This window comes from Pseudorca crassidens, chromosome 4, assembly GCF_039906515.1.
Source record: "Pseudorca crassidens isolate mPseCra1 chromosome 4, mPseCra1.hap1, whole genome shotgun sequence".
Lineage (NCBI taxonomy): Eukaryota > Metazoa > Chordata > Mammalia > Artiodactyla > Delphinidae > Pseudorca > Pseudorca crassidens.
This window is the reverse complement of record NC_090299.1, coordinates 59,272,086-59,344,174: the sequence shown is the minus strand read 5'-3', so window position 1 is coordinate 59,344,174 and position 72,089 is coordinate 59,272,086. Positions and strand designations below refer to the sequence as shown.

General features: G+C 35.4%; 1 pseudogene; it reads left to right on the top strand.

Annotated features, from left to right (window-relative positions):
* Nucleotides 1-24,017: 24,017 nt before the first annotated feature.
* Nucleotides 24,018-56,491, top strand: LOC137222999 (small nuclear ribonucleoprotein Sm D3 pseudogene; annotated as a pseudogene).
* The last annotated feature ends 15,598 nt before the right edge of the window (nucleotides 56,492-72,089 follow it).

Here is a 72,089-nt window from a genome sequence, read left to right as displayed (position 1 = left end):
CATTACCCAGGATCCATCCTGTTTCTGCAGTTTCAGAAGTTGCCACTTGTCCTTCCCAATATGATATCTATTACCATATAAGCTAAGGATCCAATGTGGAAGTTACTGCAACTACCAAGTATATCAATCCCAATTTTATATATATATGTATATATATATACTGCTGGGTTGTTCTACTCACCCCCGTGCAAGAGTGCAAGCCTATCTTTATCCATGACTCCATTATTACCTAGCCCTATAAGCCACTACTCTAGTATGGGGACAGGAGGTGGGTCGGAAAGTGTCAGGGTGATGGTTAGTTCTCTGGGTTTCCCTGTCATCACACACCCTGTGTCCAATAGACTCAAAACCTCCTGGGTATTTTCCTTTCACCAACGTAATTGGCTCTAAATTGATTTGGAGAAGTATTTGAGGGATTTTACAGTACTAACTATGGTGCTGTGGACTCCTACTTCCTAGGGACCTGGTCTCCTCTTCAGTCAATGGATACCATACCTGAAAATTGACTCAAGTCCAGACACGGAGAAAGGGATTATGATTTATTGTTTGGGTGACCACTGTAAGATTGCTGATCCCCCATTTATTTCTTTTTCTGGTAAGAGATGTTAAGCATGAACCTTATTAGCACTCTGTTGCTCCTAGATATGTCATGCTCTAATTATCATCTTTAAAACCATCTGTGGATCAAGAAACTTTCGCTGCCTCTCTAGCCTCCTTAGTCTCTATGGTGAATGCACATCCTGTTTTTGACATTTAAGTACCTACTCTTGGCTGCTATTACTTGTGGAGTAGAGGAGGAAAGAAGGGTATTGTTATTCATGGATATGCATAAGCCAAGATTTGTAATCTACTGTCAGCTCTGGCCTGCAGAGAAGGTACAGTAGTGAACTTCTTAGTGATGCTAAGAAGCAGTGCTCCTCTCTCCAGTACATTTCCTATGACTTAGGTAAAGATGTGTTCTAACCTTGCATACTGTGTCCAATCCAGGGTTCCTACTTCCTCAGCCTCTTTAGACCTTCCAAATTTACTTCAGTTATCTATTGCTATATAATAAAATATTTCAAAACCTAGCAGTTTAAAACATCAAACATTTATTTAATACCTAGAGGGTATTACGCTAAGTGAAATAGGTCAGACAAAGACAAATAAATACCATATAATTTTACTTATATGTGGAATCTAAAAACAAACAAAAAATTAACGAACATAACAAAATAGAAAGAGTCACAGGGAAAGAGAACAAACAGGTGGTTCCAAGAGGAGAGGAGAGTGGGGGGATGAGTGAAGTAGGTGAGGGAGGTTAAGAGGTACAAACTCCCAGTTACAAAATAAATGAGTCATGAAATGTACAGAATATAATCAATAATAATATAATATCTTTGAATGGTGACAGAGGTAACTAGACCTATCATGGTGATCATTTTGTAATGTATAGAAATATCAAATCACTATGTTGTGCACCAGGAACTAACATAGTGTTTAGGTCAATTATACTTCAAAACAACAAACAAATTCATAGATAAAGAACAGATTTATGGTTACGGGGGGGGGAGGGTGAGGAGAATTGGATGAAGGTGGGCAAATGTACAAACTTCCTTTTATAAGATAACAGTACTAGGGATGTAATATACAACATGATTAATATAAGTAACACTGTGTTGTATGTTATATATAAAAGTTGTTAAGAGTTTAAGTTCTAAGATACCTCATGACAAGGAAAAAAATTTTTTTTCTTTTAGTTTGTATCTGTATGAGATGATGGATGTTCACTAAACTTATTGTGGTAATCATTTCATGATGTATGTAAGTCAAATCATTACATTTATACCTTAAACTTACACAGCATTGTATGTCAATTATATCTTAATAAAACTGGAAGAAATAAAAACCATCACTTTTTAAAAAATTCAAACATTTATTAATTCAAATAGTTACGAGGGTCAGGGCTCTGAGAAGGTTAAGCTAGGTAGTTTGGCCTTGGGGTGTCTCAGAAGGCTGCAGTTAAGATGTCAGCCAGAGCTGAAGTCATCTGAAAGCTTAAATGGGACTGAAGGCTTCACCTCCATGGTAGCTCTAATATACTTCTGGCAAAGTTAGTTCTAGTTGTAGTCTCACCACGTGGGACTCTCCATAGGTTGCTTGAGTGTCCTCATGACAGAGCAGCTGCCTTTCACCAAAGTAACGATCCAAGAGAAGGTGTTGCAGAAGCCACAGTGTTTTCTATGACTTAGCCTTGGACGTCGTATGTCATCATTTCTGCCACATTCATAGACAAACTCTGATACAGTGTGAGATGGGACTAACTCAAGAGTATAAACACCAAGAGGAGGGGGTCATTGGGGGCAATCTCGGAGGCTGGCTACCACAGTCTGCTTTCTGAACCCTAGCATTAACATCTCTTCCACATAAAAATACACTCTCTCCTTCAAGTACCCCAAAGGTCTGATCCATTATGGTATCAGTTCAAAGTCTAGAATTGCACCATCTAAATCAGGACCCTATGGATAAATTTACTCTTTTGTAGTTCTTTAAATACAGTCCCTCTCAATCTGAAGACTTTGAACTATCTCATAACGTTGTATCATGCATTTGAGCAGAGATCTATCTTTTCTACCTATTTTAGCCAACATTTCCTGTGATTGAAGCAATGAGGTTTCTGCAAGCATTAACTCATTGTTTTATGTCTATTGGAAACTCACAAAAATGTTTATAAGTAAAATTTTTTAAAGTATAAGCTGGATTTAAGAGAATACTCAGGTGAGACATAATAGATGACTTTAAATATTTAATATGTGGCAATATGAATGAGGATTTTCTAAGGATCATAATAATAGTACAAATAATTCTATAAAATATTTTAGCAAGAAGTGGAAGAGAGAACATAGCAGCAAGTAGGTGGTTAAATTTGTGACCCTTGAACACTGAGATTCTGTATATTTATAAATATATGACACCAAAAATAATATCTAAGAACCACATTCAACAAAATGGTCAAAACTAATAAAGTCCTGGGAACATGAAAAATGTATGTTTTCCGAATAAATGGGAAATGATGAAAAGAACACATTAAATATATAAGCCACAGTATCCCATACATATTTTAAAATGCACTCAGATTGTGAAAAATACATCTCAAATTGTTAGTGCCAGAGTACCCTCATTAGACATTTATAAGCTTACAAAATTATCTTTGTCTGAAAGTTTTGGTCATGGGCTTTCATGTGTTTTCTCCCTTACTTTTTCCATTCTCTTCTGTCTTTTCTGTCTTTCTCTGTCTCCCACAGGCTATTTTCTTTCTTTAATTTTTTCTTCCTATCCATTCAATGATTTATTTTATACAAAATTGAAAACTGTACTTATTTGCTTGAAGTCAAGGTAATTGGATACATTCCTCCATGCAGCCACTTAGAGACACCTTAGTTAAGGTACCTTATAATACTTGTAAACTTCATTTTTCTTATTTGTAAAATGGAGAAATTTAAGTAACTTATTTATCTACGAGAAAAGATGTAAAATAATGAATATGAAACACTTGCACATAATCAGATAAATGAGATTTTCAAATTACTACCACTTCCTACTTTATGATCTTAAGCAGTATCACTTTCCTGAAGCTTATATTCCTCTACAAATCCTTGCCCTGGAAGCGGATTGTTTATTTAGTAACAAAATATACTCTTAATAAGTTCTAAGTAGTATAAATCCCCAGTGTAGACCCTCCTGAGGGCTTTTGAAGTATGCAGAAGTTTAAGAGGTTTATTTTTCTCCTTTGTCTTTATCGTGTGAACATCTGAGGTTAGCATAAAAGATATAGTTATGGCAGAAAGAAGGGGAAAATATGTACAAATATTATTTTAATACTATTTTGAAACTAATAATTAAACTGTCTACACAGTAAGCTTATGGTTTTTCAAATAAATTCAAAGATTAAGGACAAATCAAACACTTCTTTATTCAATATATTCTGAATAATTTCTCCAAGTACTATTTACATTCAAACTATGCTGTACAAATTCCAACACCTAGGAAAATAGCTCCTATGCATGCACTCCTTATAAATTTTTCTTTGTAATGGGCAGCAACGTAATATTAAATACTAACACAAAATAACAGTTCAAATTGATAAAATTCTGAAGCAACAATTTTGATCAAAATAAATATTAAATACTTTAAATGTTAGGTTAAATATTTCAAATATATGAAATCAGGTAGAAAATATTTAGCATAAATGCAAGTATTCATCATAAATATTATAGAACCACAAGCCATTTCAAAATGAAATAGTACTTTATAACCTGATGAAAGAATAATTACCCACTGGAGTTTAATTTAAGCTTATTAAAGTAATTTATGACTGCCTTTCTCCATAAATTACTCAAACAAAAATATACACCTGTAATAAAAAAATAGGATTTGTTTTTCAAAATAATTTTAAATTAACATGTAATTGCCAAAGTAAAAAAATTGGTAAATAACAATAGTAGACAAGCATGACAGTTGGTCGAAATGAAATAACACAACAACTTCTGGTAGAATACCTACTGATTCCAATATCTAATGACTCAAATGTTAGTTGAAGCAAGAAGATAATATAATATTAGCCAGGAAAGTTATAACATGTCTATATTGAAATAGTTATAACTAAGGTATTTAGAGAAGCATCATTTGTTATGCGTCTCTCATAGCTGTCAAGGTAGGTCTTGTCTAGCATACAAACTTTTACCTTTTGCCTCATTATTTTCGGTCCAGATATATTAATCCCGGCATTGATCTCCATGCCATGCTGTATGGATCAGCTTTAAACAAGCATTCCAGAATAATAATTGTCTGTTTTGATGCACCTTGTGATATTTGATCCTGAGATGGACACGTGTGCAAGAATTTTATTAGTGATTGCTCTTGTTATTGACATTGGGAGGAAAACAGAAGAAACAAAATTAAGCAGAGGGAGACACTGGGCAGCAATGCAGTTAAAACAAGACCCCTGCCAACTCTGGGAGAACCTTTGACACTAATGGGGGTGCCCTTCACAGCTGTCCCAAGTTTCAGGCAGAAGGCAGAGTCCTTGTACCTTTTTGTTGTTCAGGCACTGAACATGGGCTTATGGGGAAGGAGGCACGAAGAAAGGAGAGGTGACTCTCTTCAGCAAAAAACAATTCCTGAGCTCTCAAATAATAACCTTCTGAACAAGAAAATAACAAATCTGTCAGTCTCTGCGTAGGAGGAGGGTGTGCTCTGTGTCTTGAACGGCAAAGCAGGGCACGAGGGTCCTCTTGTAATGCTACTTAGATCCACTTTCTTAGTTTGAGTCCCGCAAACAGCTACATCAGTACAGTGGGCCTCTTTTCCTGGGTAAAAATAGTTAAAGAAAGATTAGTGGAACAAATTACAGCACCACTTCCTGCCCCAGGTCCAGAAGCAACACATTTTCTCCCTTCTCTACATGACTAAATTCCCCCCTCAGCCTTAAGCTATCAGCACTTCTGAGATCAAGACGATTCACCTGGGGGGGTGACCAAGACTCATTCTCTGGTTGAAGAGGTGTGGGCAGGAAAGGTAAACTCAACTGCAGAATAAATGGTGATTGCAGAGAAAATAAATTGCTGCTCCATTCTAATATGGAAGAGTTCCAATTTAATCAATGTACCACTAAGGATTGGTTAATATCCTTGAAGGAAGTACTATACTAATCATTCAGTGTTCATTTCTCATTCTAGAAGATTGGACATTTAAAGGCATCAGCAGTTTGACCAGACTTGGAGAGTGGAAGCCCGTATATAGCCTAAAGCTCTGTCCCTTTGGCTACTCCATTCACATAGCCATCACGCCTGTCCTGGAATGGTCAGTGACAGAGACTGATTGATATCAACTGGCTGAGTCATTCTGTCTGGTAATTTAGTGTCTCTTCCAGGATTGATGAGCTCTGGTAGGCATTAAGAATACAGTAAAATAGGGCTTCCCTGGTGGCTCAGTGGTTGAGAGTCCGCCTGTCATTGCAGGGCACACGGGTTCGTGCCCCGGTCCGGGAAGATCCCAACATGCCGCAGAGCAGCTGGGCCCGTGAGCCATGGCCACTGAGCCTGCGCGTCCGGACGGGAGAGGGCACAACAGTGAGAGGCCCGCGTACCGCAAAAAAAAAAAAAAGAACACAGTAAAATAATCTTCATGCTATGTGACCACTACTGCTCCGTCCTTTCATAAGCTAATATGCCATATCTTCATCTCCAATCTTCCAATCTTTCTTCTTCCAGGTCTCTGACCAATAGGCAAATCATTTGCAACTGTCTGTGTGTCTGCCTATGTTCTAAACTTGGGCTACTTCATCTTCCACACAAAGCAAGTACAGATGTACTACCAAAATATCTGTCCTTTAAAGGATTTCCCTCATCACTGTCTTTCAGTGCTATCCCTGAGTGGAACTATAGTGGAGCCACCATCCATTTTCATATACTGAGATAACCCATCCATGAACTAAGCTCAGATTTTTTTCTCTTTTGTCAAAAGGCCATGAAGTGTTTTCAACAGGACTATAGGGGTGTGGTGAGGAAGAGACACTGTACAATCATTGTGAGTGACATGACAATCAGGACTATTTGCTCCTGAAGCATGTTTGTGTCCACTAACGTTGCTTGCGTTTGAACCTGAATGAAACAGGCTGAATAGTCCACTTCAGGGCAGGCCTTACAATGAGAACTGTGGTCACTGAATTGGAAAACCTAAATACAATAGGAGTAATTGCATTCCAGGGTGGGAGGGGCCTAAGGGCTGCACTCACATTATAGAAAAAATGGAGTCTCAGAGAGTTGAGAAAGTTGACCAAGATCACATAACTGGTCATCCATAATGAGCCTGCATGACCCTGAAGCCTGCATTCTACCATGAAAATATTTGCTGAATGAATAAATGTTGCTATTTGTTTTACTTGAACTCTCTTGAAAACCCTTTAACCAGAAATTCCAAGTTCAGGTTTTTGAGAGGAAAAAGTAAACTAATAATAATGTATGCGATGTGCCGTGCCTCTCTCATATGCCAGTTGAATACAAATTAAATATATATTTATGTGCTTGCAGTAGGAACCCGTCTTTACAGGAGCCCACTCTGGCCATATTCTCAGCACAAGTAGTGTATCACTTATACTGTCTGGTCGTCACCTAAGTGTTGCCTTTAGTTGTTCTCTATGTGTTTCATTTGTATAGAATCCACCTCCCTGGCTCAGTGTGTAGCAACAAGAGTACAACAATCTTCTCCATCCTTTATTAGAAACCACAATGCAACTAGTAAAAGGAGAGACACTCATTGGCATAAGGGATTCATTATTAAATGGATGCATGATTATATTCCACATCACATTTAATTGAAAAGCAACCTTGAAATTCAGCAGTATCTCACTCAGGAAAGCAGAAACTCTAAAATAATAAAAATGCAGTGGTTTATGCCTTTATGCTCTTATGACAGACTAGCCTGACTTAAGCAGTCTTGATTTACTAAAATCTCTTGATACTCAAGTCAGTAAAAAAGTAGTTTGTCTCTACTGTTATATTTCAGTAAAGTCTAACATTTTGCCTCAGCATATGAACAAGTTGGATCTTCACAAGAGATGTTAAGAGAATGATAAATGGTATTATCTTTGAATTTAGGACTTTGGGTTGAATGTGGCACAGCATGTTTCCTCATAGAAATTATGAAACCACATGGATGAAAAGCCTGCTTCAATGTCACCAGAAATAAAGAAGAGGAAGAAATAGACACTTTTTAGAGGTTGCGTTTTTCCCTTTCTACAAATAATTTTTATTCTAAATCATAGACTCCCTGTTATCTTGTAAGTAATTCATTTTCTTTTAAAATATTTTCTTGGACTTCTACTCTCAGCTGTGATGAATCAGCATGTAGCAGAACAATACTCCTGCTGAGAACAACTAGAAAACAGGAACAAACCCAAACATAAAACAAGGATATGTTCTCTTTAACAGAGTGACAAAGATTATAAATTATATGGGACTATGGAACTTAGGGGATAAAATGATAGACAGAAAAAACACACATAATAAAGATATTAACATGGAGATGCTGAGCAAGAATTATCTCCAAGAGGCAGAGAATCTTAACAAATCTTTCCATGGTGCTAGAAGAAAAAAGCTGAAATTTAGGATGACCAAGGAATCAACACTTGAGAAGTCAAGATACCAGAGAGAAGCAAAGTACATAGAAATGAAGCCAACAATCTGAGCTGGCTTTCTCTCAAAAACTTCACCAGTCCATAAACTGCCCAGGTCACAAGGTGCACAAGCTGATCAGTCATTAAAAGGCTCCTCACAATGGGAAGAGAAACACTGGAGTTGAAGGCTTACCATAACAGAAGAGTCCACTAAACACTCCAAGCTTTCCACTGGGACTCCTGACAGATGGTACCATGTATATGGCCATTTACTGGTAACTGTAAGAAATAGTTAAAGCTTAATTGTGCCTTACATTTTGAATTTAGATGAGTTTTGATAAAGTTACAGTGCACTGTTATTCCCCTTCAACTATGCTCATCCTGCTGTTTTTCTGCCCTAAATGAGTTCTCTGTTATTCTTATGGGATAAAGTTTTTGAAATTGTTGGAATACCACTGTGCCGGCCAATACTTTTCTGAGTAAACTTGGAAACATCTCTCCTTTACCAGTTGGCATAGTTAAATTTGTCAGTGGACAGCGCTAGAAGGATACTGCAGGAGAAAGGAACTTGTCCTCCTGGTTCCAGTAAGCTTTTCTTTCTTGTTCCTGTGGTGCGTGACTGCCAGAATATGGCTGGACTCCTACTGGTTCTCATCGTCCAGTGAATTGCAGTAGCATTCCAGCAGACAGCTTTCCTGCAAGGAAAGTATTACACCAGTGGGCAGCTTCCCAGTAGGTCTTGCTGACGCATCAGTGAGAATATTTCCCATGAGTCTCCCCAGCACCCCAGAGAGCTCTTCATTAAGTCTTGCCAGTGTCCCATTGAGCAGTTTCCCAATTTTCAACCCTGGACTATAGCACCTCAGAAAACTTCTCCATCAGACATTGGACTAAGGACATATGCTTTCCAATGAAGTCTGCATCTCAGACTTGGGGTGGAGCAAAGCTCTCGCAAGTTTGTTCTTTTTCTGGGTTCTGCCTCAGTATTAGTGACTGATCCTTATAGCTTTTATAATTATTTTTTTCTTTAGCATGCTTTTTAACCCTTTTAAATGAATAGGTATTAGATAATAGTTCTTATTTGTTAAATTCTTGTGTTCAAATTTGTGATATGATTTCTGTCCTCTGATAGGACCCCGACTAATGCATTCACCATATTATTTTCTATCCAGTTTAATATTCTCTTATCCAAATAAGTAAATATCAATTTGTACCCTAACTGGAGCTTGCCCCAGGGAATAACCCACTCATCTCAATAGTCCTGCTAAGACACAGCCACATAAAATGATACATACTTACTTGTAGCAAAAAAGTTAATTATTGATTAGAATTCAGTAGCACCCACATGAAGGATTGGTTTTACCATGTACTGAGACATATTATTTTTAAATCAACAAGAAAAAAACTTAGCCTAGGATCTGAAATTTCTTCGTAGGCGGAAATTCTGTTAATGTAATCATCGTAATTATAGGAGTTTTCTGTTCAGTGAAAATGTCATTGAATTTGTTCCAATTTGTGTTTTTGTCTTAAAAATATTCTGACAAACAATTTTTAAGTAAGGATGATTGACAGGTTGAGGAAAATTATAAATTATAATAAAAGATTTTCCAATAATTTTATAGATGATGAAAAGTTCACTCAATCATAATAAAGTTTTAGATTGTTTCTTAAAGGAATGTTTATGTGATTGAGTTCATTCTCACCTTATTACAGGAAAAACTTGGTAGTGCTTTACAACATGATTTTCATATCAATATTTCACTTAAGTTTTGAGGAACAAGGGTAAAAGAAACAAGAGCCACATCATCTTCATCTACTTCTTGGTCTCCAAATTCATGCCTATAATTGAATTTCTGATTCAAAGTGTCCAAAACCTATGAAAATTATTACATATTTTCTGCTATATTAAGACTGAATTTTTCTTACCTTGATTACCAGTGAGAATGAAGCAACGTCTCCTATCTTTTTTTTTTTTTTTTTGGTGGCAAAAAGAGGCATTTAAGCAATAGTGATGTTATGAGTATCATCAAATATTACCATTCACACATGTGAACAGAATTTAAGCAGTAAAAATCAGGGACCAGTATTAGCATGAACTATTCTTAAGCACAGCCATTTCTGCACAACTAAAACTACAGAGAACTACAAATAAACTTTACATATTCTTGTAATGGTAGAATATTGAAAGAAATTTTATAATACAAATTTTTGTAATAGGACCTCAAATGATTGAGCATTACTGAATGGCATTGTTAGAGATGATCCAGGGAAAGTGTGAAGAATTTGGTCACATTTCTTCTTGAACTTTAAAAAGAATTAAGTGATTTCTAAGACCCTTGGGAAAATGCATTTATTCTCACCATAAATACTACTCCAAACCTGTCTTCACTTTACTGAGAATATCCAGTTGTGATTTAGGATTGTCAGATGACTAAAAGAGAGCACCACCTTCTTTGTAGTAGAACCCAGTTTCTTGTCTTTCTCCAATTGACTTTCACTGGGACTACCTCCTGAAAAATGGTAATGATGACAAACTAATGATGCTGCTTTAACTCTTTTATACTTCTTTCTAGAATAAAACACATTTCCAATTACTAAGAGGTAAAAATATTTTTTCCCCATTTAGAATCAGTAAACTGAGACTTAGGGAAAATAAGTCCTTTCCCAGTGCCATAACATCAGTTTGTGGAGGGTCCTAGACTCAAACCAAGGACTTCAGATGTTGGCAAAATTAACGGCTTTCAGATCAGATGTTGCAACATGCCAAACATAGACATAGTTTAAAATGATTATAACAATAATAACAATAATATTTATCATGACTTTACTATGTGCTAGGGAATGTAAAGAGTAGTTTATGCATGGCATAATTTAATCCCCATGAATAATTTATGTGACGAGTTGTCTAATATATTTAGAGAGAGGTGTAAATGAGATATTGACATTGGCTTTCTGTATCTACACTTGTCATCTATAACTACATTTATATGTTTATCTCTAGCTCTATATCTGTATCTAGAATTTGTCAAAGCTTACAAATTTGTCCCAGGTTAAACACCCAATAAGAAATAGAACAATTTGAAATGGTTAATCCATAATATATCATGGACTATCCCTGTGGCAAACCTTTCCTTTTAAATATATTGGAGTACATGGACTACCCAGTTCCTAGTTCTGCTTTTTGATATATTGATACGTACCTGTTCACAAGGGAGTTCAGATTTTGCCATAGGAGGCTGCAGTGGATCAGAATAAGTCAGTAATTTCTTTCTCTAGAGAAACACATTTTAATTTATACATTTATTAAAGAGTATTTATTTAGCAAATATTTGTTAGGCACTCCATACAGGAAAGTGGTGAATTTCACCTATGTGGGGGACCTTTTTTTTAAACAACTTTCAGTAAAATTTTACTGTTGGTTTGATTCTTTCTGAGGTTTATTCTAAGAGATTTTACGATGTATTATTGTTGTTAAAATTATGAATAAAATTAACTTTTAATTATATTTTCTAAATTTGAAAAGGACTGATTTTTATTACATTTTCTATTTTTGTGTGTAGGGAAGTGTTACTATGCTTTATGGAATTTAAGGAAAGAGTGGAACTTGTATTTGTTTTTGCCTATCACCAATGGAGGAAAAATTAGCAGAGCTTAATAATCTTTATTATAAATGATAGGCTAGAAAGTCTAGTGAGAAAAATAATGTTTATAAAATATTCAACTCATCAACATTTTTGTGAAACTAGTAACTTCTAAGAATTACAAATAAAGAATGTGCAGTTACAAACAATGGAGAGGTTGTCTCTCACCAGCCTGAATTAGCTAACAAATTATATTCAAGTAAAAGCGTCTTTCTCTTTTCTCCAATTTAGACTTATTTACAGACTTATCATGGTCTATCAGTTGTGTTATAACTGTTTGGATAGCCCTACAACTAAAAATAGAAAATTTGAGATAGTGTGATAGATGCTATTATAGAGATATTCTTACTTAATCAATCATTCTTTTAAGAAAAATGAGCATAGGAATTCCCTGGCAGTCCAGCAGTTAGGACTCTGTACTTTCACTACTGAGGGGCCGGTTCAACCCCCGGCCAGGGAACTAAGATTCCACAAGCCACGCAGGGCAGCCAATAAATATATAAATAGAAGAAAGTAATATGAGTGTCCTGAGTCTGTTATTGATTATTTTAAGTAGAAAAAATAATAGGATGCATCTATATTTCAATGTGTATGTTTTAGTGAAATTATTTTACAACTCATTCCCTGGGTTTACATTAATCCAGATCTGGTAAATATTGTTTTTAATAGAGTTTTTAAGGATTCATTCTATTCTTCCTGAAGATTTTAGTCAACAACACAATGCTATTTTAATAGAGCACTTAAAAATTGAAATCATTTGTTTTACTAGTTGTTGAATTATATTCTTCTACAAGAATTCCTGTCATTTCTTTGAATTAAATATGTTCTATATCTCCAAGGTAATTCTTCTCCCAGATACTTAGTACCTAAGAGGGTATATCATTGCTTTTGCTATTACATTCATGGTATTCAGCCCAGTGGAAACAATGTAACTGGATATAGAATAGTTGGAGTCAAAAAGTGACAATTCACTGTCCATGTGGTTACTTTAGCAGCCCTAGAGACAGTTTATCCAGGTGCAAATTGTCACTCCACCACACCCTAGCTTTATGTCAGTGGACATTTATTTAGATAATTTCTCTGTGCCTATGTACATTGAAGGGTTGTTGTGACTTGTGAGGATTAAATAGGGTAAAACATGTAAAGTAGTAAGTGGCACATGTCCAACACATAGCACACATTTGAAATATAATTTACTATTACAGGGGGCGGAGTCAAGGTGGTGGTGTGGGAAAACGTGGAGTTTGCTTCTCCCCACAACTATGGCGCTTGGCAGACGCTGGTGGGGGACCTCAATGCCCAAGGAGACAAGAGGAACCCCCAAGCGAACCAGTAACATGTGGGGGACTGAGGGGGGAGAAGTGGAGGCCTGACAGGACTGGTGCCCCTGAGGCGTGGCTGAGAGGGGGCAGGGGTTCCCACACCTGGAGGGAACCTGGGGGGTCTTGGATCAGGGGGGAGAGCACCCTGCATTTCCCCTGCCCAATCAGCTGGGAAAGTCTGACCGGCTCCTTGGCCAGGTCCTACGCCCTCAGAGGTCCCATCTGGGCCGTATTGGTCCTGGGGGCATAGGAGGGAGGCTGGGGCGAGACCAGTAGAGGCAGGTGGGAGGGACCATCCAGGACCAGAGGAGCAGGAGAGGAGCGGAGGTTATTGGCCCCGCCCACTCAGGCCCTGAGAGCCTGCTGAGCTCCAGATGGGGTCCCCCGCCCTCTGAGACCAGAGGCAGGAGGCATGCCAGGGCCCCTTCTGTTCCGATGAGGCTTAGCCACACCCTCCACACTTCCAGGGCCTTTTCCAGCCCTGTGGGTCCTAAGCATAGGCCCCACCTGCCACCCAAACCCCATCCCTCATTAGGCCACGCCCTCCACAGCCAAGGTCTTTTCCACCTTTCTTTTCTCCTCCTCTTCTTTACTATTGGGGTTCTGTTTTACTTTCTGTTTGTTTTTCATCTATATTTTATTTTTACATTCTTTCTAACATATGTGTTAGTTTCCTAGTCTAATTTTATATTTTACTTTGTTATTATTCTCTTTTTTTTTTCTTTTGGCCATCCTGCATGGCATGCGGGATCTTTGTTCATGAGCCAGGGTTCAGGCCAAAGCTCCTGCAGTGGGAGCTCTGAGTCCAAACCACTGGACTAACAGAAAACCTCAGACCCCAGAGAATATTCATCAGAGTGAGGTATCCCAGAGGTCGTCATCTCAGCACCAAGACCCAGCTGTACCCAACAGCCTACAAACTCCAGTGTTGGAAGCCTCAGGCCAAACAACACAATAAGTAAGACAGGAACACTATCCCATGCATCAAAAAAAAAAAAAAAAAAAATGAGCTGGCAAAAATGGGTCACACATGAAGAAGCAACGTAAAATACTAAAAGACCAAATAAATGGAGAGGAAATAATAGGCAATCTACCTGAAAAAGAATTCAGAGTAATGATAGTAAAGATGATCCAGAATCTCAGAAATAAAATGGAAGCACTGATTGAGAAAATACAAGAAATGTTTAACAAAGATCGAGAAGAAATAAAGAACAGACAAACAGAGATGAACAACACAATAACTGAAATGAAAAATACACTAGAAGGAATCAATAACAGAATAACTGAGGCAGAAGAACAAATAAGTGAGCTGGAGACAAAATGGTGGAAATAACTGCTGAGGAACAGAATAAAGAAAAAAGACTGACATAATTAGAACAAAAAAGTTTTCAATTCACATGGAAACACAAAACATCCCGATAGCAAAAGCAATCTTGAGAAAGAAAAATGGAGCTGGAGGAATCAGGCTCTCCAACTTCAAACTATACTACAAAGCTTCAGTAATCAAGATAGTATGGTACTGGCACAAAAACAGAAATATAGATCAGTGGAACAGGATAGAAAGCCAGGAATACACCCATGCACCTATGGTCAATCTATGACAAAGGAAGCAAGACTATATAATGGAGGAAAGACAGTCACTTCAATAAGTGGTGCTGGGAAAACTGGACAGCTACATGTAAAAGAATGAAATTAGAGCACTACATAACACCATTCACAAAAATAAACTCCAAATGGATTAAAGACCCAAATGTAAGACCAGACACTATAAAACTCTTAGAAGAAAATATAGGAAAAACACTCTGATATAAACCACAGCAAGATCTTTTATGACCCACCTCCTAGAGACAAAAAAAAAACACAAAAATAAACAATGGAACCTAATTAAACTTAAAAGCTTTTGCACAGCAAAGGACAAAACAAGACAAAAAGACAATCCTCAGAATGGGAGAAAATATTTACAAATGAAACAACGGACAAAGGATTAATCTCCAAAATATACAAACAGCTCATGTTGCTCAATATCAAAAAAAAACAAACAACCCAATTAAAAAATGGGCAGAAGGCCTAAATAGACATTTCACCAAAAAAGACATACAGATGGTCAAGAGGCACCTGAAAAGCTTCTCAACATCACTAATTATTAGAGAAATGCAAATCAAAACTACAATGAGGTGTCACCTCACACCAGTCAGAATGACCATTATCCAAAAATCTAGAAACAATAAATGCTGGAGAGGGTGTGGAGAAAAGGGAACACTCTTGCACTGCTGGTGGGAATGTGAATTGGTTCAGCCACTATGGAGAACAGTATGGAGGTTCCTTAAAAAACTACAAATAGAACTACTATATGACCCAGCAATCCCATTACTGGGCATATACCCTGAGAAAACCAAAATTCAAAAAGAGTCATGTACCAAAATGTTCATTGCAGCTCTATTTACAATAGCCCGGAGATGGAAACAACCTAAGTTCCATCATTGGATGAATGGATAAAGAAGACGTGGCACATATATACAATGGAATATTACTCAGCCATAAAAAGAAACCAAATTGCATTATGTGTAGTGAGGTGGATGGACCTAGAGTCTGTCATACAGAGTGAAGTAAGTCAGAAAAAGAAAAACAAATACTGTATGCTAACGCATATATATGGAATCTAAAAAAAAAAAATGGTACAGATGAACCTAGTGGCAGGGCAGGAATAAAGATGTAGACATAGATTATGGACTTGAGGACATGGTGAGGGGAGGGGGAAAGCTGGGCGAAGTGAGAGTAGCAGCGACATATATACACTACCAAATGTAAAGTAGCTAGTGGGAAGCTGCTGCATAGCACAGGGAGATCTGCTCGGTGCTTTGCGATGACCTAGAGGGGTGGGATAGGGAGGGTGGGAGGGAGGCTCATGAGGGAGGGGATATGGGAATACATGTGTATGCATATGGCTGATTCACTTTGTTGTACAACAGAAACTAACACAGTTTTGTGAAGCAATTATACTCCAATAAAGATCTATAAAAAAGGAAGAAATATAATTTACTATTACCATGATGAAATGTTGTGCATATTGTTTACTTCATTTATATCTAACAGTGTTTAGAATTATTACAGGAACGAGTGTATACTGGAATTACCTACTTCCAGAGAGTGTTTGAAAAGCTGCCATCATGTACTTTTTTTTGAAAATGGAAATTAAAGATGAAACCTATAAAAATTCCTCCGTATGTTTTCATAGTCTCTTAATGTCAACAATCATTTTAAGCAAGTAATTCTCAAAAATAGATCCTTAGTAATGACTTGTTCCAACAAACCCCTGTGTTTTCATCATTCTACTGTACACTCTTTACACATTCTGCTTCAAAGTCAACCTTTATTATACCCAACCCTGTTTTCATTTGGAAATTGTTCCTCCTCCTCCTCCTTTTTTTCCTTCTCCTTCTCTTCCTCCTTCTCCTCATTTTTGTCCTCCACTTCCTGCCCCTTCTCCATTTCCTCTCCCTCGATGCCCGAGCACCACCATCTATCCAGTTATTCAAAATGGAAATCTTATCATTTTATTTGAATTTACCTCCTAAGTTAGAAATCTTGGTATTTATCACTTGAGCCGTATGTTTCCTTTAAAAGGTCAGCATCAGGGCTTCCCTGTTGGCGCAGTGGTTGAGAGTCCGCCTGCCGATGCAGGGGACGCGGGTTCGTGCCCCGGTCCGGGAAGATCCTACATGCCGCGGAGCGGCTGGGCCCATGAGCCATGGCTGCTGAGCCTGCGCATCCAGAGCTCCGCAACGGGAGAGGCCACAAGAGTGAGAGGCCCGTGTACCGCAAAACAAAAACAAAAAAAGTCAGTATCTTCAGAACTAGCTTAACCCTATCTCTCCAACACTCCGGACACGTGATTTTAAAGGAAAAACCCTGATATTTACAAAATTTATTTTTTGAATATTAAGTAAGGATTAAGAAAGTCCTATCTTCATCAGAATTATCTTATGGACTCTTTATTAGGAAACAAAACAAGAAACAAAAACAGGTATACATATTAAACAATGGCTTAATTAAAAACTGGCAAGTCTCCTATCTTCTCCCCTCATCTGTAATCTCATTCTGACACATCTTTGTGCTTCTTTACTGGTTTTCCTTCCATCCTAAACATTTCCACTCTGTTTTTGGAAATCTCGGTCCACTGTAAATAAATGCCAGAAGATCATCAACAACCTAGACATTAGGAATACACCTTACTTTTTAAAAAGAGTTTATAATTCAGTAGTAATAGGTATTCTACATGTATGCACACACACAAAAGATAAGTGAAAAATTAGAGTGAGAAATAGTATGATATAGAGATCAGAATTATAATGATAAATAAATATTTGCAATGCCAATGGAGATGAAAAGACAATACATGATTTACAATATTTTCATCATATGAAATTGTAAGGTTTTGGAAACGGGAGGCAGGAGTTAGAAAAATGAAGTCAGGGAAGACACACACATATATGATTTGTTCAAGGAGAGGGACTATGGTACCAATCACCATGCTTGTGAAAAAAGATGGAGGGGGATTTTTAGGGAAAATATAATACTATGCAGTGTTGCAAATGTTGAGTTTTAGGTGCCTATGTAATCTGTCCAAATACCAAGAAGATATTGGAAAACACAGGCCTGGACTGCAGGAGAAAAATCTGGGCTAAGAAAATTAGTTGAGAGTTACAATATATAGATGACAAATATTGCCATTGGTGGGATGGTATCTGCAAAGATGAGGAATCTCCCTCATATACTAACTGATTATCTTTCCACCATTTTGCAATTAATTACTCATCACATCGTCCTCCTTTGAGCATCATGCCATTCACCTATGACCCTTTTACCTTGACCTAGTAATTAAATGAGAAAAGAAATGTCTATCCTAGAATACTCATCTTGTATAATCACTATAACATCTCTTAAATTTCATATTGTCTTTCAGTATCTCAATTTTTACTTTCTTTCTTTGTGGAGTACCTAAACCCCAAGAACCTGAAATCCATAAATTTGACCTCTCTGGACAAAATGCTCAAATCCATTGCTTTGTTGATTTGTTGGGGGTTTGTTGTTGTTGTTGTTTGAAACACACCTTGCTGACCCAAACCTAAATGAATTCTGTATCCAGTTCTCTCTCCTACCTTCTGACTAAGAAACACTGGATACAGCCACAAAACTTGGCAGTTTGATAGCTCAAGAAACAGATTGTTTCCAAAATGAACTCTGGAGTGCCCCCTCTGTTTTTCAATGTTTTTAACCCCACATTCCACTCTAAACTTAACTCGTTATTTCTCTTCTATTTCACTTTCCTTGAAAGGGTACATTCTACTGCTCTTTTTATGTTCTTACTTCATCTTATGCACTCATATCTACAAAGAATCTTGCTCCGTTCCCATACCTCTAAAGAAATTGCTTTTTATGTTTCAACTATGTCCTGCTCGGGCCAGAGACTCTCATGACGTTTGATGTATCCGTGAGGATAGAGCAAAGACATCTATTTCTTGAAATTACCTATGAGGACACCACTCACTCCTCCTTGGCTAGACATATGCACAGCTCCCACCAACCAAGCCCTATCCACAGAAAAAGAAAAAAAAATCAAAGGCGGTTCTGAGACCGCTAAATGCAAGGAAAACTGTTTTAACCATGAGCATGCAGATTGCAAAGAACATGGCAGTATTTTTTGTCTTTATTTCCACAATAACAGATGTAATGACCATGTAGTTTTGGATCTGTTTATGGAGATCCCACACACCATATGGATAAACTTACCTAAAAATGATAACCCAGAGGTATTCAGAGCTGAAACAATAGATTCCTTTTATTCCCTTTAAGCTAGTTGAGTTTTATTTTTATTTACATGTGCATAAATTAGTTTAGAATAATCCACATAACTACCTTAAATATTTGTTTTAGAAATTAAAATCAGATAAAGTATATTATCATTATATTTTAGCCACAAAAATTTAGATATGTTTTTTAACTGAAGCATGTTATAACTAAAAAAAAGTCTTAATTCAGTCTAAAAGGATAAACATTAATTACTATCTTAAAAGAAAAATAATCAGATTAGCTTTAGAGGATATAATGTAGAAATGCTCAACTAAAGTGGAGAGTCAGTGGTGAAAAGAGTTGTAGTGGAGAGTGGTCAGATTTGAAATGAGCGAACACTTTCTGGATTCACTTTTTAAGTAAGATGTAAGTATGTGTATGAACATACACACACTACTACATATAAGATAGATAATCAACAAGGACTTACTGTATAGCACAGGGAACTCTACTCAATATTCTCTGATAACCAGTATGAGAAAGTAATCTAAAAAAGAATGAATATATGTTTATGTAAAACTGAATCACTTTGCTGTGCACCTGAAACTAACACAACATTGTAAATCAACTATACTCCAATAAAATTTTTTAAAAAGACAGTAGAAAAGAATAAATAAATAAATAAATAAATAAAATGTAAGTAAAAATACATTGTTTTATCCTTTCACAGTAATATTTAATAGAGTGAACAATAGATGTAAAATATACAAGTTATAAAACATACAATTTAGTTTCGCTTATTTTTGAATTTCATAAAAACATCACCCTACAGGTAGTATCCTGAGACTTCCAACATTGTGATTTTTAAAATTTATCCATGTTGCTGTGTATAGTTGTAATTCATTCATTTACACTACTACAGACTATGGTGACCTTATCACAACTTATTATCCATTGTCATGCAGGTAGACAATTTGTGCCTATTTTAAAAAATATTTAAAAATAAAATTTCTATGAATGTTCTTGTACATTCCTGCACCCAAGTTCAAAAGTTTCTCCAGAGATTATACTAATAGGAATGGCTAGAAGATAGAGGATTTTATGTTCAATCCTACAAGACAAAACCAAAGGCTTTCCAACTTTGTTTTATCAATGTACGCTGCCATCAGCAGGTAGTTCCATATGACCCACATCCCAGCCCATATTTCTGCCAACTGTTTAGTAAAATGTAGTTTCTCATTTTGTCCTTAATTTATACTTTCTTATTTTGTCCTTAATTTGTCTTTTCCTGATTTTTATGAAACAGAGTATACTTCTCTGTATTAGTTGTCCATATGTACTTAGACTTATGGGAAATTTCTGCACATCTCATTACATTATTTTTGTTACTTTAAATTTTAATTTAAAAAAATGAATCTGTATACTAATCCATCCTCAGCTCTTTATAGTCCTATTGCCTTCAACCAAGAGACTTGTCTTTTTAGTTCTGTTACAGTGTTTTTTTTTTTAATTGACACGTTTTAAATTTTTATATTGTGAAATGTATCAATTTTTTCTTTACAAATAGTAAAGTTTGCTTAAGAAACATTTTCCTCCTTCAGTGCTGAAATATTAATGCCCTTTTAGTTAAAAATTTTAAAAAATATATTTTCCTATTTAATCTATCTGAGATCCATTGTTTTGTAAGGTATAAGCATCACTTTTTTTTATCTTACTTATGAACATAATTTTCTGTTTCATTTATTTAATACTCTGTTTTCCTCCACAAGTTTTTGATTTCATCATTGTCATATATATAGCATTTTCAAATATCTAGGGGTAAGTCCCTGGGTTCTCTACAGTTTTCTCGTGGTCATTTGTTTTCTATCCTTGTGCTTACATTGCATACTGGAAAAGTTGGCTCTCCTCATTCATTATTAGTTTCAGCTTGTCACATTTATCATACAACCCTATTGAAATTTTGTTTGAAATTATAATAAATCTATAGATCAATTTGAAAATAACAGATACCTGTATGATACTGATATTTCCTATGAATGAACATGGGATATTTCTCCATTAATTTAGTCCTTGTTCAAAGTTTTCAACAGTTTTACAGATTTCTGCACAGATGTCTTACATGTATGTTTTCAGATTTATTCTCAATAATTTTAATTTCACTGCCATTGTTACTAATGTAATTTAAAATTCCAATATTTGAATTGTGGGCTACTGTTTTAGAAACACAGATTATATTTGTACTGGAACTTTTTTCTCTTATAACCGTTTAAAAAAATTTTTTTTTACATATACATGTATTTATTCTTTTTCAAATTATTTTCCTATTTATGTTATTACAGAATATTGAGCAGAGTTCTGTGTGCTATACAGTAGGTCCTTGTTGGCTACCTATTTTTTATATAGTAGTGTGTACATGTCACTCCCAAACTCCCAATTTATCCCTCCCCCCGACTCTTCCCCCTGGTAACCATAAGATCATTCTCTAAGTCTGTGAGTCTGTTTCTGTTTTGTCAATAAGTTCATTTGTATCATTTTTTAAAAGATTCTGCATGTAAGCAATATCATATGATACTTGTCTTTGTCTGACTTACTTCACTTAGTATGATAATCTCCAGGTCCATCCATGTTGCTGCAAATGGCATTAGTTCATTCTTTTTAATGACTAATATTCCATTGTATATATGTACCACATCTTCTTTATCCATTCATCCATTGATGGACATTTAGGTTGCTTCCATGTCTTGGCTATGGTAAGCAGCACTACAATGAACACTGGGGTACATGTATCCTTTTGAACCATGTTTATCTCCAGATATATGCCCAAGAGTGGGATTGCTGGATCATATGGTAGTTCTATTTTTAGTTTTTTAAGGAACCTCCATACTGTTCTCCATAGTGGCTGATGCTACAAAGCTACAGTCATGAAATGTATGGTACTGGCACAAAAACAGAAATATAGATCAATGGAACAGGATAGAAAGCCCAGGAATAAGCCCACGCACCTATGGTCAATCTATGACAAAGGAAACAAGACTATACAATGGAGGAAAGACAGTCTCTTAAATAAATGGTGCTGGGAAAACTGGACAGCTACAAATAAAAGAATGAAATTAAAACATTCTCTAACACCATACACAAAAATAAACTCCAAATGGGTTAAAGACCTAAATGTAAGACCAGACACTATAAAACTCTCAGAGGAAAACATAGGTAGAACACTCTTTGACATAAATCGCAGCAATATCCTTTATGAGCCATCTCCTAGAGTAATGGAATTTTTTAATAGTTATAGAATCTTTCAGGTTTTTCATTTTTCTTGAGTCACTTTGACTTGTGGTCCCTAACTTCAGGTTGATGTGCTCAGATAGAATTCTTCACCTTGCTTCTGGCCCCAGGCTTTACCCCTAGGCTAGTACTACTCTTGGCAGCTCACTTCAGGGGAGCTCTTCTGAACTAAACTTGGCTCCCACTGCAGTAGTTCAAGCTCATATTTTAAGAGAGGGCATGACCTTGGCAACCTCCTCTTCATTTGTAAAACAAGTGATGACCCAAGAAGCATTTCTTCTGCAAGTGGAATTTCCTCACAGACATAATTCTGGAAGCATAGCTATATTGTTTGTTGCATTAAAGTTAAAGTTTGTTGCATTAAAGTTAACATTTTAATCTTAAGAGAGGCAGCACAGCATAATTCTTTCTTTTAAAAAAAAAGGTCTTTGAATTAGACCCCTAAATTTGAGTCTAAGCTGCATCATGTATTCTTTGGATAAGTATCTGCAAATTGTGTTTTTACACCTCAATTTTCTTACTTCTAAAATAGGAACAATAATAGTACTCTTGACATAGGGTTGTATGGATTGAGTTAATATATATAAAGCAAATACAATAGTGTGTGAAATTTAGTAAAAAATATAGAAGTATTTGCTATTATTATTAAATTAGTTTCATTTAAAATATGTTTAAGTGATTTTTGTCCCGGAAAATATTTTTCATAAAGGGAACTGTAACCTAATATAACTACTGCAGGTGAATGAGCCATTACCATAAATATTTTCTTATTTAATTTTCTGATTGACTCACAAATGGATTTTCCCCTTATAAAAGTATTATGATTGTCTTTATCATTTTCCTGTCAATGACAGTTTGAAAATGCTGATTTTGTAGCTAATAATTTGTCATTAAAATGTTTTCTTTGAAACATATTATCAGAAATCAAAAAGTTAAAGTAATAAATTTACAACTACATAAATGACAGTATGGCAAAAAATTTTCTTTTTAAGATTTTAGGCATTTTTTGATACTAGTCTGTCTGCTTTTGACATGCTTAGAATGCATCAAACCACTTTGTTTTTTCAGGGAATAAGCTTAAGATAAAATAAATTATACTGTATTTGCTTCATTTCTCTGTAATTATTTTACTATGTCATTAAACTTCCCAGAAAAGTATAAAATATAAGTAAAATATCAAATAATGAATAGTGGAACATTTATTATTTAATAAAAATGATTTATGAAATATAAATTTTAAAAATATGATTTTGAAATTAAGTCCTACTTACATTGCAAGAGTAGTCTCAGTCCACATAAATACTTCTTGAAATTAAGTGGGTCAAACACAGTGAGTCAATAGTATATAGATAATTATATTTATGTGTCCTTGATATTTAATATGCATAGAGCACAACTTGTTTTGTTTATCCAGTCACTATTTGATGAATATTGCATTAAATCTAGTTCTTAACAATTATAAATAGTGCTTCTATGAGCATTCACATAAAAGTCTTTGTGTTGAAATAAGTTTTCTTTTCTCTTGGAAAATGTCCTAAGAGTGAAAATGCAGAGTTATATAATAAATAATTGTTTAACAGGAAAAGACTCTGCCAATCTACTTTCAAAATGGCTATACAGCTTTGCCTTCCAAACAGCAATGTATGAGAATTCTAGCTGTCCCAAGAGAGGGAAGAGACAATATACAGGTTGGCAGAAAATACTTGCAAATCAAATATTTTAACAGGGCTTAGTGTCCAAAATATATAAAGAGTTCTTAGATCTCAACGAAAGAAGACAAATAAGCCAATCAAAAAACTGTAGGTCAACTCTCTTCCCACCAAGATGTCTATCGTTGTGCCATTTAAAGCCCTACACGGGGCCGAGGGCCACGTCAGGACAGGTGAGACAAACACCAGCAAGGTGTATAAAGGTAAGCTCATTGAGGTGAAGCACAGCATGGACAGGTAGCTGTCCAACATCACAGTCCAAAGACAGCCTAGTGGCACAGCTGGAGCAGGTGTACATCCATGGCAGCAAAATCTGCCTTCCGATTTTGCCTGACATGCTGAAAAATGCACCCATGTTAAAGAACATGAAAAATACAAACCAAGGCTCTGGGGCTGGCCAGGGAAAAACTGCTATTCTGAAGGCCCAAGTGGCTATGGGAAGAAGAGAGAGGAAGGGGATATGGAAATATCTTCCAGAAGCAAAGACAATTTTATCTCTGGAATGGAACTTCGCCCTTATTTTTGCTTGTAGGTTATCTGGGTTCCAGGGTGGAGGTGGGGCTACATGCTTATGTATATGTCCTAGGTGTTTGTTTGTTTGTTTTTGACATCTTTCTCTTTAGGTCAGGGGAAATGTTTAACTAAATAAATATGGGTGTTTTTTTTTTTTTCTGAGAAAAAAAAGATGAAGTTGGTCAAAAAGTGAAAATTGCAGTTATAAGATACATAAGGACTAGGTATGTAATGAATAATGTGACAACTATAGCTAACACTGACGTACGATGCATAGGAAAGCTGTTAAGAGAGTAATTTCTAAGACTTCTCATCACCAGGGGAAACATTTTTTCTTTTTTCTTTCTTTTCTTTTTGTTGTATCTATATGAGAAGATGGATGTTAGCTGAACCTATTGTGGTAATCCTTTCACAGTATATGTAAATCAAACTATCATGCTATATGACTTAAACTTACACAGTAATATATGTCAATTGTTTCTCTATAAAACTGGAAAAAATAGGCAGAGGACTTGTATAGACATTTTTTTTTAAAGATATACAAAGAGTCAACAAGAACATGAAAAGATTCTCAGTATTATTTGTCATTAGTGAAATGCAAATCAAAATGACAGGGAGATACCACTTCACATCCACAAGAGTAGCTATAATAATAATAATAATAGAAATGAAACATTACTGCTGGCACTGTTGAAACAGTTTTTAGCAGTTTCTCAAAAAAATTAAATGCAGTATTACCATCTAACCCTGCAATTCCACTCTTAGCTTATATACCAAAAGAATTAAAGACAGGTAGTCAAACAAATACTTGTACATGAATGTTCATGGAGGCACTATTTGCTTTAGCCAAAAGGTGAAAACAATCCAGATCTTCATCTACAGATGAGTGGATAAAGATCATGTGGTATATACATCCAATGTAATATTATTCAGCATAAAAAGAATGAAGTGCTGATACATGCAACAATGTACATGAACCTCAGAAATATTTTGCTAATCTCAAAAAAAGCCACACATAAAAGGTCACATATTGTGTTATTGCATTTATATAAATATCCAAAATAGGTAAAGCCATAGATAGAGACAGAAAGCAGATTAGTGGGCTTCCCTGGTGGCGCAGTGGTTGAGAGTCCACCTGCCGATGCAGGGGACGCGGGTTCGTGCCCTGGTCCGGGAAGATCCCACATGCCGTGGAGCGCCTGGGCCCGTGAGCCATGGCCGCTGAGCCTGCGCGTCCGGAGCCTGTGCTCCGCAGCGGGAAAGGCCACAGCAGTGAGAGGCCCACGTACCGCAAAATAAATAAATAAGTAAAATAAAAAATTTAAAAAAAAATTTAAAAAAGAAAGCAGATTAGTGTTGCCAGGGGCTGGGGCAGGGGGCGGGCGGGGGTGGTCGATGAGGAACTTAAAAGGTATGGGTTTTTCTTTGGAGGTGATGGAAATATTTCCTACACAACCTACATAGAGGTGGTGGTTTTACAACATTGTGAATGTATTAAATGTCACTGAACTGTGTATTTTAAATGGCTAGTAATTTGTTCACAGAGTGATGGTCTTATGTTTACCACAGCAAGAGAGGGCAAGCCCGAATGCTCAAGAACATTTGAATCTTATGCCAGCATCATGTTTGCCAAAGTCCTATTCAACAAAGCAAGCCATCTGACTAGGCTACATTCAAGGGGTGAGAAAATAGAATCCAGATCTTGATAGAAGGAACTGTAAACTCACTTTGCCAAGGGGTGTGCGTACAGGGATGCGAGGAAGTATTGTGGCCATTGTTTTAATCCACCCGCCACAGTAAAGTGTTTTCTCCCAAAATAAATATCATAATTGCAATACAAATAAAGTAAACGTTTATAACTAAAATGCAATGCTATGAAATAAATGCCTATAATACTACCTACTGTTTATATATTATTTTCATACCATACTCAAATGAGATAAATAATTATGTTATTTGAGCAATTTTGCTAACACCTTATTACGTATAAACAAATCAAAAAAATCAAATCTGTGAATTTAAGCAATTTAAGCCAACCCAGCATTAATCTTTCCTCAACCTAGCCTTCTCCCTTCTGCACATCACATGTCGCTAGCCATCTGGAAGTGAAGTGGGTCAGTGAACTCTGGAAAATAATCAGAAGCTAAGTTGACAATATAGTAGTTAAGATGTTTAATTTTGTGTGCCAACTCAACTGACATCCTCTGTCTCTTAGCCCAAGGAATTCAAAAGTTGTTCTTAGTAACTCTGTGAGAACTGAAGCACCTGACAATTAACTAAGTACTCAGGTATTTTAGGATTTAATGGGTGGAGCAGTTTCCTGAGAATCCACATGTGTAAGCCAGGTTATCTTTCTCTCCCAGATTTTTTTTTATGCTTTGAGTTTTAAAAATTTCTCCAGGCTCTAGTAACTTGAGTGAAAGTGGCATGTCCTGAAACCTAGTTTGTTGCCAGAGATCTACTTTCAATCTTGTATCTAACAACAGTTTGCTTTGGGGTTTTGTTGTTTTATTTTTGCACGTGTTTGTTTATGTTTCCTCCCTTCCCCCTTCCCTCCTTCTTTCCCCCCCTCCCTTCCTCCCTTCCTTCCTTCCTCTTTCCTTACTTTCTTCTTTTCTTCCTTCTTTCTCTCTCTCTCTTCCTCCCTCCCTTCATTCCTTCCAGCCTTCTTTCCATTGCTTGCTTTCCTGAAAGCATTTAAGTGAATTCTAAAGGTTTATGCATCACTTAGCCAATTCAGCCTTGGTGAGATACCCCAGAATAAACCCCTCTGTGATTTCATGGCTGCTTTTGTTTTTTTCCAAGAATATTGTTGTAGAAAGAGGCTGAATGACTTCTATTTTATTTTCCAACTTCTTCCCTGCAATCTTTAAATGAGCGTGCAACTGGAAACAAAAATACTAAAAAATATTCTCACAGTAGTAGACCTTTTTAGAATACTCTATTACAAAGTATGATCTGTAGAACTCCTTGTCACCTAGCTTCCATTTTTTAAATATGGAAATCCCTGATCATCCAGCCAAATGATTAGTCACTCTTCACATACTGACATATATCCACACCTCTTGTCTCTCCTTCCAGGCAAAGAGAACAGGCATACAATACTTAAAGTTTTAGCAATTGGAAAGATATCCTTTTCTCTCTCTCCTTCAGACTACATCTGAGGGAGCTGTCTACTGCAGCAGTTTTGGTGGGTGACAGTATATCTTGCAGAGCCAACTAAGTTTGAAATTTTAAAGCAGTGCATGTCAGCTGAAAGGAAGGTGGCAATACAGCAGAAGTAAGATACTGGAACGATCAGTTGTCAGCTCAGGCAAGTATTCGTGTATTCAGGAGTTCTGGGAGCCTTTCCCTCTATGTAACTAGTATGCCAGTTCTACTTGGTAATGATATATTGCTAGCCACAAATACCTTTATTGTTTGAAACGTCCAAAGAAATGCAGTTTTTGAAAAGCAGCTTAGACTTTAAGGCCCTATGGAGATCAATCAAAGAGGGAGACTGTGATCCTCAAAGAGAAAATAGTTATTTGAGAAAAAGGGCATGTTTGTGCTCCAAAACTACAGTGGTCTTCTGTGTAATTCTCCAATTAAACCTTGCTACTTCCTCCAGAGAGAATCTGAATTTTCCACTTGTTGATTCAAATGTCAAGCAATAGAGCTGTTTTTTATGCAGACAGGACAGTGGAGACTCTTTCTCAACTCTGAGATCGCTTAAACCAGGCAGCCTTACAGTTTTCTACAATAAATAGGGTGGGGAAGTGATTTCTAAATGTGCCAAACTATTTCTTTTAAAATCCCGAAGGCCCAACATGTTTTTACATTTTGCCCAGTACACTGGATTCAAAGTTTAGAAAACTTTCATTACTTTCATTTTGGAAGGATGTCACAGTAAGCCCCAGACCGCTGGATTCCCAGAAACTTCAATGAAGGGAAAGTCCATGCATTTTGAAAGAGCTTTGCTTCCACTCTTTGGAAAGCATATCTCTTTTATAATTATGGTGAAATATATATTAAAAGAGAATATGTTTAAAGAAAAATAGTAAATAAACACCTCTGTACTGAACAATGCCAGTACTTCTTTCCTTCTGCGTGACCCTCCTTGATTACATGTGCCTTTCTCCTTCCAAAGAAGACAAATGTACTGAATGTTATTAATTTTTCCCTTTCAGTGTTTGGATGTTATCACTTATGAATCCATTCTATATAAACTCTTTAATTTTACTCTTTTTGTAAATGGAAACTACTATATATATTATGTATTACATAATATTATACATATATGTATTCTGTGACTCTTTTTCACATTTAAGAGATTCATTAAAAAAAGAGATTCATTAATATTAATGCATATAAATACCATTTATTTATTTTACCCACTATATTTTATTATACATGTGCATACAGTATGTTTATCCATTTTACTGTCCATAAACATTTGGATTTGTTTCACATTTTCCTGAACAAGTTTACTATCCCCTGTTATACAGTGAAGAAACAACCAAAGAATGTAATTATTAGATTATAAGATTCAAAGTTACTAGTTAGTGCCAAAATGTGGATTACTCTACAACCTATACAGGTTCAGAAATTGTTGGAAATTATACTGTTTACTTGACTACAGGTGTGAAATGGATTTCTCATTGTAAATTTAGTTTGCATTTTCTGATTATTAATAAGCTTGAGTGAATTTTTAAATATTAATGGACCACTTTTTTCTCTCCGGAGAAATGTTATATTAATTATTGTCATTTTTTTCTTATTGTATATTTTATTTTTTAAAATAATTTCCACATATATTTGGTATACTATATATTTGGTATAGTATATTTGGTATACTAATCAGGTACAAATATATTTCCCCTTCTCCCAGTATGTGGCTTGACTTTTGATCAACTTAAGATCTTATTTTAATAAATCAATTATTCCTTTCATCATTTGTTCTGTGTGTCTTATTGAAGCAATTCTTCCTTACTCCAGAAAGGAATTATTAAAGAAACAGAAAAACTAAATCTAAATTTTATATAGAAGAATGGTCTTTTCTCAGGATAGACAAATAGACAAACGAAATGCGATGAATGTTCCAAAATTAGAATGAATTTAAAGATTGTTTTCACAAAACAGACATTTAGTAATACTGAGACTTCTAATCCAGACATGGTATATTTCTGCATTTGCTTATATTTCAATCACCGTATTCTCCATAATAGTCTTGCATGTATTGAATTACAATTTTTTATACATATTTAATGACATTTTTTTCTTAGATTTAGATATATATCCTAAAATATACCCCTCCACACACACACACACACACACACACACACACACAATGTATGTAGGTATGTATCTATCTAAATATGTTTTTCAATTTTTTTTTTTTTTTTTTTTTTGCGGTACGTGGGCCTCTCACTGTTGTGGCCTCTCCCGCTGTGGAGCACAGGCTCCGGACGCACAGGCTCAGCGGCCATGGCTCACGGGCCTAGCTGCTCCGCGGCATGTGGGATCCTCCGGGACCGGGGCAAGAACCCGTGTCCCCTGCATCGGCAAGCAGACCCTCAACCACTGAGCCACCAGGGAAGCTCTCAAATGGTATTCTTTAAACTTTACTTACTACTTATTGCTGGCATATAGAATTGCAAATCAACTCAATTTTAATTATAAATTTTGTATTTAGCAGTATTGCTAAACAAATTTATTAGTTCCAGATTTTTAAAATTTATTTTTAATTTTTTAAATTAGTTCCAGTTTTTTTAAGTTTTTAAACATTTAATTTTCTTTTCTTTTTAACATCTTTATTGGAGTATAATTGCTTTACAATGGTGTGTTAGTTTCTGCTTTATAACAAAGTGAATCAGCTATACAGATACATATATCCCCATATCCCCTCCCTCTTGCGTCTCCCTCCCACCCTCCCTATCCCACCCCTCTAGGTGGACACAAAGCACTGAGCTGATCTCCCTGTGCTATGTGGCTGCTTCTCACTAGCTATGTATTTTACGTTTGGTAGTGTATATATGTCCATGCCACTCTCTCACTTCATCCCAGCTTACCCTTCCCCCTCCCCGTGTCCTCAAGTCCGTTTTCTACATCTGCATCTTTATTCTTGTCCTGCTCCTAGGTTCTTCAGAACCTTTTTTGTTTTTTAGATTCCATATATATGTGTTAGCATATGGTATTTGTTTTTCTCTTTCTGACTTACTTCACTCTGTATGACAGACTCTAGGTCCATTCACCTCACTACAAATAACTCAGTTTCATTTCTTTTTATGGCTAAGTAATATTCCATTGTATATATGTGCCACATCTTTATCGATTCATCTGTCTATGGACACTCTATGTAGACAATTTTATCAAATGCAAATAATGAATGTTTATTTACATATTTTTTCAATTATTAACATTTTTTATTCCATTACAATGTACTAACCATAGCCCTAGAAAAAACATAAATAGCCCTAAAAAAACATAAAAACATAAATAATGTCATTATCTTTTTCAAAATCTTAAGAAAGTGCTTTTGACATTCCCATTATTATGTAATTAGGTAGAGATTTTTTAGATGTACTTTATTTGATTAGTCTTTATTCATAGTTGCTATTAAGATAGGTTGTTGAATTTTATCAAAACATTTTAATCCCATATATAATAAAATTAAAGATAATGTAGTGATTTCAATAACAGATTTTCTAGTGCTGAAATTCTACTACATACTTGGAGAAAATCTATATGTCTGAGATGTATTCTCTTCTGTGTATAAACTGTGAGATTTGGTTAAATAACTTGTTAAGGATTTTGACATCTGTGATTATCAGTAAATTTAATTTTAAATATTTCTTTCCCATAATGTCCTTTAATGGTTTTGATACCATGTGTACTCGTCTCATTGAGGCTATCTTAGGAAGGTGTGGTACTTTCCTTTGTAAGAGTTTGTGTACAAGTGGAGTTAACATTTCCTTAAATGTTTGATGAAATATGCCTGTAAATCCTTCTAGGAGCCTGATATTTTCTTGGTAAAAAGTTTTTAACTACTAATTCTATTTGTTTAATTACTATAAGCTTGTTCAGATTCTACAATTCTCGGTATGTCAGTTTGTTAAGTTGTAAATTTATCGTAATTTTCCATCTAGTTTATTTACATTTTTTAATATATTGCCTCTAATTATTCACAATATGCACTTTTCTATTTAATTTTGGTAGCATTGATTGTCATATCCCTTTTTATAAAAATTGTATGTTTGTCTTCTCTCTTTTTTCCCTTAATCACTTAGACAAAATTGCCTATATCATTTCTTTTATGAAATAAATGAATTTTCACTTAATTTTTATTATTTTTTCTTTTGGCTTTCTGTCAGCATATTTTGCCTTAAGTATTTGAACTTTGTAGCTCATATGTTTCGCTAATTATCTTGATGCTGCCTTCTCTGAAAATTGATCATTTAGCGTTAAAAGCTCCCTATGCATAATGCTTCAGCTGTATCCCACAAGTTGTGATAGCTATTCTTTTAACATTCATTTATAAATCAGTTACAGAAATTGCTTTCATTTATTTCTAAATCAAGTAAATTATACTGTGAGAATATTGTGCTGTCATGGTGGATATGTCTGTTTCATTCAACAAACATTTATAGTGCTTACAGTGGGCTAGGTTCTGGGGCTACAACAGTGAACAAACACTGGGAGACAATGATTCCTGCCCTCATGGGACTATTGTAATAGAGAGAGATACAAAATAAAAATACTAAAAGAAATAAAATATATCATTGTTAGAAGTCAGTACTTTCAATGAGACAAACAAATAGATAAGGTGAATGGGTGGAGCCTGCTGGTCAAGAAGACAGGTTTGTAATTACTCAGAGTAGACCTTGCTGACGATGTGATATAATCTGTGAAGATGACAGAGTGAGCCATTTGTTTCTATGAGTGAAGGTCTTTTGAATCAAGAAAAAACACAGTGCAAAGGCCCGAGGCTTGAGTATACCAGGCATATTTCAAAGAGGTCACTGTGACTGAAATAATCAGCAAGATGGAAAGTAATTAAAAGGGACTTAGGAAAAAGAAAAGGATGATTGTCCCACAATGTTGGTGTTTTGATTTTTTTTTTTTTTTTTTTTTTTTTTGGTACGCGGGCCTCTCACTGTTGTGGCCTCTCCCGTTGCGGAGCACAGACTCCGGATGCGCAGGCCCAGCAGCCATGGCTCACGGGCCCAGCCGCTCTGCGGCATGTGGGATCTTCCCGGACTGGGGCACGAACCCGTGTCCCCTGCATCGGCAGGCGGACTCTCAACCACTGCACCACCAGGGAAGCCCTTGGTTTTGTTTTTTTTTAGCAGGGGATCACACTAGATGATATGATAAAATAGATGAAAAACTATCATGGCGCCTAACCAGAATCTCAAAGCCAGGAAACCAGAGGGAATATGGAGAAATTAGTTCTTTAAATGTGGCATCTATTTCCCATCAGTATCTTAACCAATACATCTTACTTGGATGGGTGATTCCTAAACATGGTTGCCATTCAGAACATTTGGGAAGCTTTGAAATAACACAGATGTTAAAATTTACATTAAGAAAATGATGAACCCTACTTCCAGGCCAAATGAATCAGAATCACCAAGGGTAGGGCTTGTATATAGATATCTTTTTAAAGTTTCTCTATGTACTATCAGGGTTGAGAAAACTTGCTCTAAAGTTTGGAGTCTCAAGCAGACTAAGATCCTTGGTATATTAACTCAGAAGAGAAACCTGAAATCTAAATCCTCCTTCTCTCGGCATTCATTTTATCCATTAAACATGCTTTATTTTCACTTTGAGTAAATATAAATGTGTCAATTATCAACAGATATGCAGGAGAGATAATATAAAGGTAAGATTTATCATGAAGTATTGTAGCTAATTATTAGAAAGATGAAAATTCAGCAGGTTCTACGCTTCATAATATAGAACAGATATTAATATGCTGTATGTTGTAGCAGCCACTCAAATATGTTTTTAAGAGTGATTGAATCTAAAAGGCATGGGAGTATTAAACGTGTTAGTCACTATTGGGCCTCGTATTCATTAAGTTAATTAACCTGGTTATGTTCAGAATTTTACTATCAAAAGATGACACATGAGATAGTGTCTGGGGCTGAATATCATTTCAGCAGCACGTTTTTCTTTGTCCCTCACCTCTTCAATGTATAACTTTCATGTTCAGTCAATCACATATGCAGATATTATGTGTGTACCTACTATGCAGTATTCCATTCATGTTTGCGTTTCACATGTCTCTTGGTATTAACCCTTTCTTTTTTATCTGCCAGTGCTGATAATATGATTTTGTGTTATATGCTCATTGAGGATAAAACCATGCCTATTTCTGTTGCTATGCATATCACTTTACAGCGTCTGAAATATATTAAATTCAAGCATCAGTTACTTATCAATCTTATTTCGACCGAATAACTTCCTGTATTTGGAGTGCAATAGATATTTTATATATATGGCATAAGCAGTATAGATTTTTAAATACATAATCATTAAAAATATATCTGGAAGGAAGTATCTTTGAGTAGAATAATAAATTATCAATTTAAAATTTGCAGTATTTAAACAATTTTCCTCAAAGAAGAATATAGCAACATTGCATTAGACGTACCCTTCAGAGAGTCTAAAATGCTCTAATGCCAGAAGTTTCATGTTACCGTCAAAATGTCCTAAGAATCAGAGAAGATTCATCTCCGCAAAAATATTCCAGAAAAAAAACACTGTGTGAATAGGGATCTTGTCTGAATTGTTCAAAATTAAATCTCCTGCATCTACAAAAGTTCTTTAAACAAGCAAACAAAAAATGAATGTTTGCTGACAATGATAAAATAAATGAATAGATTAATTAATTAGTGGAAAATGCCAGTCATGAATATAGATAGATATGGAAAAGACAAAAAAACAAATAAACATAATTTCACATATATAAATTATAGGATACACTGAACCTTTTCCATGTATTATCTTGCATAACAACTTATTTAAAGGCACTGGAAGCAATATGGTAATGAATTTAGGTGGCTGATCCAAAAAATATTTTCCCTCTAAATGTACTATTGCACCTTCTATATTTTACCAAAACAACATATGCATAGCTCTATGCTAGTCTAACTATGGTGCCATTATCTGATTAATTCTTCACCTCTACCACTAGATTATGAGAATTCTTACACCAGAAATCCTTTTTTTTTTTTAAGTTATAAACAGTGTAGTCTCTGGAGTTCTAGTGCCTGGATTCAAATTGTACTCTGCTCCTGATTAGCTGTGTAACCCTGCTGAAGTAAGCTGTTTAATTTATTTAACCCTCACTGTGCTCTCCTCTAGAGTGGGCATAACATTAGCACATACCTCAGACAACTTAGCAAGATATATCATGACAAATAAGTGTCAAGCTTTTAACTCAGTACTATAGTAAGCATCCAATAAAGTTGGCCATTATTATTATTATGCCCCCTACCATGGCAGTGTTTAGCACATAATGGACACTAAAAATAGTTTTCTTAAACAAGCAATTGAATGAAGGAATGAAGGAATGACATCAGACCTGAAATCCCAACCCAGGAATCATTAAAGGATCAGACACCAAAGACAATGATAGTGTTTCTTGAAGGTCCATGTCACTGTGTCCTTATTCCTGGGAGCTGCATGGAACGTCTTTGTTCCCTAAAGTGGTGATTCTGAATTGGAAATCAGTATATCATAATTTTACTTAATCTGTTCTTTGATACCTATTTTAGGACCAAAAAGGAATGTGTGGTCATGATAATGAGAAGAAATATAAAATCTTGATCAAAGCAAGAGATGGACTATAGCTTCTTGGCAAGGAAAAGAGGGTAGAGTTGAGACTGGATATTTAGTAGCACACAGGTGGTTTGTGTAGGTGTCTTTGTTACTTGATTTAGAATACAGCTGGGCTCCTGGGATGCAAAGACATAAATACCCTTGGGAGGGATTGCATAAGATTTAGCTAAGAAAAAATGTAAGTGCTTATTTATCATTTTGACAGGTTATGTTATTTTTTGAAGGAAATTATACATTGGTACCTGTAATCTAAATATGAATGATCGTAAATAATAAACAAAATATTTGATTTAAAGCACAGTTATTTCAAGTTCTAGAGAATAATAGAATTAATTTTCTTGCAACATAATCTCCTTGTTTTCTCTGTAAATATGTGTATGAGTTTATTGATTCATGGCAAAATTGCCTATATTAAGCTTCCAATAAGTTGAACATCTAAGTCTATGGGGAATTTTAAGTACAGAGCAAACACCATAGTTCTCCAATGGTTATAAACTGTTATGGAATGTTGGTACTGTCTTGAGACTTTTGGTCCTCTGGCAAGCAATTAAGATTGTATTTTAAGAATAAATTGTATCAAAGAAATTAGTACAAAAAGAGAAGTCGTAACAGAATTAAAAAGGATGAATCATGGCAAGGGTTGGGAGGAGGGCTTTCATTAAACAATAAATACAAATGGTAGTTAAGAAACTTTGAAGACAAACCTACTTTTACTACTTACAGAATATATTTCATAGATTCACCTGAGGATATAAAACTGATGAATTTCCCTCTGAGCTTATCCTTGAATAACAAAAAAGAAGTGAATTTCCATTTCCACAAGAGATACTGCAAAATCTTGTTATTTTTTTTTCACATCACAGTAAATTATTCTTTGATCTTAGCTGCGTAATATCCTTGTGATTGTCATTAGTTCTTTTTAAAAAGTGTCTCTCCACACATGGGTAATTGAGTCTAAATATTTGGAGTCAGTTTTTCACATTTAAACTCTGTCAAAATGCCTCTAGATATTAGCAAATAAATTTCATCCTTGCTGAATTAGTGGCAAAATCACTACCTTACTGTTATCATCTGGGAGCTCACAAAGATTCAGGCAGAAATTATTTTTAAGTAAGTAACAGCATTCGGGGCACAGAGTACTGATACAGGTTAGGCATGGGATGACATTTACTGGTTTCTATTGGTTTTCTTCTCAAGAGCTATGAAGTCAGTGAGATTTTGGTAAATGATGTTTGTCTCACACTGAGAGTATATATATTCCTTCAAACTACTGTTCCTCGTGTAGTGCTCATATCATTTAGATAAAAATTTCAGTTAAAAAACATCCTACGTTATCTAGCGCATCTGGCCCTTCTTTTTATTGTTGTTGTTCTAATTCTTATTCCTATTCTTGTTCTTGTTATTTTGGGAAGAAAAGTGATTGTTGCTTGTTTGTTTAATTATGTCAAGACATTTTTGAAATATGAGTTTTAGGAAACAAATCAGCAGTGAAATTGGAAGAATACAAAAATGGACCTTATATTTTACTTTCTTATATGAAAAAATTTATTATTACATTATAAATATTTTAATTTTTAATTATGATGCAGAATATCAGTGGGTTATATAAAGTTTTAAAGTATTCAGTCATATAAGACACCATCTGAATTTTTGAATAATACTTAAGTAAAATAGAATCATTTCAATTGTGGTATTTTAAAATCAAATCCACCATGGACAATATATTAGGATTTTTAAAATCTATTAAAAACTTACAAAAGCAATTAAAAACTTGGTTACAGTAACAGATAAATCTCTTTCATTTTCATGGAATCTCTAATTTCTAATAAACAATCTGGAGCCCTTTACTGCTTTTCCTGTTTAGTTTCATATCTCACCTTTGGAGTATTGACACCTTATTTGGAGTCAGCAGATGTTCATTTGATTTTCCTTCCCTATCTAGGTGCTCCATCTTCCTCCTTTATAATGTAAAGACCCAGCTCATTCTTCACTTGTCATATTATGTTATTCCTTGCCCTCTACTTCTCCCTATCTCTGAATTGCTGTGCCCTAATTGTTTCCTGCCTATCATGCTGCCCTAATTTTTAACAGCTTATTTTACTGTCCTGTTTCTTTGGAGCTAAATCCTTTTGTCCTTCATCCATCTTTTCATTTGAATGTGTAGGTGCATGAACACATTTATTTTGGGATCAAAAAATTGAAAAGAACATGAAATGGTTACAAGGACACAAGAAAATACAAGATGATGTGTACCTTTCCTCTACTTTTTTCCCCAACATTTCTCTAATTTTATTATTTAAATAAAGGCACTAAATTTATAGAGCTCTCAAAGTACAGTATCTTTAGAAATATTTAGAATAATAAAGAAAACTGAAGTGCAAAGAACAAAAGAATGTGCTTTTCAATTATTTTATAGTCCAGGAAGTCACAGTGTCAAAAAATTAATGCACTGTGTTTTCTATTATTTCCTAAAGCAAACCCTGGCCAACTGAATTTAAAAGTCATTAAGGCCAACTTAAAGAGTTCAAGAGTAGGCTATTCAAAAAATATTATATAAATATTAACATAATTTTTATTTTATTAAATAAAATACTAAGAGTGATAAGGGACAAAGGGTAGTTAGAACTTAATTTAAATTTTAGAAATTTAGATATGACTGGGCCTAGTGGTGATTTGATTACAAATAGGAAACTTGACTCCTAGGCAGGACAATGGGTTGCACAAATGGCAAGAAAAGTTTACTAAAAAAATTTGGGCTTTAGAAATTCCTGACTCCAGATTGAGTTCTTTGGAATAAAGTATGTGGCTGGACTTCATTCCCCCATCTCTGTGATTCACATCCCAGAAAACAAACAAACACTAAGCAACGATAAAGTCAATATGAATATTTTGTTTGGTTCCATATTAAATTTTACTATCTGGGTTGATATTTTTTGAGCAATGATCCACTTAATGAAGTCATTCTTAGTATACTGACATGATCATACCCAATATTCCAGATCATAGGTCTGTAAACTTTATCTATAGAGGACCAGGTAATATATATTTTAGGCTTTGCAAGCTATCTGGTTTCTGTTGCAATTACTCACCAGGCCTTTGTGGCACTAAGGCAGCCATACACAATATCTAAACATAAGAGCATATTTGAGTTCCAATTAAATTTTATTTATGGACACCAAAATTTCAATTTCATATCATTTTCCTGTGTCACAAACTATTATTTTTGTTTTTTTATCTGACCTTTAAAAATGTAAAAATAACTCTGAGCTCGTGGACCATAGAAAAATTGTTCGTTCATCAGATTGGTCCAAAACACTGTTCTTTCCTGAGTGGGAAAATCATAATGTTAGTTAAACATAGGAGCATGGTTGGAAAACTCAGCAGGGTCTTCTACTAAAAACATAATTAAAAAAAAAAAATCAGACTGATTTTGTTCTTAGAAGTATACAGAGTATGGATAAGGCAGACATACTCATTGACAGTACATATTGTGTCAGGCACTCTTTAAATACATTGCAGGTATGCAAGCAGATGTGGCTACCACATCTGTGAGCTGGGGATTGAGAATAATAAGGCTAGTAGGAATGGGTTCACTAACTTATCCAGGAACACTCAACTATTAGGTAATTGAACTCAGGGTTCTGATCCAAGCCTATTGGATTCTGAAGCCTAGGTTCATTCTGTTTACTATACTGAAATAAATTTAATGTTAAATAAAGAAAATATATGCAGTTTGATTCCTAAGTAATATACGATACTCCTTCAAAAAAGTCCGAGATCGATTAGGGCTGACAGCATTTCAGATATCATTATGCAGAAAAGGCTGCTGAGAAATTTCCCTTGCAAAGAAGATAAAAGCTTAGGGAAAAGGATGAAAGTATAAGCTTAGCCAAATCTACTCAATAAAACTTGACTTGCCTTTTATGTTTAAGCAACTGAAGGCCACAGGGTGGTCTGAGTTCAAACCTGCTGCTTACCCCAAGTGAAAAGTGGTCTTTAGGAGTGAAGGAATCCTTTGCACTTCTACAAACCTTGTTTATGCAAGCAGAGGACTGCTCTTCTAGGAAACTGGCAAAAACTGACATTTTCTTAGTTTTGCTGGCTCTGCAAAACCTTGTGCACAGCTGTACTCAAACCCATTAGCTCAACCTTTCAGAAAATCCTCTCACAGAAATTGCTTAGAGGTACATAGGCTGGCAGTTGCTGTGTGTTTTGAGAGCTTTACCTGTCGGAAGCAGGCTCAGCATTCTTTTGCTTAATTGGTCTGTAGAGACTGGTCATTTTAGAGAAAGAAGTTCCACATCTCATAGAGAATGACATCTATCTCAGCCCATAATCAGCTAATTTAAAGAAAGGGAATACGAGTAACTCCAGTGGATGCTTACCCTCTGCTCTGTGTTGGGATGGGGCGAGAAGGCTGCAGAAAGCACATCAAGCAATGTAAAATTAAGGGGAAACTGGGACTAGAGAAGAACAGTTTTCAAAATACATGAAATCCATTACTTCAAAATCCAGGCATACAGTTACCTCTGAGCACATCAAAATACTACAGACCAGTGATTACAGACCACTGAACTGTTGTATTTCACATTTAGTTTAGCATTGTCTACCACACAGGGTGATTTTCCTAAGATCAATGAATTTTAGCAGTGGAAGATTATCAAAAGGATAGAGAAAATGGGACCTTGAATCATAAAGATGTGCCACATAATGCTTGAGGGAACAGAGACGGAAAATACACACTCACTTCCTGAGGCCCTGAGTCAGGTCCTTGTTAATGCACCTACTGACAATGTAACTTTGGGCAACTTACTTAACCTCTCAGGGCTTCTATTTCTTTAACCTAAAAAATCAAATTCAACTGAATTGTCTTACATGACAAAATACAGTTAAAAATCCTCATCTCCAATCTTACCTGTCTACTTTCTAAACCAAGGCTTTAATTTGTCATGAGCTTGGTGAAGGTGCATCCACAAGAGTTAATAGCCATGGATCAAACTACAGCTAGTCTTTGAATATGAAGAAAAAACCAAAAAAGCCCAGGAAATTACATTAAATAATATATCCTTAATGTTTTAAATATAACATTTAAATATTACTATTTGGAATTCAAAGTAAGAAATAGTCCTTAAATGCATTCTGGTGGCAAAACAGTAAGAATATGTCAAGATGACTGATAAGCAGTTATAATCTGAATATTACAAAAGGCTTTTATCATTCACCAAGTGGTTATTGAAAAGTCCAGAAACTATAATTCTATTTTATTTTACAGTGAACACTCTTTTGAAAAATAAACCCAATAAAAAATATAAACTTTTACAAAGAAAAGAAATATCAACAAGAACTGTCTAAAATATTTGACTGTTTCCTTCAAGTCTCATTTTAGAAAATATTATAAAAGCAAGTTAAAATAATAAAAGGATACTCAGATGTTTTTAAAAATAGAGCCAGAATTATTAAAAATTGAAATAACCAGATATATTTATAAAATTACATCATATAAGGGAATGATGATGACCATCATTTCAGATGAATCATGTGGTAAAAACTAATGCAACATAATACAGCAAATATGAAAGGGGAAAACTCAAGACATGCACTATTTAGCTAGACATTTGAGCATTTCAAAGGCAGAATAGGTGTTTAGAAAAATATCTGGATTATTACTTAATTGGCATACAAATTTTATTCTATTTCATCATGTGTATAAATAAGAATAGTCTACAATTAAAATAATATTCTACAGTTTGATGTAAATTATGAGGAATATGTTTATATTTCAGTGATGCAAAGTGGCCTGATGTTATCAGATACAAAATAATGTAATGGCAGTGTAAAATAAACAATGATTGTAAAGAAAAGGTTTTCATAGTCATTTAATAATTTTTAAATTAGTAGTAGAATATCTTATTAGTCTCAAAGTTTAGATTAACATATGAAAAATAAATAAGCAAAAAGTGTGCAGGACAAAGCTAAAACAGGCAAGGAAGACTTTATTCAAGGCTATTGTATTGGAGGGGCCAGGAAATCATAAGCCATTTGAGTCTGCTAATTGGCCTTATACAACGGAAAAGTAAACTTTCTTTTATCTTCATGACTGGAGGTCCTTTTACAGTTTGGACCAAGCCAGCCACTGCAGTTAGGCTTTTACCCTCCCTCAGACTCAGGGAGATAGGGTGCCATCATCCTTGATTACATTTCAAAGGGAAGGCTCAGGTCCTGAGAAAGACAGTCCTGGGTAGTAAAACTGCCCAAAGGCTTTTTTTTTTTTTTTTTTACATCTTTATTGGAGTATAATTGCTTTACAATGGTGTGTTAGTTTCTGCTTTATAACAAAGTGTATCAGTTATACCTATACATATGTTCCCATATCTCTTCCCTCTTGCATCTCCCTCCCTCCCAGCCTCCCTATCCTACCCCTCTAGGTGGTCACAAAGCACCGAGCTCATCTCCCTGTGCTATGTGGCTGCTTCCCACTAGCTATCTATTTTACCTTTGGTAGTGTATGTATGTCCATGCCACTCTCTCGCCTTGTCACAGCTTACCCTTCCCCCTCCCCATATCCTCAAGTCCATTCTCTAGTAGGTCTGTGTCTTTATTCCTGTCTTACCCCTAGGTTCTTCATGACATTTTTTTTTCTTAAATTCCATACATATGTGTTAGCATACAGTATTTGTCTTTCTCTTTCTGACTTACTTCACTCTGTATGACAGACTCTAGGTCCATCCACCTCATTACAAATAGCTCAATTTCGTTTCTTTTTATGGCTGAGTAATATTCCATTGTATATATGTGCCACGTCTTCTTTATCCATTCATCCGATGATGGACACTTAGGTTGTATCCATCTCCGGGCTATTGTAAATAGAGCTGCAATGAACATTTTGGTACATGACTCGTTTTGAATTATGGTTTTCTCAGGGTATATGCCCAGTAGTGGGATTGCTGGGTCATATGGTAGTTCTATTTGTAGTTTTTTAAGGAACCTCCATACTGTTCTCCATAGTGGCTGAACCAATTCACATTCCCACCAGCAGTGCAAGAGTGTTCCCTTTTCTCCACACCCTCTCCAGCATTTATTGTTTCTAGATTTTTTGATGATGGCCATTCTGACTGGTGTGAGATGATATCTCATTGTAGTTTTGATTTGCATTTCTCTAATGATTAATGATGTTGAGCATTCTTTCATGTGTTGTTGGCAGTCTGTATGTCTTCTTTGGAGAAATGTCTATTTAGGTCTTCTGCTCATTTTTGGATTGGGTTGTTTGTTTTTTTGTTATTGAGCTGCATGAGCTGCTTATGAATTTTGGAGATTAAACCTTTGTCAGTTGCTTCATTTGCAAATATTTTCTCCCATTCTGTGGGTTGTCTTTTGGTCTTGTTTATGGTTTCCTTTGCTGTGCAAAAGCTTTGAAGTTTCATTAGGTCCCATTTGTTTATTTTTGGTTTTATTTCCATTTCTCTAGGAGGTGGGTCAAAAAGGATCTTGCTGTGATTTATGTCATAGAGTATTCTGCCTATGTTTTCCTCTAAGAGTTTGATAGTTTCTGGACTTACATTTAGGTCTTTAATCAATTTTGAGCTTATTTTTGTGTATGGTGTTAGGGAGTGATCTAATCTCATACTTTTACATGCACCTGTCCAGTTTTCCCAGCACCACTTATTGAAGAGGCTGTCCTTTCTCCACTGTACATTCCTGCCTCCTTTATGCCCAAAGGCTTTTAAAAAGTTTTAAATATCAAAAGGGCAGAGAAGAACTTTGCAGTTACAAGTTTTCTAAAATAAATTCTGTAAGAAAAGGGAGGTCAGAGGTCTAGATGCAGGAAGCAGGTTCTCTAAAAGTTTAGTCAAGCTGAGAGGAATCTTAAGGTCTTCTTGGTGAGTCCAGGTAGTAACAAAGTGTTAATTTTTTCCCCAGAATCCATTATTGCTATATCAATAGTTACACCTTTAAGAAAACTACAGTAGACTGATAGCAACTCTGAGAGTCAGCAGGCGAGGCAGTGTGTGGTGGAGACTAGACCAGGGTCAGCACAGTGACAGGTTCCAGAAGTCAGTTTTGATTAAGAAAGGCATCAATAGCTCAATAAATCAGAGGCAGACATGGCTAAGAAGGTAAAGATTAAAAGCAAAATTATTTAATTAATTAAAAGTAGTTTAGAGCTAGATTAGAGATAGACAAATGTGGAACGAGAAGAGCTGAAAGTTATAAGCAGATGATTCAATAATTGGCACACATCCCTGCAATGATTTTTATTTTTAAATACTAGCAGCTATTTCTAGAACCCCTATGTTCTTTGGGAGAACTCCACGGACCACACGCATACATGTGGTTGCCCAAACCTTGAAAATCATCTACATACTGACCGAGGTATTTAATCTTGTAATGGCTGAAATGCCACTACTTTTGATAGATATGGGCCTCCTCAAAAGTTCCTATCCCCAAAACTCTCTTAGAGAGTATGAGAGCTAGATTGAAAAAGAAGGTACCCTGTGTCACATAATCCTACTTTACCCAAAGGTTTATGCCATGTGAATTCGTTTCCCAAACTGGCTGCACATCAGAATGGCATTGGGGGTTTGTAGTGATGTAAACTTGGCTCTACCTCAGATTCCTGAGCTACTATGATTTAGTGTGAGACCTGAGGGATAATGTATAATAGATAGATAGACGATAGACAGACAGATAATTTCAAATCTTCCCCCAAAAGTCAGCCCAAGTCACATGCTGCAATCAAGAATTTAGGAAGCACTGAGGCAGACCTTCTAACTCCTCTGGTTCACAACAAAGGAACTGGCCAAGGCTAAGGAGTGGCTGCTAGAAGTAGATAATTCTTCCGTCCAAATCAAACTGTCAAGACAGCGAGGATTCTGACATTAAGTGAGTTCAGTATCCCTGTGTTTTAACAGAGCCAATATGTGATGAATCATTAAGTGAACATCAGAAGTACTTGAAGAAGATGCTCAAGACATTATTATAGTCACTGTTTTATCCTTCACCTTAGCTGATCCTTGATCCTCCAACCTCTCCTGTCAGATCCTTAATCCTTTATGCCCAAACCCCATTGATCTTTCAATAATGAATTAGACCAAAAGAAGATTAATAAACTGCAATACACAAAAAGGTCAATCTATAAGTTGTAGCAGGAACAACAACAACAAAATGTTACTTTACACAAATACATTTATGTATAGGAAAAGCCAAACTAAAGAAAAGTAGGCTGGAGAAAGGGTAAGGAACCAACTAGACCGTGGGTTGTTTTCCTCTTAATATGGAAAATAATGAATATGATATATCCCAAGTGAACAGAGTTTACTGAAAACATTTAAAGTTATTAATTTTATATTATTATCAATTATTTCTATAACTAACCTAAAGAAACATCTAGAATCCTGGCAAACAATGTATACTATAACTATGCTAATCAAACTATGATTTGTGAACCTGGCTCAGTCTAAAAAGAGAAATCGAATGTAAGTATTTTGCATTTTCTAGAAATGTGAAAGTGTTATATTATCTCTGTTGAAGCTAAAAATAAAAATCGGAGCTTATATTTTTTTATTTAATGTTTATAATGACACATACTTATAATATTTTATAAAAGTATTATACCATGGGGGCTTCCCTGGTGGTGCAGTGGTTGAGAGTCCACCTGCCGATGCAGGGGACACGGGTTCGTGTCCCCTGGGAGGATCCCACATGCCCGTGAGCCATGGCCGCTCAGCCTGTGCATCCGGAGCCTGTGCTCCTCAATGGGAGAGGCCACAACAGTGAGAGGCCCGCGTACCACAAAAAAAAAAGAAATGAAGTTAGAATCTTCTAGAAATTCCGTTTCATTTTCTAGAGAGGGAATCAATTACATACTTGGGGATAAAAATTTTCTATTTAGTTAACTAAGCAGTAATATGTAAAAATACAGAAGAGAAAAAACTGAATTTGACTACCCTATACCTTTATGTTCCATGAATAAGGGCTTCTTGAAGACTTACTATGTGCTATTTTCTACTTTTAAGCTGCATTTATTCAAAGAGCAACAATTGAAGCAATAAAGCAATAAACATGTTTATATATTTTTCCTAAAGGAAACTGGGTAGCTAAAGAAAAATATTCTGGGCTTTACTTTGGAAATAGTCTTATGTGCAAAATACTTGAAAATGCAGTTTCTTTCTCTTTTAAAACTTTGAAGAGTCCTAGAAGATGATAAAGTATATATATATATATATATTTTTTCATGAAGAGACTAGAAACAAATTGACTTCAATATATTTCACATGTATAATAGGATAGAAACAAAGACAATACATTATGTAAGAAAAGGCTGAACAATACTATAGCCTATTAAATAAGGATATTTTCTGTGCTGCCTGAAAGGCCTGAAGGTATTTTTCATTTCAGAAAAATTCTCTGATGCTTTAGCTTGCTTATTCATTTACCTCTCTGTTAACTCCCAGTGAACCAAATCACTCTGCATTTCTACCTCATGGCCCTAGCTCCTTAGAGAGCTTTCTGTGTACCATGCCCATGCCTTTCTGAATGTCAAATCTCTGAAATGATGACACTCAACAACGAAGATATTAAACTATAAGGTGCAGAGTCTTCAGAGTGTCTAAAAGGGTATATGAAGAACTCTCTAATCATGAGATTTTGTGTATTGAATATGAGGATACAAAGCAAACAAATAAAAACAGGGAATTGACAGTCAATGTCAAGACAACATATATTATACATTACAGAGGAACATTGTCATTGAGTCCATTTACTTCTAAGATTTAACTAACCCTGTGGATTAGACTACTTTGGGAATGTTTCATGGAAGAGGAATTTGAAGTGAGAAATAAAAGATGAATAGGACCGAGAGAAAGAGTATTCTAAGGGAGAATATGTGATCAGGAATGGAGAAAAATGCACAGCATATTCAAAGCAGAGCAAGTGGTCCAGCATGGCTAGTTCAATGATATAGAAATTTTTTTACCTAAAATCTAAGATTGACCAAGGTCTCATTATAAGCAACAATAAATATTAAGCTAGTGTGGTGTTATAAAGATGTTAAATGATTGGAAATTCCATGTCACTGAAGATTTTTAAATAATAGGTCAAGCAGATTTTTAGGAAATTTAATCTGGCTACTATGTGAATATGGGGTTGAAGAGAAAGTTTTTAAGAGACCGTAGGAAAGTTTCTTTTTAAAAATCACACTTCAGTTGATGAGACTAAGCTATATTCTTGGCCATGGAATGAAACAGAAAGGTTATTATGGGAGAGATGGCAATTATTTTTACTAATACAAACTAAAAATTATAATAGGATGAGGGTGAGGAGTCAGTGATTGAACAAAGTTAAATTTATTTCCAAAGCATCAAGTCCACCCGAATAATAGAATCTCTGATGGAACTTTTTAAAAAAATACTACAAAAGGATTCCCACTGATTGATATTTAGATATACGGACAAAGCTGTAAAGACGGAACAATACCTTATAAGTGTGGACTAGTTTATATGCAAGAGTGGATTGAAATTTAGGAGAAAGTTCATAATAAAACTTTAATATTTAGAAGTCAACTGCAAACAGATTACGTTTGAAGATGTGACCATGGGTGGTACAGCTGAATAATAAGGGCAAATTAAAAATTTCAAGGAAGCCTAGGCCTGAATCTGGATGTGCATTGAACATGTGGGAACCATGTAAGTTTATTCTGTAAAGCAAATAGAAAAAACTGCAAGAGGAGCTCTAGAATAACGTGATGCAAAAACACAAATGAAAACAAATCAAAATTGAGTCAAGCTAATATACAAAAGTAAAGACAGTGCAAAAATAAGACAGGAATCCATGGGTCAAAGGCAAAATAAAGCTTTAATAACTGAAACCAAATAATTCTCTGTCCCTGTGTTAAATAATAACTGGTGTAGTAATACTTTCTGGTCTGTGTTAAACAATTCTTGAATGAAGCATAATTTCCTGTTCTTTGCTAAGCAATACTGAGAATAAGCAAAAATAACTCACATGCTTACTGCAAGAAATACCATTTCCTAGAAAGTCAGACACCAAAACAACTAAACATCTTACTTATCACGATTCTTTTCATGTCCTTCATCTTGCTGTGCACATCAGTTCAAAAACTATAATGTCGTAATAGAAATCCAGCTACTTTCCAGCCCTGTAAGACTCACCTCAAAATCACTCAACTGAAGCTCTTAAAATCCTGACTATACTATACCCCAATTTTCCATTTTGAGACATTAATAAGACCTTTGTCAAGCTAATGCTCTCCCTTTCTGCTATAAGTCTAAGTTATGCGTCATCAACAGGTCTTTCTGGTGGTCTGTTTTGGAGTACATAGTTCACACTTCTGGTGAAGAAGCAAGAAGAGGAAGAGCATTCATTCCTTCATTTAAGGATTGTTTATAGTGTGCCTAGTACATGTCAGGATGAAAAGAGCATGACAAGACAATGTTTTTCCTCTCACAGACAGACACTGGGATTGAAAATTAACTATAAAATAGTAAATAGCTAAATAATCAGGATAGTGATTTTTTTTTTTTTTTTTTTTTTTTTTTGCGGTACGCGGGCCTCTCACTGCTGTGGCCTCTTCCGTTGCGGAGCACAGGCTCCAGACGCGCAGGCTCAGTGGCCATGGCTCATGGGCCCAGCTGCTCCATGGCATGTGGGATCTTCCCGGACCGGGGCACGAACCCGTGTCCCCTACATCGGCAGGCGGACTCTCAACCACTGCGCCACCAGGGAAGCCCAGGATAGTGATTTTAAATGCTAGAACAAATAAAATATGGTAATAAGATAGAATTACTTTTGGGGACAAATTTAGATTGGTATTATGGGAAGTCTTCTTCAGAGGGTGATGCATCAGGATAAGAAGCAAGGTCCAGGGAGATATTTTAAATGTTGCCAGATTTTCAGATTCCTAGTACCATCATAAACTCCTAATGCCAAGGAGAAAGAGTCAGAAGAAGAGGAGGAAGAGAAGTGCAAAATGTATTTCATATAAACTGCGCCAACTCCTTTATGTCATTTTCCTTTTGTACTTTAAACAACCCTAGGAGGTGAATACTGTTAATATCCCCATTTTATAAAAGAGATAACTGAAGTTAGCAAAATTCAGTCATTAACCAAGTTACATAATTAGTAACTGGTAGAACTCAGACATTACCAGAACTGCCTAATTAAACAGGCTATACTCTTAACTTAGATGCTATAATGCTAACCATTCATTGCCACATACAGAATTACTCTCCAGCCTATGATTATGTCTTCTATGCTAAGCTCTTCCTCTATCCTTCCTAGGTTTTGTTGGATAGGTTAAAAAAACTCAAAATTTATTCAGCTATTTGTTTTATTATTTAAGCAGTGGATAGAGAAAATCTATACAAATTGACATCATTTTTAAAGAACTCTCCTTCACTAGAAGTTTTGTTGTCATACTTGCCTAACCAATCAAATATTTTAAAAAATTCTTCAGCCATTTACTTTTTTAAATTGACACCAAAATGTAATTACCAGAGAATATGAAGGGCACTGATTCTATTGAAAAGATTCATTTTCCCTTCACAATGTGTGGTAGCCATAGGGTGATTGAAAACTTCTGTCAGTGATACGCTGGAACACCCTTTCAGTTTGCTTTTTTCTTACGTTGAAAGTTGACTATTTATGGCAACTCCTGCCTTTGGGGCTGTGTGTAGCAGTTGTGTTCATTGATTAAAAAAACTAAAGATATACCAAGACAGAGTGAAACACAAATAACGGTTTTCAAACGCATCTGATGATGAGATTTCTTCAGGGCACACACAGTATCTTAAGCTTCTAAACTTCACATAAAAGATCTTCATATAATCTGAACCTCATTTAATTTTTAGAAGCTATAGTCACTCTTTGCAGGCTGCAATAAAAAATGGAGGTTTTCAAACTAAGTTGAACAAAGAACGAATATCCTAAAAAGAATAAAGCAAAGATTTCATTTGTTTTTGCAAATACGTATATTTTGGCTAATAGCAGTGTCTTTGTTTTATCTAGCACTGTAGGTGACTGAATTGCCTCATTATTAGAGGATAGTGAATAAAAATTTCTGGTCTTGAGAAATCTCACTTCAAAACCAAGATATCCAACCTATCTATCCTAGTGCTTTATCTAAATCACAGACTTGAATTAAAAATCACTTTGTTAGTCTTATAGATCTTCTGTTACCATTGATTTTGGCACAATATTTCAGTATGTACTGATAGAACAAAGGTTCTCTGGATGTAACTTTATAACTTTTGTTCATTACTTCTTGGATAATGAAACTGAATCCAGAGAGATTGGTTAACCCATCTACCGTATATCTCTTACTTGATGGCAGATAGCAGTAAAAGTAGCAACCTACTACGCTAGTTTAATCTTATAAGCAATGTTGGGAAGCAGTTACTAGAGGGATAGTTACTTTAAAGTACTAAACAAATAATGACTTCAAGAAAACTGTAGTTTAGAAATATTAAACAAAATAATGACATTTGTGAGAAAAGGTAAATAATGCTTTCTAGAGTGTGGTCATTTTGTAGGATGCTCATACTTCTCATAACTTACATGGCTTATATGACAGCAATTCTAGCGATTTGGATTCTCGAGGAAGGAGACATACTAAGTGCACTGGGCAGGAAATTTACTGGAGGACACAATGGAAGAGAAGGGAGGAAGCAAAAGTGGGCAGAGAGAGAAGTTGTGTTTCGATACAGGCTTAAAAGACTCAGTCAACTGGTGTTAAACAGCACTTCAAAGTAGCCCCCCATTGAGTTAAAATGTTCAGATACTTTATATCCCTGTTTCCACCTATTGGTCAATCCAGAAGGATGTCACTGTGAGAGAGGCAGATTTTTATGCTGGAGCATCCCTGAAGAGGCTAAGAGCTGAAGCTGTCTGCTGCAGCACAAACAGCAACTGAAGCAACAAGTTCATCATCTAATGGGGGTATCCTAGCCCATCCATCTTTTGTGCCACTCAGATCCACTTCTTTGTTCAAGGAGCAACTCCTTCATAATTCTGTTAAGTCTTTCTTTCTGGGAGAAACTTGGAAAAGGAAGGGTACTGGGATGGGCTACAAGTCCCAACTCTGCAGTTGATCTCTGAGCTACAACTTATACTTATCACCTCCTTCCTCCACTATCCATTCCAGATTCCTCTCTCCGTCTGCTAACACCTGTTAGTCTTAGCTTACCTGTGGGGATGCCACTGAAGTCATCCTCAAGGTGTCTGAGTCCCTTGTCACCATATTTTTAAGGTTGCTTCACTTAAACATTTACCATCATCATCAGGTAAGGGAGTATCAAGAGAAACCAGAGCAGGTTACTTGTGTGTTAGCATACACTTTCCTGCCCTTCATCATGTAACAGCAGCACTTATTTCCTCCTGTTATCAGGCCGACTACTCCTCCCACAATAACTCTTCTTCATGCCTGCTGGTCTCTGTACATAAAGCAGCTACAGTGACCAGCTGGCCACCAGAGCTTATAGTTCAATGAGACTCTTGCTCCATTTTCAGACACAGGCATCCCTCCTTTGAGAATTTTATAGTTCTTTATGGAATGCTTTTTAATTCCAAATATATTCAAACCTTTGTCCTGCTCCTTTGTGCACCAAGTAGGTGATCAAGTGCACCACCAAAGTATATTTTGGAAAATATACTTTCACCAATGTCTTTCAAGGTTGTGCCTGAGTGAGCATGTAATGCACCTACTTTCCATTTTTCAGCTTGCACAGACTTACTGAGCTAACCTGTGTCTAAGGAACACTTGGCTTTTTTGTTCCTCTGTTAGTTGATCTTAACTGACGTTCCACAGAGCCATGAGTGTGAATGAAAAGAGAGGAGCTGGTGCAATATGGTGGAATATAGTGGTTTCAGGGCAATGTGCTCATGCTTTCACTCTCCGGTCTTGCTTGTGCTACCCCAGATGTACTGGTTACATCCTATAATGGACTATTGCTTGCCCTGCCCAACCTTAATGACTTAATGAGCAGAAAGAATTCTGTTCATGATTAGAATTCCCAAATCATGGTCACTTGAAGCCCTGTGTTTGTGTGCTTCATCTATGCTAACTTTCAGAATATGCCAGGGGTTGTTTTTTAAAAGATGATATGGCCTTACTCCAGATCTCTGGTGTCTTGTATTGTTGTTTTGCCATAAATGCCACACATCTTTTTCCACCACTAATACAATTTTGGCAGATCACAAGTCCCAAGTGGCAGGGTTGCTTACACCACAGCTTGGACTTTCTTGCTCTGTGTCTCATTAGAAACTGGCAGCCTCAATGTCACTGTAAACATGGCCTTGACCAGTATTACTTAGATGTCAAATACACTGCCTTTATAATGTAAAAAGTCGTACACTGCATTATAGTTCTGTTACAATTACAGGCAAAGATGTAATAATTTGTCTCATATTTTATAAGTCATGTGTCAAGATGCCCCTAACCACAGAACCCCTAAAGAGGTAAATGGAGTGGTAATGTGATGTAGTGATTTTCATAGGGTTCATCCTCCACCCCCTAGAGTGGATGTATTAACCAAGGCCTCTAACATGCTGGGCATTTCTTTCTCCTGTAACCCAGTTAGCATGTCATCATTATAATGCACCATTTAATGTTCTGCAGGATGTCTAGATGCTCTCAATACCTTTGAACAATATTATTATACATAATATATATTCTTGTCAGTTCCATGTGAATGTAAATTGTGCCTTATCTTTTTTTTTTTTTAATGGTAGGGATAGAAAAGAATGCATTCACAAAATCAGTGTCTACATACCATGTCCTGGAGATCATGTAAATTTTCTCTAGTAAAGTTATCACATCTGGCATACTGAATAAAATTGGTGCTACTAAATTGAGTTTGTGCAAGCATAGTATCATCCAGGGTTTGTGGTTCTACTGTAGGATCCATCCTAGTGAATTAAGTGGAGATATCACAGGGATCACCAACCTTGCTTCTAATATACCTAGGAAAGCAAGGTACCATTTCCTAGGTACCATTCTTCCAGTCCTCCATTTCTGAAACCTGAAGTCATCTCTGAGTCCACCTCTTTCTCTTTCCAATTCTAGATAACTTTTGTGTATAATCTATAATTTTTAATTTTTCTCATCTCAGATTTATTTATATTTTCCTCTTATTCTCAAAGTCACAGCCATTTATTAATCCCTCCATTAACTCTCTTTTGTGGACTATTGCAAAATTTTCCAAATGATTAATTTCCTGACCATCTCTTCTTGTTCCAATAGATTTTCTATTGGAAACACTGTTGTCTGGATAACTTTCTTAAAACACAGTTTAAAACATGTTAAACCATCATGTAAGAAATAAAAATCTCATTTATAATAAAATAAATTTTATACCCCCATCTGGCATTTGATACTCTTCATGGTCCATAATATAAATAATTCAAGTGTATCACCAGCTTTTCCCTTAAACACATTCTGTATTAGGTATTACCTAATGCAAACTCAACATGTCATATCTTTTCCATCACTTTGCTTCTTTCATGATGCCTTCTCTAAGTCAGCCTTTCCTTTGAGATACTATACCATCTATCGGTTAGCACACTAGGCATTATGTATTTGTTATTGTATCTCTGTTTCCTCATCTGTAAAAAATGAGGGAAATAACATTCATCTTACCAATGGAACAGTGTATGTAAATTGATACCTGCAGTGCCTTTAACATATTAAATACTGAAAAAAAATAATGTATTTACCCTTTCTTCTATCTTATACACTTCTACTCATGACAGCAAAGAAAATGATATAAATGACCAGAAAGTTAAGGATACAGAATACAAAATGTTAAAACAGGGAAAATAAAGGAAAAGAGGAGAAATATAATTATTGAATTCTGTATTAACTAAAATAAAATTTGCTTGCTCTTTATATTTTGTGCATACATTTTCTATACTAGTAAGACCAATAGATATGTATTGTTTAAGGATGATGCAGCTCTTTTATATTTAGATGTAGTTTGTATTTGCAACACAATGATGAATTAATATGAAGTATCACAATCATTGAGTAAAATATGTTTTAGAAAGGCAAATGATTTCAATAAGTCAGATGCAGCGTATGGATCAGTATGAATCCTAAGAATGAAATCATCTATAATATATTTCAGCTTCTTTTTAAGGATTCTCCGGTGATAATTTGTGGGAGGTAGCATCATCAGAAATTTAACAGTAGTCATTTATGTTAAAAGAAAGGATTTATGATAGGTATATTTTTATTCATGAAATAAGATAAATTGGAATTATCCATCATTACTGTCTAGAAGAGTTTGGTTTATTATAATTTATTTTATAGAGTTCTGTAGGAAATAGAGTTATCTAGCATACATTTTATTATTAGATTCACATCATTTTTATTCCATAAGTATCAGCTGCCAAAAATGTAATGTTATGAAAAAGAGACTTGGAATCTATTAAGAAATAAATTTTAATGTTTCCTACCTTTTTGTGGTTAAAGTCAAGTTTAAAATATAAATTTAGAAAACACAGTTCTGAATTATTTTCTTAATTGTCACAGGTCAGATCATTTAAAATATCAAATCAGAACTATGGTTACAAATAACAATTGCTAGATGCAAACACAATGATCTTCTCTAGTGGCAATAATTTGCATAGTATGTGGATTTCATGATATCAAATATCAACATCATAGTGTTATTCATTTGCTCAATCATTAAAGCAGGCATTTTTGAGCACCTATAATGTGCCTGAAACTATGTTAGAAACTCTGACCAAAAAATTAAAAATAAAATAAGGACCTTTGACTATATGACTTATTCAAAGATATTTTACTCTAGGAGGCTGGAAAAATAAAAAACAAACAAATTACACGCAGATGCAGATACACAGAAACACACACACACACATGCACTGTATATATGCTATAGTAAAGATAAATACATTATGAAAAGCACTGAGAACTCTTCTGGTTCTAATACAAGGTGAAATCTTCCAAAGACAGAAATTAGAGATGGTCATTCTGAACAGAAGAAATTTGATGTTCAAAGACAAAAAATGTAGAGGACCATAAGAAATTCTAGGAGATGCAAGATATTCCATATAGCTATAGCAAGTACTTGCTTTGGGGAATAAAGAAGGAAGGAAGCAGTGATAAGAAGATCTGGAATAGTCAGAGGTGGGAACAGATTTCGATGGTCCTCGTTGCCATGGTGTTACTTGCAAATTTTATCATCAATATTGGAGGTAATATTATGAAACTTATAAGATTATTCTGAGAATGAAATAGAGATAAAATATTTAATTTCTACCAGAAAGTTGGGTATGTGCCACTAAAATGCTAGCACAATTTACAGTTGTAAACCAAACATGTTTTCTAATCAAAAGCAATGCAATTATCATTTAAGGAAAATGAGGATAAGCTGTTAGTGAGGAAAGATGGGCATGGGGGTTGGTCAGGGAGACAAGTTTAAAAATCACTTATAAATTTTTGATGAGAAACAATATAAAATAAATATGAAACTACCACAGTGTAGATAAAGATGTTATATATTGAAGAGGGGCCGCAAGAATTGATAGAAACACAAAGAACAAATTACTCCCTTGAGGCTGAGTCAATGACAGTGTTCTACAAACCTAAATATTTTTATAGCAAAAGCAATATTATTTTATCAATACCTTAAAATTATTCATTAAAATACTTAAATACATTATTATAGTAATACAAATACTATTACTTATATTACTCTCAGTAGAAGGTAGTATGTTATTTAATGCCTGCAAAGACGCTGTGAAAGAGGATTATTAACTCTATTCTAAAAATACAAAATTAGTGTTTAACAAGCTAGTAACGATGGAACTAGAATTCAACCTCCAATTTTTTACATTTTCAGAGCTTGAATTCTTAACTCCTATGTTGCTGCCTCTGCATTAGACTCCATTCAAATTTTTTATGATGAGTTTAAAATTCAAAGGTGAAAAACTCAAATTCTAATTAATTTCTATTTGTTATTCACTGATCAGTAAAACTCTAGTATTATCAAATCAGATTATATTTCTACAGTCTACGTTTTTGAGCACAAATACATTTTGAGAATATAGAAAGTCGTCAAAAATGTCATCAAGTCAATAGGATTTTTGTGTTTGCTTTTGGTCTATATATTGATAATTCCTTTTCTTGTGTCTTAATGTTGTTTCCTTCTGGACTTCTTGGACTAGTTTATGATTTCAGTATCATTGCTCTAGAGTTCATCATTTTTCTACTTTTAAAATTAGAGAGACTTCTAATCACTGCCATCCTTCAATAGGTGACCCTCCTTCTAACAGGCATTGCCCTCAAACTTTTCTGGCATCCTCATGGTGTCTTGGAGAACCTGACAACTTTAGAAGCAGTTACATGCAGTGACCAGTCATGATTCATTTGGCTGGAAATTCTGGTGTCATTTGCAATTAGGTACAAGAGGGCAAAAATTCTCTACTTTTACAGTTTGCACTTTGGTAGATTAACTAAAGAGCAAAGATGCCAATGAATGAGGTGACACATCTATTTTTATAATCATGTCAAATTAGAGAAATATAGGCCACTAATGTGTGATTTATAGAAGTATATTCTTAGGAATATTTTACCTTGAGGTTTCCTTGACTTCAGTTTGTTCATAGAGTACAGCATTTGCATATCTTATATAGATCCAGATATATCCTGATAGTGTATTAATAGAATGGACTCTTAATACATACTGAAAATACAATAGAAGTATCAAATAGGGAGAGCTACATGAAACAAGCTCACTCATTCTAGAAGCGGATAGATTGTTATATTTTGGCTCAACACAGAGTTCATGAAGTGACTTCTAAGGGTTTGCATTTGTCATATGCTTACTCTGAGTGTCTTTGCTTCTCATCACATAGATCCTTGCATAGCAGCCCCCTACCCATGCACACACCACTCTGTCCAAGAAGCTTCCAGATTCTCAAGATAGACAGAAAAGGGCTTTGAAAATGCAACTTATGGCAGAGCAGATAACAAAATTCTTGTTAAAATAAGGCACAGAAATAGTGATAATTGACATGCACTTTCATCATAATAGTCTACTGTGATACTATCTCCTTATGATGTTTTTATCTCTCTTTCTTCCTCCTTAGGATCTGGAATCAATGACTGCCATGCAACAGTGGAACATGAAGGAATTGACAGTCCAACATCCTTCCCTGGAGGCTGAGAACAAGATAAGATGGAAAGTAGGGTTGAGTGGGGAACGGGAATAGGCAATTCAAGAGTAGAACAGACTGGTGGATCTCAAGGGTAGGAGAAGAAGTGTAGCACATAAATAGAGTAGATATCACGAGATACAAAGGATCATGCATAGGCCTAATATCTACTGTGGATGAAAGCAGAATATATCACTCTCTCTCTTTCTTCTTCTCTCTCTCTCCTTCTTGTTCCCTCTCTTCTTTTCCTGAGAGGAAGTACAGAATTATGTATTAGATCATGAAAATTTAATATAAAACTGTGTTGCCAGTTTGACTACTTCTTAGTGACTTGGGTAAATACATAACCTCTCTTTGCCTCAGTTTTCTCATCCATAAAATGGGTAGAATGATAATCTCATACTCATAGGGTTCTTGCTGTGATTAAATGAGTTAATACTAGTAAAATATTTAGAACAATGCCTGGTAATTATAAGCATTATAAAAATTTTAATTATAATTATTATTTCACACATTTGCTTGTCCAGGTTTTGTTATCCTCCCCTACATATTTGGAATTTCTGAGTATTTGTGACAAGTCCTCTCAAATCTCCTGCCTGAACAGTCATCCCAGGTAAGAAGCAATGCTGCCTAGGGCCTGGTAACTTTAAGGCAATTAACCACCAGAATGTTGGATTCCCTGGGACTATAAATTATGTGAAGATGTCCCCTTATGTTATGATTTTTAAGGCCCCAGAATCTGGCAGTCTTCTCTCTAAAAACAATTTGCCTTTGTATCTGAAACTTCCATCATTAGAGTGGGTGACCATTCTAATATTTTAACACACAGGATGACTATTTAATTTTACGTCCAAACTGGAGCACTTTTGTGAGTAAAGGAGCATATGATGAATAACTGTACTGGGAAAATCAATGCATAAGGTATAGTCACACTAGGATTAAATCTCTCTCCAGAGGTCCATATTAAAACACAAATATGGTACCTGTAAGGGGAAACCTAATTTGTTCACGTAACTTATCAGATTGACTTGTCAGTGAGCAGAACCCAGAAGAAATAGAATTTAGAATAGGCAAGCCTTGATCTGGTGTAGAGATGCTTGGTAAAAATACAGAGCAGTGAGTTTATGAAGGGGTAAGTTCAGTAAAGGTGCTCATGTGAGAGATCTTGAAATAAAGGCTTCAATCAGGGATCAAAAAAAGAGGGAGGAAGGTAAAAGAATAATCTTGAGATAAGAGAGTTTGAAGACCACCTCTACCACTTCACAGTTTAACCTAGAACAGATCCTGGATTTGGTTAGCAACTCTCTGACCAATCTGACTCTAAGGCCAGGCCTCACCTTAAATACACTTCCAGATTCATGAATCTTAGACTCAGTGTTTGAATGAGTTCTTTTCTAAGTGGGTTAACTAATTTGTATTTTATGCAACACATTTTAGGTCAGGTCTGAGGAACTCAAATTGCTTTCCTCATTTAAACTGCCTTCAGGCATGCACTCATATGTATTTCCTGATAAACTTATACTTCCCATGGCCTTATTTAAAGATAAAAAAAATTAAAAAAAAAAGAACTTGGTTTAAAATAATGGTGAAGAAAAAAAAAGGAAAGAGAGAGAGAGAGAGAAAGAGATGCTCCATTTATTTTACTTGAAACCGACAATATGAATACTAATTATCACAAATTAGGAAAATACGAAGTAAGATAAAGTGAAAAGAAGCGTATAAATAGTAACAGAATTTTGCATATCTTTGGACAACTGGCCTTGTACCTCCTAAGAACTCTAAAAGAAAAATTTCATCAGATCAGTTAAACAGACAAGGAAGACATTTTTCAAGATTATTGCAATCAGGGAGAGAGATTACATTCAAAGCCACTAAAGCAGAAGGCGGAGTGATTTTTAAAAGGTAGAGTGAGATAATGGAAGAGTACTGGAGGATATTAAATGGGAGGTTAGTCAATGTGCTTAGGCCATCTGTGTTTGCTAATTGTCACTTATTGAAGTTAAGCTCCTACCCTCCCACAGAACCTAGAGACAGGGAACCTTTCTTGATTACATTTCAAAGAGAAGGCTCCCAGGTCCTTGAGAAAGACATTTCTGGACTGCAGAAGATTTATATCTCAAAGAGGTAGAAAAAGAATCTATAATTGTAAGTGTTCTAAAACTCTAAGAAAAGCAAGGTCAAGAAGAAGCCTGCCTGAAGTTTAGTCAAGCCAAGGGGACTGTAAGATTATCTTGGTCAGACCTACTGGTAGTGTGTTTAAATATTACACTAAGTGTTCATGGTTTCACATTGCCTTACCTTCCTTCTCTAATGAACCAGACAAATAGAAGGGTAAAAGGAATCAACAAATGCATATAATCATGCAATCACATACTCAAAGTACTATTTAATTTTTATTTTTTTTTGGCTACATGGCATGTGGGATCTTAGTTCCCCCACCAGGAATAGAACCTGTGCCCCCTGCAGATGAAGCTTGGAGTCTTAACCACTGGACCACCAGGGAAGTCCCACTATTTAATATTTTTATATTATTTTAACTCTCTCCACATTTTGAGGCCATCTCCTAAAATAGCTTCCCTTTATAAGTTTCCAGATCATCTTTTGCTCACCCTGCCTGTGTCCTCAACTCTAGCAGTATCCTCTATTTTTTATTACTTGGGTGGCTGTTTATGAATAGATGTGAAAAATAAAGACACACTACAGTAAACCTCTCATGATAAAACCATTTGTCAAGAAAACACAGCAGACACATATTTCACTAAAAGGACACAAACTAAAGCCTTCATAAATTTTGAAAATAAACATTTATAATTAAAAGAAATGGTTACACTACAGAAAAAATCCCTAATATAGATATCATTCACAAAGGAATCTCAAAGATAAATGAGCATGTTGTTCCATATCTGGGAAAATTTTACTCTAAATTAGACCATGATTTTAACTTTCAGATTTCAGACAAGGTTAGATCAGAACTGTCAACTGAAAATAAGTAAATAAATAAATACAAAAAAACCCACATACAATGTGAGAGCTGTGAGTTTCAGTTTTATCTGAGGACTTACTTAGAACTATGGCCTGGGAGACAGCCTATTGGATAGCTCTGAGGAACTGCTCCAAAGAGGTAAGGGGGGAGGTTGGTATATGTGTGCTTTTGGTGAAGGCGGTATTTGCAATCAAGCACACATCTCAGTAGAAGGTTGCTTCTAGTCAGGAGAAGATATCTCTGTTAATGATTTTAGTGCTTTTCTAGTTATGAGAAGATGCAAGAAACTAGGTTCATAATATTTTCTCCTGAAAATATCTAACTGAAGGCCTGTTCTGCCAGTTTTTCCAGAGCACCGAGTCCTTCATTTGTGATCTCTGCCCTGAACACATTTCAGGGTGTGTTGAAGGTCAGTGACTTCAGTGGCTAGTGACTTCATTCTTGCAGAACCAGATGGCAAGTGACAATTGTTTTGTTGTCAGAAATATATATTGCACAAAACCATGAGGCACTCTGAGCCCTAACTTTGTATTTTACATTAGTCATAATGCCTCAGTTTCACCTTTGGCTGTAAATAGTCATCTTTAATAAAATTACCTTGAAGTATTTTTAATCTGAAATTTGCAAAGCACCAGTGTAAGGCCTGGCATCTTATATTTTTTCACAGAGAGATATCAAATATTCACCGAGTACCTATTATGTTCCCAGCACTGATACAGGACATTAAGGGATATTAAATAATGACAAATCTCTACCTTATACTGATCTTTTCCTACAAGCTTTCAACTGTGCTCAAAAAATGGCTAATGTTTACTTATCCGAGACATATTAAGTATTGAACTACAGGATTATATGTTGTGATAGATGTAGAAGGGAGTCAAATATGAAATGCTTCAGTCTAATGAGTTCCTATGATAAAAGGAGCATTGGGTCTCTCCCTTTAGTTAATATATCATTTGTACCCAATCAATTACCGAGTTTCTAGTATATATCAGCCACGGTGCTAGGAGCTGGAGATATTATATCAGCCACGGTTCTAGGAGCTGGACATATGAATATAATCCCTTCCTGATGAAATCCTTTAACCTGGGAACAAATAATTCAAAATAATTTGATAAACATAACAGTAGACATATAGGGGAACATGGTCTTTACATGAAGAGTAGGGGTATCTATCTCAGATTAGGGGTAGAAAAGTGTAAGAAAAAGTGCCCTGATTGGATAATTCCTTACCTAATTTTTAAAAGATGCTTATTATTTTTTTAGGTGACAGAAGAAAGCATAAGTAAAGGAATGAAAGTTTGGGACAGCATACCTTAGGAAAAACATGAGTACAGGGTAAAATTCTGCCTCTGTTCAGAGCTAAATAGCTGACATCTTCCACAGAGGATACTCAATTACTGTGTGATGAACGAAGTCCTGCATGGATGAGTGAATAAATCAATGAGGTGACAGCATATGCAAAGAACTTGAAGCCACGTTCTGATGAGAAGATATAATTTGCTGGGCAGATTCTGGCAGGGATCAGGCTGGAGAGGAAGAAAGGAAGCATACCACTGATACCGTGTGCCAAACCAAAGAGTACATTTAGTTTAGGAACTGCTAGAGAAAGAGGAGTCAATATAGAAGAGGGTTATCTGAGTAGTCTGTTCTAAGGTGATTAGGTTTCAGATACATCCATAAAGTGGAGAAAGCCTTCTACAAAACTGCTGAGGTTTCCAGAGGGCACAGCAAAAAGGGATAGGAGTGAGCATTAATGGTCAATGAACCAGGGCTGAATAAATCTGGGCAGTCAGGTGGTGAGATAAAGATACTGAACTGAAGTAAGGGAAGATGGTGCTTTCCTTTTCTTAATGACGTGGGATACAAGGTAGAAGATATGTTTGGGACTGACCTCAGATTTCCCCAAAGTGATTCAATCCTTTAATGTTCAAGAATTAATAGTGTCAAGTCACAGAAGGTATTAAGTGCCAGAATGATGGACTTTGACTCAAATGTCTTTGAATAGGAAATATAGGGTCAGACTTTACAGGGCATTCAAGGAAGAGATAAGATAAACTCTTCTGGTAACAATAGCTAAGCTTACTTGGCATTTACTACATGACATGCATTCACTTATCTTATGCATATTAATTCCTTTCATACTTGCCACAGTGCTAGGGAATAGGTATTTTGATTTCTTCCATTTTACTGATTAGAAGATTTAGTACCAGCTGATGAGCAACTGGCTCAAGTTCATACAGGTAGTAAGTGAAGAGTCTGAAAACACTGTACTTTTGAATCCTGATCCTTGCTGCAAGTGGAAGAAACTTTAAACTACTTTTGTCTTTGTTAATGAAAACGCTGAAATATTAAAATTAAAAACAGAAGTTTCACTCCTTTGTATAAAAGCAAACTCTTTCTTTTCTTCCTAAAATCGAAGCCTGATATTTCCATTTACTGTGTAGGCTCTAAACCTTGGAAGACATTTTTTACTCTAATCATGTTTTTAACATCTAGATATACATTCCAAATGGTACATGCACAAAATCTTGGTTTGCTTCATTGTTAAAATGAATGAATAATAAATACTAAATAATTCAAGCATTGGAAATGATGGCTGCTAATGGAGGACTTCACAGTAGCAGTACAGGGCTGTTTACTAAACCGTATCCTCACATACAATATGGGATACATTGTGTTTAGGAATTTACTCTCCTCTGTCACATATAGCAGTTGCTTGGGGTTCTGTCAGTGTATTATTACCAGCACTGCTGCAATAGCTGTAAGCATAAAGTGCACCTAGCTTTGCAATAAATTTTCCATACTCACTGAGGAAGTCAGCAGTATAGTTGAACTCAGACTGGTGGTAAAAAGACCAGGTTTGTCAACTGTGACTATGACAGGCCGTGAAACTAGAGCAAAGCTGCAGCTCCTGGTACACGATATTTTCTAAAACAAAGAAAACCAAAAAAGGTAGAGCATTTTAAGACAACACTGAAAATGACATCTGACATTCACTGCATCCCCGGGGATTACCTTTGCTTCTCTTCTTTTCCTCCTCTTCCCTTAGCTTTCTATTTCTATTCTCTTTCTTAGTGTGGTGCTTAACCCTTCAGTTTACATTTCAGTGACATGTCATGAAACCTGAAGAAGACACATATATACATATCTAAGATTTTTTAATAAAGCATCCGTTTCTCCTTGAAAAATGTTAATTTTTTAGTTTCAATTTACTTATAATTTTGACATATTTTGTCAGGTTTTTCCATTTATAATTAATAGACAGCCAAATTATAGACCTTTAATCTAAATTTTTGCTCAGCACTTAAGCACTTTCTAAATCATGCCTCATGTTTTACTTTGTGATTTATTAACTAAGAGAAGACTAACTTTTTGAAACTGCCTTAACATCTACTGACCTTCATTGTACTAAACAAGGCAAATTTCAGAAAATAATAAAGCAATCAATATCAGTTTTTTAATAAAGCAGCTAGTCAGTTTTTGAGAAAAATGCATTACCTTTTTCAGGGGTAGTAAAATTCAGATTGTGTTTTAAGCTTCCATGTTTACAAAGGAAATGTATTAGAAAGAAGTTGGACTAGTCTCATTCTTTCTCTTTGGAGAAGAGATGTACATTTGAAAGTGCTATAGGCCTACTGCATTTTCTTTGTTGTTCCAGTTATAAGATGAAAATGATATGAATATATTTTAAAATTTAATAATATTATATTTCTGTTATTTAATGCTGTTCACCATTAATTCTCATCCTCCTCTCCTCCTGGGCACAAGTGGATATTACTTATACCCATATTCTTGAGTATTGCCAAATATTTTCCTTTGAGCAATGATGTCTGCCTACAAGTTACAGCCCTCCCTCTTCCACTTTTGCAGTAATCATAGTAGTTGATAGAGAGTTGGCATACGGTTAAATCAGTCCAGAATTCTGTGCCATAAAATGGAATTCAGCTGTCCTGGAGAGTCACTCAAACTTGACACGGCAAAGCATGAGCAAGAAATAAACTTTGGCTCTAATGTCACCGAGATTCTGGTATTGCTTGCTACCAAAACATAACATAGCTTATTCTGAGAGAAAAAATAAAACATCCTGAACTCAATTAAATACTACATAAAGATATAAAGTGTAACAGATACATCTCTTAAGATAGTTGTATGTGATTGGCATCAACAAACGAGCATATTAAAAATTATATACACGTGCATACTTGAAAAACACTTTAAGGTACAACCAATGATGATTAACATAACGTGTGAATATTCTTAAAAGGATGAAACTACAGAAGCAAATTGTACTCATTTGAGACTTAATGAACTAAAACACCTATGCATGCGCGCACACACACACACACACAGAGTTTGTCACCACTGGTACTTAAACAAAGAAGGGTCACATCAACTTCAGTCAGTGGTGGTAGGGGAGAGAGAGAGAGAGAGAGAGGAGAGAAATGAATGAGGCAGTATAAATACTGTGGAAAGGCTCCTGATCATATCCCTATACCTAGAAGTCACTTTGGTATAGAGAACAAAATTCTGATGAATAGCTTCAAATCTGAAAATCAGCAGTCTTCATGGATATCCTCATTACATCGTCTCTCCTTTAACTAGGTAATAGAAGAAACAGCTTTGTGGAAGAAACTGGTGAAACATGGAAAGTAAATAACTGGGACAACTCTCTGGTAAGTCAAAGCCTCAGTGCTATACATTGAGTTGTGTTATAAATCCAAAGCCATGAAATGCATATTGAAGCAGGATATACACAGTCCTAACTAAACAAATATATCATTGGCCTAAAGTATTTAACAAATCCTCAAAATCAAAAGCACGTGTAAAGCAATTATACTCCAATAAAGATGTTTAAAAAAAAATCAAAAGCACATCATTGATAATATAATGAAGGGTATGCTGTAGCTGACAATAGAGAGCTTGTCCTGCATTCCGAAATTCAAAGCAAAATTCTGAACACCAAAATAAATGATTGTTAAGATTCTGCCAAACATAAAACAATTTGACATCCAGAGGGAAAAATAAGTAAAAAAGAAAGAAGAAGGAAGGTAGATGCACAATTTCTCCAAATTTTCTTTCTTTCCCTTCCTTCCTTCCTTCCTCCCTCCTTCTCTCCCTCTTTCTTTCTCTTTCTTTCTTTCTTGCTTTCTTGCTTTCCTTCTTTCTTTCTTTCTTTCCAATTACAAAAGATAACAGAAGAGTCGACAAAGAAGTCCAAGACAGTTACACCTTAAATGTTACCGTTTAAATCAAAAGACAGACATTCTCAAATTTGAAAATAGTCAGGAATAGAAAACATAGAAGTTCTTCTTTAAACAAAACAAAAAGGCATAATTCTTTGTAGGAATTTAAAGTGGTTCAGCCATTTGGCAAAACAGTTTGACAGTTCTTCTAAATGGTAAACATGGAGTTACCATATGACCCAGCATTCAGTTACTAGGTATGTACCTAAGAGAAATGAAAACATATGTCTATACAAAAAACGAATACACAGATATTCACAACAGCCTTATTCAAATTAGACGAAATCTAGAGACAACCTAAATATCTGCTGATGAATGGATAAACAAAATTTAGTATATACATACAAAGGGATATTATTTGGCAATAAAGAAGAATAAAGTATCGATAAATGCTATGTCATGGATGAACCTTGAAAACATTCTGCTAAGTGAAATGAGCGAATCAAAAATTATAAATAATGTATTATGCTATTTGTGTGAAATTTCCATATTAGGCAAATGCATAGAGACAGAAAGTAGATAAGTGTTTGCCTAGAGCTGGTGGTGTGTGGAAAGAGGAGTTGGAGTGAAGAATGAGAATGGGGAATGACTGATAGTATGTACAAGATTTCTTTGTAAGTTGTTGGAATATTCTAAAATTATATAGTAGTGATGGTTGCACAACTCTGTGAATATACTAAAAACTACTCATCTGTCTGCACATTTTTTTAAATTTATTATTTATTTATTTATTTATTTATTTATTTATTTATTTATTGATCTTTGCTGCTGTGCGTGGGCTTTCTCTAGCTACAGCAAGCGGGGCTACCCTTCATTGCAGTGCACGGGCTTCTCATTGTGGGGGCTTCTCTTGTCGCTGAGCACGGGCTCTATGTGCGCAGGTTTCAGTAGTTGTGGCATGCGGGCTCAGTAGTTGTGGCTCGTAGGCTCTAGAGGGCAGGCTCAGTAGTTGTGGCGCACGGGCTTAGTTGCTCTGCAACATGTGGGATCTTCCCAGGCCAGGGATCGAACCTGTGTCCCCTGCATTGGCAGGCACATTCTTAACCACTGTGCCACCAGGGAAGTCCCTAAAATTACATATATTTCTTATATAATTAATGGTTAAATTTAAGATGGTAACATAGTTTATAAGCTATAGGGTTATATGAAAAAGTTAGAATAAAACAACACAATAGTACCTCTATCTGCATATGTAGACATTTCTAAAGTCAACTGAGTTGACATTACTTTTATATTTAGTAAATTTTTCATAACTGGAAGTTTACCAAAACAGGTGAATGGAATACTCAACCTAGCATCTTTAAAAGACATTGCTTTTTAAACTATTTATTTTCTTGCCCTCACTCTCCCTCCATTTTCTCCACTAATCAGCCCTCACTATTTTTCTATTCAGTTTGAATGGCCTAGCATTTAGAACTTAAACATAATTTATAACCTTTCTGGAGTAGCCATCTTACAATCATGTGGTGGCAATTAATCTGCAGATAATTAATGACCCTGGATGCATATAGCCTTAATTAAAAATGTTCTTTGGCATAGAGAAATGAGAGTAATAAGAAACAGAATTTCAATGAAGTTTTAAAAATGAGTATTTTAGACTGCTTGCAATGGTTCCTTCATGAAAAATAAAGGGAAAGCATCTAAAACCAAAGAGTAATATTGTAATAGACATATATATTATATATTACATATGTATAATGAATGTATGTGTATACATATAATGTATGTATATACATGTGTGCATACATCTATGCACATACGTACATTTATATGCATTTGTATACAACAAGAAGTTACATTTCAATTTTTTAATGTTGTAGAAGAATGAATGTATTCACAGAATTAAGTAGGTTTTTTTAATTGAGGAAGGCTGCTCACTTTGGATTCCTGACCTAGCGTTTAATGGTAAATTGAAAAATAGGAAGAGGAAAATAGACCAGATTGCCACATACCCCCCTAAAGTATAATCCTAAGAGCTCATCCTTGACTTGCTTTGATAAAATTTATTTACAACTGTACTACAATTTCTCATAATGTCCATAGTTGTGGACAAAGAGCCCAGGATTTCTTGAGAAGTCAAGTGAGCCTATGTTGGTTAAATGCTTACAATGGAAGTAGATCAGGCCTAGGTCCTTCTTTAAGTCCATGAAGAGAGAAAGACAATCTTATTTCTTGAAAAGTGCATATATTCTTATATAAAAATACCCTAAAACACGCACATATGTGTGAATGAAGCAGGAAGAAACAATTCTAAACAAATCTGCTTCTGTAAGAGGATGATTTTTTTCTGATAAACCAAATTTTTCAACACAAAAGTAGCAGTTTATCTTTAGTTGTCTAAACACAGTAGAGATAGTAATAAGAAGAAATTGATTTTTAAAAACTCAGAAATATTGACTACATTTAAGTTGGCATTTTTAATAGCAACTAAGATAAAAGTACATTTAAATTCTGCTAGTACAATTTTGAGTGTGGTAATATTTAAATATTTTGCATTATGGTTTAGTCAGGGCCAAATTCTTCTTTCCTGAAGTAGTGCCCTAGACAAATATTTAACCACCAAAAACAAAAATTAAGACAACAAAATGTTCTTTAGGCAATCTCTTACTTTATGATTGGGGAATAAATATTTCTATTTTGTAGAACACCCAGTATAGCTTTATAGGTGGCATCTATAATGTTATCAAACAGTAATAAACAGAAGTTCTTATTAACCCTACCTCTGCTCACATATATTCATTGTGATAATTACCAAGATCAATAGAATAAATTGTAATATCGCAAGCTGTAACTTTTTACCTTTTCAAGACCAACATTTCAACAGAATCTTCAAATCAAATTCTATTTTGTTTACATTGCCCATGGATGATGAAAATACCCTTATTTCCAAGTCACTTATCCATATACAAATGTTTGTGCAGCAAGCTTCACTATCACAAGAAGCAATAAGATCACTGAATTTCTAACCTTTCAGCATGCTTCGGGACTCTCCCCATGCTTAACAAAAGGGCTGAGGATCAATATTTCATTTACCTTCCTAAATTTGTAGATAATTTTATTATATGACACTTGCATAGTAGTTCAAGAAACAGTCACAAATACACTCACTTTTTTTAACCTGAATTGTAAGTTCTGTCAATAGATTATCTTTCTTTTCTATTGATATTCACCAGCATGCTTTGAATGTGACCTTCTCTTCCTGATCTCCATATAATGATTTCTGAGAGAGTGTGTGTGTGTGTGTGTGTGTGTGTGTGTGTGTGTGTGTGTGTGTTCTACTTTATATCTTAACATGTCAACTGTTTTATGGCAATCTGGTCTATTTTCCTCTTCCTGTTTTTCAGTTTCCCATTAAATGCTAGGTCAGGAATCCAAAAAGAGTAGCCTTCCTCAGAAATGCTGGTGCTTTTAGCAAATTTAAGAAATCAATTTTGATTAGAGGCCCCAGTAAAAAACAGCCTCTTCTTATGTAGGTTATCAATTAAAACTGAAGACACATTAGCCTTGACTGCTAATAGAAGAATATTCTTCTATAGAAAAGCCTCTTTATATATTAATTAACTTGCTTTTTAATTCCTTAAAAAATTGATATTTTAAAATCTTTCCATGTGTCAGACACAGTTAAATTACAAGAGAATATGGCCTGGGGGGCTTTCTTCCGTTCTGAGAGATGTGAGGGAGAAACCTTTTAACACGTGTCTCATGAAATTTGGCTCAGTTAAGTCTGAGGTCTCTCAAGAGCCTGCAGTATTAATAGAAAGTAGAATACTGATGCCAAATGAGGCAGGGAAGGGAGAAAGAGGAGAACTGGTCCTTACACGCCTGTCAACTCTCATAATGGGAATAACAGCTTGATAATATGTATGATCAGACAGCAAAATTTAAGAGTACTATGTACCTTTGTCATTTTAATTGAGTTGTTTTACATCGTAATTCACTCACAAAAGGTAAAATATACAAGAGAAGATAAAAGCAGGTACATATTGTCCCCTTCAGTGGTAAAGTAGAATAGAGGACTGACTTTCCCCACCCACTCCCCTGTACAATCATTAAGTTAAATGGCACATGTGTATCACCACCCTTGAGGAAGATCCATTTTTATGGAATGATCTTCATCTTGACCCACTCAGTAAAAAAACTGAATTCACTGTATTACCATTCACATTTCACATTTTACAGATTCAGGAACTAAAGGGCAATTATGTCAAGCAGCTTACAGCAACTGCTAGAAGTCTGACTAGAAATCAGGTCATTTTACCATGATTTATAATTTGGATTTATGAAGAGAGAATATGTAGCATAAATGCTCATATTATACTATAGATACATAAAATATGCTAACTGGCTGTGGGTGAACTGCTCATCATGGTGTCGTACCACAATGCAAATTTATAATCGTTCATGAACGGAAGCTATGTATTTATTTACTGTTCTGTCACTGTTTAGCTTTGGGGCTGGATCGGGAGAAGTACTGTTTAAAAGAGCTTTAGTTGTGCTGATGGAGAAATCTAATCTTCATGAGACAGAGTGATTTTTCTATTTTTTTCTTTGATATACGCCTAGAGCTTAGACTGATGCTTCCTCTATAGTTGGCACTCAATACATATTGATTAAATAAATGAGACATAGTCTGCATCAACAACTCATTCTATTTTGTTCTTGCTAGAATAACAAGCAACAGGGTAGAAAGCACGATCAATAGTGCTTATCTCTTTTTAGCAGTATCTTCCTCCCCCTCTCCTGTAGGACTGCTCTTGACACACTACCTGCCATCATCTCGCCCAGGATTATGCCTGAATATTAGTTTTGACTGCCAGGCAGAAGCTGAGGAAGAAATCAGACAGAAATGTATTTTTTTTTATCCTTTCCCCATTCCACCACATACTATTCCACCCCTGGAAATATCTTCAAAAGAGCAAAGTCGATATCACGGAGGAATTTTTTTTTTTTTTATTTAGTAAAATCTGCACATGGCTGAATTGGAGGAGGTAATTGAGAGGATGTGATTGCCGGTTGATCTTAGTGTAGAATCTGGACAATCAGATTCTGTCTTTGGAATGTTTGTTCCATTTGCTTTCCCTACAGTAGAAGATGCCCAAGGACACAGCCTTGAGATAGCAATGTGATATTGAGACCATTTGGATGGTAAATGTGACAGAACCCAGTTAAGTTCTCTATATAAACTTTAAGATTCTGGCAGGCGGGTGTGGCAATCTACTGGTCTTGCAGCCGCCCAAGACAAGCTTCATGTATAAATTCCCTTGCTTATTAAACCTGCCACCTGCAATCTGGAGTGGTCTGCCTCCTTCTTCAGTTTTGCCTCTAAGGGGTCCAGTTTGCAAACCAATAGGCTAATACATAAACTAGGAGAAAAAGAAAGAGAAAAAATACTAATAATACCAAGAATTAGTATTAATTGCATGATACATTATAGTAAACTCAGATCATAAAAAGATTTCATACTAAACCCAAATAATCACATTTCTTTGTGAGATTGTTTTGTCCCAAGATAACGTTAACAACAACAACAAAAATATAACCAAAAATGTAGCCTGTTGGAACAAAATAAAGCTCATGGTGAGCAATTCAACTTATGACTCAATATTCAAAATTCTATTTTATAAGCATGTTCCCTTTTGGAATTTCATTATTGCTCTATAGTTTGTATTTATTTTTTATGATATTTTAATGTTACTTTCAACAATATATTATAGATCATTAAATCTAATAATAATCAGATGCCTAGAGTTAATTTTTGAAAAAACTTTTGGTAGTCATTACATTAAAACTTTATATGTATTATCTTCAAATGCAATAAAAAAACATTTTGAGACATTATTCTCTTTAAAGGCACATCTTGTTTGCCCTACTCAGAGAATCACGCACTAATGCAATTAAACGAGGCAATTGTTACCTGACTAAATAGATGAAACACATACTGAGTGAACTTCAAAAACAGGTGGGCCAGTTTAATCAGTTTAAAGAACTCATCCAAAACCTTTTGCCAATCTTATCATTGTGTAGCTTTGCAATCTGCATTATTTTGGTACTGTAATAAAAGCAGTCTCTTGGGTGGTGAATCCATTAAAAGTTTATAAGTTTTTATTCAGGAGTTTAAAATTACAAAATGTTTCCCAACACTGGTTCTCTGTTAAACTAATTTAAAAAGGAAAAGGCATAGGCTGGGGATTCCACTTAGATAGGAAAAAATAAATATAATAAAGATTGAGAATTGTCCACATATCTTTGAATGGATCAAAGGTAGATGGAATACTGGAGAGATGAAAACAGGAAATTAAAATAAGCAGGTATGAAATAGCTTTAGAGTGGTATTCAGGCTGGTGAAGATAGCATGTAACATGATGTTAAGTTACGAATGAAAATAAGGAGGACTGGATTTTCCCGTCTCTGTGCCTTCCCCTGATTTGCTCATCTCCTGCCACCACCCTGAGCTGCAGAATTAAGGTTCTGCTTAGTTTCTGAGTCAGGATGAACCTGGGCAGCGACTGCTTACATGGCCTCAGTCAAATCACATTATAGGGTTGATTGCAACACAGTCTTGCTGCTGTGGACCTAAAAGTGTTACTTTTGCAGATCCCTTGGCCATTGATGTACAGATTTTTCTTATGCAATTTGTCTTCTGCTTTGGTTAACTGGGCATGCTAGTTTTCTAGTGAATTGGGGGGAGGGTTTCTGGGCATTCATTATTTCATTTATTTGGTAATTTTTAGAGCAAATATTAATGAGCAACTACTATGTGGTAGGCTCTATGCTAGGTGCTGAGAGATGATGAATAAGACACTGGCCTGGCCCTTAGGGAGATTAGGAGGGCAGATGTAAGGAAACAGGCATTTGTAATGCAGTGAGGGAATGACTACAGTCGGGTTAAGCATAAAATGCTTTGAGAACAACAAAAAAACAGGTATTTAATCAATCACATGCATCAGAGGACACTTTCTAAAGGTTATAAGCTGAGACCTAGTGAAGGAGGGATTTTCCAGGAAAACAAAGAGAAATGATTTTGAGGGCTTTCCCAGGCAGAATTAAAGAATATGCAGAAATAGTTCAGACCTAAAATAAATAATTTTATTCCTGGATTTGCTACTCATTCAGGGTGGCTATTGATTATGACAAGAAGGCAAGTGAGACAAGAGAATAGTGGGAGCAAGGAAAGATGAGGCAGACCCATCACTGAGATGGTCAAAGAACAAATAAATCCAGACTAAGATAAAGTAAGGATTTATTCCAAAAGACTATTGCAATAGGGAGAACACACTGATCTCAGCATCTGCAAACATCTCAAAAAAAAAAAAAGGCTTTTCTTTTATAAGGAAGAGTAAGTAGGGATGGGAGGAATTTGGAGGGTAAATTGGGCAAGTGGATAGGGGTCAGCAGACAGCCTGATTGGGGCAGTTCAACAGGAAAT